The 72,089-nt window shown below is 35.6% G+C and overlaps 1 protein-coding gene across 1 annotated transcript; it reads left to right on the forward strand.

Moving 5' to 3' along the window:
* The first annotated feature begins 2,399 nt into the window (after positions 1-2,399).
* EIF3E (eukaryotic translation initiation factor 3 subunit E) lies at positions 2,400-51,351 on the forward strand. Its single transcript, XM_043483491.1, has 13 exons — positions 2,400-2,588; positions 7,875-7,989; positions 9,536-9,653; positions 13,464-13,506; positions 14,554-14,658; positions 20,546-20,671; positions 21,316-21,440; positions 32,261-32,387; positions 33,539-33,640; positions 34,948-35,057; positions 49,595-49,697; positions 49,981-50,115; positions 51,161-51,351. Exons 1-13 carry the CDS (start codon positions 2,499-2,501, stop codon positions 51,197-51,199), a joined length of 1,338 nt encoding a protein of 445 aa, XP_043339426.1. The 5' UTR covers positions 2,400-2,498; the 3' UTR covers positions 51,200-51,351.
* Positions 51,352-72,089: the final 20,738 nt, after the last annotated feature.

A 72,089-nucleotide genomic window follows, 5' to 3' on the forward strand; every position in this document is an offset into this window, starting at 1 on the left:
TCATAGTACTCAAAAAGTAGAAACAACCCAAATGTCTATCAGCAGATGGATGGGTAAACAATATATGATATGTCTGTGTAAGGGAATATTATTCAGGCCTAAAAAGGAATGAACTACTAATATACGCTACAACTTGGATAAACCTCGAAAACATCGTGCAAAGTGAAAACAGTCAGATCCCAAAAGTCATATATTATAGTATTCCATTCATATGAAAGTCCTGAATTGGAAAATCTTTAGAGATAGAAAGTAGAGTAGTAGACTAGGGTAAAATGAACAAGAAGAAGAGATGGAAAAGTTTTAGAGAGGTAATCAGGCCAGATGATTTAGGGATTTTTAGGCTATTTAAGGGGCTTCCCCAGTGGCTCAGTGGTAAAGAATCTGCTTGCAATGCAGGAGTCGCGAGAGATGTAGGTTTGATCCCTGGGTCGGGAAGATCCCCTGGAGGAGGGCATGGCAAGCACTCCAGTATTCTTGCCTGGAGAATCCCATGGACAGAGAAGCCTGGCAGGCTACAGTCCATAGGGCCACAAAGGGTTGGCCTCAAGTGAAGCAACTTCACATGCACAGGTTATTTAAAGACTTACACATTTTTCTCTGAGTGAGATTACAAGGCCTGGAGGATTTTGAGCATAATTTGACTTTTAAAAGTCACTTTGTCAGACTTAAGAGAACAAACTAATGGTTGCCTGCACAAATTTAAAAATGGATAACCAACAAGGACCTACTGTACAGCACATGGAACTCTGCTCAATATTATGTGGCAGCCTGGATGGGAGAGAGTCTGGGGGAGAATGGATTCATGTATATGTATGGATGAGTTCCTTCACTGGTCACCTGAAACTATCACATTATTAATCGGTTATACCCCAATACAAAACAAAAAGTTTATTTTTAAAAAGTTACTCTGGCCGCTGTATGGAGTAAAAACCAGAGGATGAAAAGAGGGAAAGCAAGGTGATTAGTGCAGAGGCTATTCTAAAAATCACGATAATGGTGGTTTGGAGTAAGCATTAACCTTGTAGGTGTTGTGAACTGATTGATTAGGACATGCTTTAAATGTAGAGCCAGAGGATTTGTTGGTGGGGTCAATGTAGAATAAGAGAAAATTCAAGGATGACTCAAATATTTTGTGTCTGAACTGGACAGATGGAGTGGGCATTCACTGAGTTGGAGAAGAGTGTAAAAGAAGTAGGTTTTGCCCAGAGAATTACATAGGGAATTTGGTTTTGGACACTAACCAAAACCAAATTGGGTTGGTTTTGGTTAATTAATGTTATATTGGGTTGGCTGCTAACTACTAGTCTTGTTGGGGCTCTAATTAGGGAGTTGTCAATGTGTAGATTGCCTTTTGGTTGGATGACATCACTTAGGGCAATGGCCTAGAGCACGCTCTAGGAAGAACGAAGAGGTCAAAGACACCAAGGCACTCCAAAATGAAGAGGCCTGAAAGATGATAAGGAACTGGCAAAGGAGACAAGAGTACTTAGAACAAAGCTCACATTCCCTACTTAATCATCACCTGGCCCTTCTCCGTCTCTTTAACCTCACTCTCCACTCACAGAGGCTACTCAGTTTTTGAAAAACACCAAGTCCTTTCCTGTCTCATTGTCTTTGCTGTGCTTCCACCAGGCATGTTTTCACCCAGGCTCTAATTTTGTTCATCTGCCCCTGTTACCACAACTTCGGCTAAATCGTAACCCTGAATTTTCTCTAAACTCCATAATTAAAAAGCCCCAATCTGGCATCGCCTCACTCCATGACCCCCACACACACCAAGTTATGGCTCTTACTATAATCTCAAATTATTTCACTTGCTTTTTGTCTAGAAACCCATCCTACCTTAATTTAACAAATGCTTATGAAATGATTACTATACACCAAATATAAATTCAGCTGTCCCTCCTTGTGTGTGATTTTCTGGAGAGCAGGAGCCTCAGTATCTTGTCCTCCACCGCACCTCCAATACAAATGACATTGTCTCAGCCAATCAATTCTTGAGTTTTCAGTATTTGTTAATGGAACGGATCGCAACGGTGGCTCAGCCACAAAGGATCAGCCAGCAATGCTGAGACTTGTAGGAGACGCGGGTTCCATCCCTGGGTTGGAAAGATACCCTGGAGTAGGAAATGGCAACCCACTCCAGTATTCTTGCCTGGGAAATCCCATGGACCGAGGAGCCTGGTGGTCTGCAGTCCATGGGGTCGCAAGAGTCGGACTGGATTCAGGGATTAAACAACAACTTCAAGACATCTATTGGTCTTGAAGAAATTTCGCCTGACGCTCCACCCAGGCCCACAGTAGCCGGGAAGGAGGGAGGAACTAGGGAGGGAGGATCACATGCATGCGCTATTGTTCTCTGAGCGCTCGAGTTTGAACCCCGCCCCTTTCTTTGACTGGTTTAGCCACTGCACTTGCGCAGTTCGGGACTGTTTGTTCCTTTGTCGGCGCTATCAATAAAGTTTTAGCGAGCGCACACTTTCCTTTTCCTTGGCAAGATGGCGGAGTACGACTTGACCACTCGCATCGCGCACTTTTTAGATCGGCATTTAGTCTTTCCGTTGCTTGAGTTTCTCTCCGTAAAAGAGGTAAGGGGTTTTCTGAGCGCGCGGAAGGTGTGGGGAGTGCGTGAGATGCGAGGTAAGGCCAAAAAGCAGTGGCGGTAGCCTTAGGCCTGACACGTGTGAGGCGGCCGCGAGTCTGGTCTTGAGACGGGCTGTAAGGACCTGCTAGTAGTTTAGCGTCAACCCTGTTGATTAGCTACGTGGAATTCTGCCGTGAGCTGGGTTAAGGTGACAACACGAAACTCGAGCGAAAGGGAGTGATCTCTGCTTCACTTCTTGAGGTGTCGGTGCCTTAGGGACTTCCGCGTCATTCCTCTCGGAAGTTGACGATTGGCTGGCTCTGCTGTAGTAATGCTTGACTAGCTGGCGTCTAAAAGCAAAAAATTTAATTTTTTTTTTCCGGGCACTGTAGGAAAGGTGGCTTTGGCTCTGTGCTATTCCTTGCCGGTTGGTTTGGAATGATTTTCTTACGCTTATATATCTAGTCCCTTGGTTTCCGTAAAGTTATGAGTCCTTTGCGAGGAGTTTAGTGTTTCTGTAGATAGCCACTTCCTAGAAGCGTCGCATGTTTTGTTCGATGGGAAGGGGGACCCCAAAAATAATAAACGAGCAATTTTTATTTTGAAAGTTGGTTTTCCATGTATAGATGTACGGACTTCGAGTCATGGAATTGGTCGCTAATGTTCATTTAGCTATTCAAGATACCTTGAAAAAGTATTTGGTTCTGGACCTCATTTAAAAACATGTCTCAGCCCTAAAAGTTTGGAAATCTTAGTTACATATTCGTTTATTGGGAAATTGGTTCATTTTAGTAGTTACATTAAAGCGATACTGCTATGAGGAAAGAATTAGAATATTGACCAGAAAAAATAGACGCGTTCTGTTTCCAGAAGCAGTTTAAAACTCGAGTCAACTTAGGGCACACTAGATTTGGGAAGTACATTTTGTGTGTCCGAACAGCAAAAAAATTAAAAAGCCCTACAAATAAACATTAAATTGTTATGATAAGTTTTCAGATTTTCCCATGGTGCTTTGGACAGGTATAACCCTCAAATTCGTATGAACCTTTTCTAAAAACCTACAGACAACTTCATAGTTGTTGAAATTAGAGAACAGCCAAGTTTATTTTTAATAACTGTTCAAGAATGTCTTGCCACATAAAACTTTGTTCTGTCTTGATTTTTCTTTTATAGGATGTACTTAATCTATATTATAGATCTTGAATAAAACAGTTTAGTTTGCCTTCTGTTTCTTTTTTGGATAATTGAGGAAAATTCACCAAAGATCAAGGAATAGCAAAATATTTTCTCTGCTTCTAAACTAGCCAGACTTCTTGTTTAATGTACTTTACACTTTGGTTTTTCAAGGCAGACAGATGAAAGGGAGGAATACATAAGTGTAAATAAGTTTTCCATTGGGCAAGACCAAAACTGAACAGAGCTGAGAATCAGTGGGAAATAACAGCTCAAAACATGTTTTCTTGGAGAGAATATTGGTAAGATGGCTGTAATACTTCGAGAGGCAAAAGATGCTGGAATATTTATCTATCGGCCGTTAAGTATAAGATTACCATGGAGTTATGAGAAATCCAAGATAAAATCTCATCACTAAAAAACTTACCCTTTGGTGGAGAAAGGTCTGTAATTATAAGTCCAAGAGTAATAAATGTCAAAGAAGTACTAGCGGAGTGTTATCAAAATTGAAGAGGTACTATTCTGTGACCAAAAAGGATTTTGAGGAGGGGAATCTGAGTTTTGTAGGCTAGATGGTTAGGATAGATACTCAGTGATGATGAGGGTATTAATTAAATATATTTATAGTATGTTGGAGAATATAAGCTCCATGAGAGCAGAATTTGTGTTTTCTCCCTTGTGTTCTCAGCAGAGTCTGGTATAAAGGCTTTTCATGATTATTTAACAAATGTGTGAATACTTATTTGAAGCTTGGTGTTCTTTATTCTCAAGTGAAGTAGAAGGCCAGATCATTTTTAAGAGCCTGGGGAATGAACTGAGACCTGGACTTGGATCCTGTCAGTACTCTGGTGCACTTGGGAGCTGTCTTCCCATCTTAACTAAACCTTTTCTCATGCATCAAGTGTTGATAGTACCACCACGCTCATGGGGTAAGTTAGAAAAATTCATGAACTAGTGCGTATAAAGAATTTAGCCTTCTGGTACAGAGTAGCTACTCCAAAGTGTTTTCGTATAGGAGGAGGCTAGGCCGTCCTGTATGAGAGTGGAGTGAGGCATTCAGTTGGGGTTTTGAGGAGTGAGGTCAAGCATGGAAATGGTGACTGAAGAAACTGACCAAAGACAATACAAGGGTTGGTGAGTGTGAAGAGCCCAACTTTGACTGGAAATCTTACATTTATAAGTGGTCATTCTTGGAATGAGAGAAACAGTAGAAGGTTATTTGAGTAGCATAGACAATGTGTGGTAGATAAATGCATCTCAAGATTGATGAAAAAGGATTGCTGATTTGAGAAAAGCAGAGATGTGATTGAATAACATTATTGCCTAGTTCTGAAATATTCTATAGTTAACCTTAGCCAGAACATAGAAAAGAGATAAATTTTTCCAGTGCTAGCGATTGATATTGAATTCTGTTTGGTTGGAGAAAATGAATGGAATAAATGATAACTACTACAGAGAAGAGCTTTAAGATAGCCAAAACCTGGTGGGCTGCAGTCAGTCCATGGGGCCACAAAGAGTCAGACACGACTGAGCACACATTAAAGAGAAGAGCTTGGAAATACAAACTAACGTAGAAAGTAACAGCCAAAATGTAAAAATTAGAACAGAGGGTGTGTTGAGGGTGATCAAGCAATTCAGAGACAGTGGTAGAAGAGGTGATGAATTTAAGTTAGAAATGTTAGAGATGAGGTACTGGATGAAAGTTGTTATAATTTTCAGGATAAAGAAGCTTTAAGGCTTGAGTTTTTGAAGAATCATCAGTGTAGATGAGGATGATGGCAAGAAGTGGTGTTGAAAGATTTTTAGTTTATTAATAAGTAGGAGTTGTTTTCAAGAGGTAGATAGACTGAATTGGCCGACTGTAGCATGTGAACTAAATACAGCCCTCTCTGCCTGTTTTGTATGGTCTGAGCTAAAAAAAATTAACAGATGAGCATTTGCAACTGTTCTCCACTATAGAACACTAACTGTACACCAGTTAAGTGAAATTCTTCCTGTTTAGAAAGAATTCCATTCTCATTAGTAGAACTGTGTTGCAAAAAATTTTTATTCTGTGTTATATTTTTTAATTTCAAAAAGAAAATTGTAACTTTTCTTTCTTATGGTACTTATATATAATATTCTTGATTTTTGCATTTTGACTCACAAAATCTAAAATGTTTACTGTCTTTTCTTTACAGAATAAGTGTGCCTGTACGATAAAATTTAGAGAGAATGATATAAGAGGGTGTAGATTTAAGAAAGGGGCCATTGAGGTCTGATGAAGAGCAACAATACTTTGGATCTACAGTTGGGAGAAATATTACAAATTAAAGGCTATTGATGAAGTGATGAGGACAGGTGACATGCCAGGAAAAGGATGTATTCACCTAAGGTTAGAGTTTCCATAGGGCAAACTGAAAGGAAACTTGGTTGGTGTTTTTGGTTGTTTTTTTTTTTTAAGTAAACTTTTTACCAAGTATAACGTACGTACAGAATAGTAAGCAAATAAAATGCTTTTTTTCCTCCCAAGGAAGCACACTTGTGTGTGACCACCATCCAAATCAAAAAATGTTGCAAACATCCTAAAAATCTTTCTTCTGACCATTCTTAGTCATTACTCACTTTTCCCAACGGTAAGCACTAGTTTGATTAGTTTGGCCATTAAAAATTTTATATAAATGGAATTAAGCATTCACCAGCACCTACTACTTTGTATGACTTCTTTCAACATTGTGAGATGTATCTAAGTTGTTAGGGTGGCAGTAGTTCATTCATTTTCAATCTGGGATGTTAATCCAGTGTATGAGTATACTGCTGTTTATTCATTCTAATGTTGATAGACTTGGCTGTTACAAGTAACGTTGCTGGGAACAGTGTTGGTAATGTCCTTTGAATGTATACACCCATTTATTTTGGGTACCTAGGAGTAGAATTGCTAGGTTAAAGAATATTTTAACTTTAGAAGGTAAAAACAGTTTTCCAAAGATGTTGTAGTTATGACAGCAGAGTAATTGTTCAGTTTCTCTACATCTATACTAACACTGATAATGTCAGTTTTTTTTAGATTTTAGTGTGGTTTTAATTTATATTTCCTTTTAATGAGGAATTAATGAGGTTGAGGACCTTTTTTGGTGTTTATTGGCCATTTGGGTATACTATTGTGGAGTGCCTAGTAAAATCTTAAAGCCATTTTCAATTGGATTGTCTTTCTTAATATTTTGTGGGTGTTCTTCATATAGTTTGGAAGGTTCAGATTTGTTCTCAGGACTATACCATTTGACCACCTTTATCTTTTCTTTTCATGGGTAGTAAGATGTTGTAGAAATTATCTGCATTTTTCTTTGCATGGCAAAACTAGATTTAGTACAAAAATCTTTTGCTGAAATGTTATCATCTTGACTTCTTGATTAAAAATTGTTTTTGAATTACATTACCATCTCTCTCCCTGAATGCCGTTGTGTAAAATCCTTACATGTTGCTCAGTACACATCATGTTTATGTGAGTTTGCTTATGTATCTATTTGGTCCCAGTCTAAATTAATGTTTATTGAACTTATTGCCAAAGTGAAAACCTGTTATGCCAAGATTGACAGAATAGATGCTAGTTTTGTTTCAGGGGTGTGGATGGAAAGCATTATGAAGGATTTTAACTATTTGGAGAAGAAGTGTGTGTAATATAAAGGAGAGACTGCTTCAAGGAGAAATGGGTAGGCATCTTGTGGGTGTGAGAGTGACTAAGAAGGTAAAACATTTAAGAGTTGATCCTAATTACCTGATGGTGGAAGGTGTCAGCTGTCCCATGTGCTCCTCAGTGGGGTTGCTATGCTTGGTTGTCTGTTTACCCATAGCCTTGTTCTTTCTAAGCTAAGAGATGACTTGTAGGGACACATAAAAGATCAGAAGTTGGTGAGAATGGTTTTGCTTTATTTTAAAGTTGTTAGGTAAACAAAATATTTTGCCTCTGTAAGTTAATTGCTTGCCTTTCTGGTAGGAGCATGAATTAATAGTATATGATATTTTGATAAAATATTATAGTTCAGGATATGTTTCCAGGTACACTAGTCTTACTATTAACTACTTTTTTTGAGGGAACTTCAATTTATTCATTAGAAAGTAATTTTTTTTTTTTTTGCAGATCTATAATGAAAAGGAGTTGTTACAAGGGAAATTGGATCTTCTTAGCGATACCAACATGGTAGACTTTGCTATGGATGTGTACAAAAACCTTTATTCTGATGATATTCCTCATGGTAAGTTTTGTCATTACATCTGAAGTTTGACATGTGAGCTGAGGGCATGTGTATTAAACATTTTGTGATTTATAAAAGAACTTTAGCCAGAAATTTTAATAATTATTTGAATGATTTAAAAGTTGAGTGAAAGGTAATAAATATAAAAGCTACAGGTCTTCAAAAAGAGTATTTTCTTACCGTAAAAGGTGTGAATGTACTTTAAAATACGATCATAAATGCTTTCAGTTCATAGTATGCATCATCAAAGTTGTACTTACTAATCAGATTGTTTCCTTAGAATTATCTGGGAATGTTGCAGTTTTTTTGGCTTGCTGACTTTTTCAGTTAGCATCTTGTGTGCCTTAGAGATTTCCTTTTTGTCTTGAAGCATCTGAGAATAGCCATGGTTCTCAAAAGCTTGGTCCCCCGAACCAGCATCTTCAGCTCACCTCGGAGAGCTTGTTAGAGATGCGAATTCTTGTGCACAGATTTACTTAGACAGAGAAAGTTGGCCAAAGACCAGCACTCAAATTAGGGAACTACTATACTGTGGTATAGTGTTTTCTAAATCCCTGTTTTCTGTAGTAACAAGTATGTAAAGTCGCTCAGTCGTGTCCGACTCTTTGCGACCCCATGGACGGTAGCCTACCAGGCTCCTCTGTCCATGGGGTTTTCCAGGCAAGAGTACTGGAGTGGGTTGCCATTTCCTTCTCCAGTAGATATTCTTTAAAAACAAAAAAAACACTGCAAGTAGTATTAAAAGATTCTAAGAACTCTTTAGTAGAGAAATAACAATTTGCTCTATTTAAATTGACATTTCTCAACATTTGATCACAGATTCCCTCTGTGTGTTAGAAACACTCTTCTAGTATATACTTGGTAATATATAACGTAGAAATTATTACCTTAAACATAATCACTGTTTTGACTTCTAAAATTTCCTGCAAGAACCATAGCTCTTTAAATTTTAATCTGTGGTGAGAAAGTTAACAATATTTCTCTGAAACTTTAAAACATACTAACAGGATAGGTTACATGCAAGTTTTCTCTGACTTCATAATGCAGTAAAAAGAAACTATAGAATTGTTTGTGAGAGATGGCCGAACTAGATTTATAGTGAAGAAAGAAGTTACTGACTGGATTTAAATTCCATTCAATCTAGTTGAAAACCTGTAGCAATAATGTATGTAAACCCTTTGGGGCCTTTTTCAGAAACTGGGATAATCTCCTGAGAGAATGCAATGACAACGAATATAAAAACACCGAGAATGAAGTCTCTGAAATGTAGAGTTAGGTAATTGTTTCCTCAAGAGCTTCTTTGAGACTGTATCTGTATATTCCTTAGTTTTCTTTGAGAATAAGAAGAGGATTCCCTCTGACCTCGTGATACTAGAAAGAAACAAATTGGATCTGGGGGAGTTACTAAGTTGGTGGTTCCTGGCATATGAATATGTTGGGGAGAAATAAATATGTGCACAATTTAGATAGATTGAAAAATGTCCAATTCATCCTCATAGTTAGCAGTATAATTTAACATTGTAGTACTCCTTTGCATTTTTAATAGCTTTGAGAGAAAAAAGAACAACTGTTGTTGCACAGCTGAAACAGCTTCAAGCAGAAACTGAACCAATTGTGAAGATGTTTGAAGATCCAGAAACTACAAGGCAAATGCAGTCAACCAGGTAGCTTCTTTGTTTTTAAAAAAATTATCTTATTGAAGTTGCATTGATTTATGATGTTGTGTTAATTTCTGCTGTACAGCAGAGTGATTTGATTATGCATATATGTATATTTTGTGTTCTCCAGCATAGTTTTTTCACAGGATATTGAAAATAGTTTCTTGTCCTGTACAGTAGGTCCTTGTTGGTTGTCCATTATATATATAACAGCTTCCATCTACTAATCCTCCCTTCTCCCCCTACACCCCCACCCCCACACCTACAAGTCTGTTCTCTGTGAGTTTATTTCTGTTTTGTAGTTCATTTGTGTCATATTTTAGATTCCACATCCAAGTGATGTCATGATATTTGTCTTTCTGTTTTTGGCTTAGTATGATTTAGGTACAATCATGTTGTTACAAATGGTGTTATTTCATTCATTTTATGGCTGAGTAGTATTCCATTGATTATATATACATCTTTATCCATTAATCTGTTATTGGACATTTATGTTGTTTTCATATCTTGGCTACTGTGAATAGCACTGTTATGAACATAGGGGTTCATGTATCTTTTTGAACTACAGTTTTGTTTATATATATGCTCAGGAGTGGGATTGCTGGATCATATGGTAGCTCTGTTTTTAGTTTTTTGAGATGCCTCCATACCGTTTTCCACAGTGGCTGCACCAATTTGCATTCCCACCAGCAGTGTAGGAGGGTTTCCATTTGTCCACACCCTCACCAGCATTTATTGTTAGCCTTTTAATAATGGCCATTCTCACTGGTGTGAGATGGTACCTCATTGCAGTTTTGATTTGCATTTCTCTGATAATTAGCAGTGTTGGGCACATTTTCATATGCCTGTTGGCCATCTGTATGACTTCTTTGGAGAAGTATCTATTTAGACCTTCATCCCCTTTTCAGTTGGGTTGCTTGCTTTGTTGTTGAATTATATGAGCTGTCATATTTTTTTGCTTGTTTTTGCCACATTTTGTGGCATGTGGGATCTTAATTCCCCAACCAGAGTTCACACCTGTTCCTCCTGCAGTAGCAGTGAGAAATCTTGAGCACTGGACCACCAGGGAATTCCCTTATGAGCTGTTTGTATTTTGGGAAATTAAGCCATTGTTGGTCACATCATTTGTAAATATTTTTTCCAGTCAGTGGATTGTCTTTTCATTTCGCTTATGGTTTCTTTTGCTGTACAAAAGCTTATAAATTTGACTAGGTCCTCTTTGCTTATTTCTGTTTTTATTTCTGTTGCCTTCAGGTAACCTCTCCTTAATTTGAATTCTAAAATTCTCTTTTCTGGATTAATACAAACATTAATTCATGCTTTATCTAGTAACTCAGTCTAAAAGTTCATGGTCTAAAAGATCACTTTGTCTATTTACTTTCATTTATCCTTATTGTGTAGGGACCAAGAAGTCCTTAATTATAACTGATAATACTGAATGTTTTTAGAACTTCTTGACCAGTTAATCCAAATCTCACTATACTGAGCAGCTCCACCTCTTCCCAGGGACTTCTGGAAATGTCTGGAGACATTTTCGGTTGTCACAACTGGAGAGGTGCTGCTGGCATCTAGAGAGAGGCTACGAATGCTGCTGTACATCCTACAGTGCATCAAACATTATCCTCCTTTCCCCCTAAAAGAATCACCCAACCCAAAATGTCAGTAGTTCTGAGGTTGAGAAGCTCTGTGCCTACGGAGGACCTGAGCTCTCTTTATCACTTTGCATCTCATTACCCAGCCCAGGGAGGGTGGTGGAGAGCTGATAGGTTATTTTTTATTCGTGACTTCCTCTTAGCTAGAAGTAGGCTTATTGTTTGGTTTCCAAAGAAAGCATGTTACCTTCCTCTGACTTTACCAAGTGAAGACCTTTGTGTCATTAAAAATGTTTAAAGTCTTCTACTAAAATTGAATATTGCCATCATGGAAAATGTTTTCTATCAGTATATTCACTTGAGTTGTTCAGGATTTTACCATGTTGCACTTTGAGTTCTTATGATACATCATTGAACCAAATTTTTAGAGTGATTGACTCTATTTGTGATTTGAGAAAGTGTTACCAGATATTTTTAGAAAAGCAGCAAGTAATATATGATTACTGTACCATACTATAATGTACCATATTATACTGCATATATATACTCACAAAGATAGTTATATCTTACAAAGCTATTATCTATGTTTTGATATATTTGTATATAGCTTTCTCTGTATGTCTGTGTTTATTTGTATACACTTAGAATTAAGTCCCAAGTAAGTGCCCACAAAGGGACAGCTGAAATAATCTAGATGTTAGGGTACAAAGAAAATTTAAGATTTAAATTCTAAGCTTAGTCTAGTCACTTAATAACTGGGAAGTAATTGGATTAGGGTATGAATAAGATAATATAGATTTGTTCACCAAATATTCAAAAAGGAGAACTCTTTGTGTCTTAATAAACAATAAATTGGAAATAAATGAAAGAATGGAATTGTGGGTTAAAATCATAATCTAAGTTTATAACCTTTTCATTTTCACATTAATAACCTCTCCCTGCCAATTCCCCATTTTAAAATGTCATTGAACATGTAGTACTGTACTTCTCATACTTGCCCAGAAATACCCAGTTAGCTAGAGGACAATGATTATATACTTTATAATATAAAGGGTGTAACACAAAGTTCTTCACTGTGATCTACAGCAAGTGTTAAGTGAGGTTATTTTTTTAATCTTTTTATGTTAAAATTTTGTAAGTGTTTTTATTATTATAATATGATCATATCCCCTCCCCATTAAACCTTCAAGTAAAATTATGCTCCCAAAGACATGCAGCAGTATTCATCCTTGCAGTAAACATAAGGGAATGGTTTCATTCTTGGAAATGCACAGAAGGTAGGCACCTTTGCCACCTGTCATTTGTCCCTTGGTGTTTTTGTCACCAGTTTGTGTTTTTCCAGGCTGCCAGCATCTCAAGTTATGCTAATTTTAGAAAAGTTAAATTGGGTTTTTTGACACTTTGGTATGAATTTTAAATTGATAGAATGCGAAATCCCATGGATGGAGGAGCCTGGTAGGCTGCAGTTCATGGGGTTGCTGAGAGTTGGACACGACTGAGCCACTTCACTTTCACTTTGCACTTTCATGCACTGGAGAAGGAAATGGCAACCCACTCCAGTGTTCTTGCCTGGAGAATCCCAGGGACGGGGGAGCCTGGTGGGCTGCCGTCTATGGGGTCGCACAGGGTTGGACATGACTGAAGCTACTTAGCGGCAGCAGCAGAATGTGTAGCATAGATAGCATGTAAGTTAAGCATGATTTATTAGTTTTATAAATTTGCCAAATCAGTGTCCTTATGAAAAATGCTAACATTGTGGAGGGGGCAAAATTAATACATAGCATTAATTCGTGCTTGTTTGTATCGTACATTTATTTCCTTCTCTGTTCTAATATATTATCAATTAGAAATGTGTCCTCAAGAGAGCAAATAGCTGTCATTTTCAGTAGGTTAGCTAAATAGATCTCACTGATGTCACTATAAGAATTGTCAGAATGTTCTGGTTTTATTACCTGAAAAACTGAGATCATGTGGTGAATCAGATCATACGGTTTTCAATTAGGGCTTAAGAAATCTCAAAGTGAAATTTTAAACTTTAGTTTTCCTTGAGTTCCTATTCGTTATGTTCAAAACATGTAATGTTCTGTTTATTTCTGGAAGTCTTATTTTTAGTGTTAAATATTAAAGTAATTATATGGCTTTATGTGAGTAATAAGATAGAAGCTGAATATACTTGTTTTCTGTGGCCTGTGAAATACAGTAATTTTTAAATTTTTTTATTAAGGGATGGTCGGATGCTGTTTGACTACCTGGCAGACAAGCATGGTGTAAGTGGTCTTTTAAAAAACTGTTTAAAAAAAAAAACTGTTTAGTTGTCATGTTGTAATAAAGGTAATTAAAGAACAGTGCTGAATAGTTAGATTCATGGCTTGAAAAGGATGTAATTTCCCGATTAAGTGTTAAAGACATACGACGGGGTATGTTTTTGAAGCTTTAGTTTTTAAAAATTATTCTTGATTGGAAAATAATATGCTTGTAATTACCTTTAGATAACATGTTAGCTTTTTGTATTTCTGATGGATTAATGAGTAGGTAAAACAGAACTACATTTGAATTAAAATGCCTTGAGGAATAGCATTAAGTAACACTTTGACTGCCTTGTGGAATGTAGTAGCCCTTCACATTATCAAGACCTTTATAAATCCTCAGGTAAAGGAATGTTATAGGCTTGCCTACTCATCTTCCAGTCTCCTTCCCTTGCATTAACTCAAAGTGTGTGTGTAATCATTTGCATATAATTATTTGGCTTGCGTTCAAGTTTTATCTTTTATTTAACACGTAATTACTCTAACAGCAGGCATGTTGACCACTGTGCTTGATTACTTTTTCTAGTTTCTATGTAAAATGTTTTGATGTATTTGTTAATGTTCTAGTTTGGAGCCTTTCTCTTAGATTTCTTCTCTTTCACTTGGTTTGCATCATAAACTCTGGGGGCAAGTTTTTGCAGAGAACTGAAACTTACTGTACACATTATTTATACAGAATCAGAAAATCTTAACAGGGATGCATATCCTAGGTAGTTGTCTAAGCTCCTTTACCAGCTAAGGGATTCACACATCAGACCTTCGGCTGTAATTCAAGTTTGTATCACAACAATGAATTACAATTCATAACTCAAGGCCAGAACTGTGAATGTGAAATTCAATAATTCCTAATATATATTTTAAGGGTCATGTGGTTTTCTGATATTGGGCTGGGTGGAGGAGGGATCAGTTTTTGAAAGAATTGCTATCTGGGGACATTTGAAAGAGTAAATGGTTTGAATCTTAAAACTCAAATTAAGAAGCATAACCTAAGCTTTTTTCTTTTTTTAGTTCAGGCAGGAATATTTAGATACACTGTACAGGTATGCAAAATTCCAGTATGAATGTGGAAATTACTCTGGAGCAGCAGAATATCTTTACTTCTTTAGAGTGTTGGTAAGTAATCTTTTCTTTTCCTTTTCCCTCTCTTTTGTAGGTTGCCTTGGTTCTTCAAAATGGGTCTATAGTTTTGGGTCTGTCCATTCAGTTTTCAGCCATCATTGGCCAAAGAAAAAATAAACTTTCAACAAAAGCCAGAGACAAACAGGAAACCTTATGTCAGGGCCTCAAAATTTGGAGGTAGATTTAGCTTGTCCTTGAATTCCAAAAGTAGGAACCACTAATTTGTCATTTTATATATAACTGTAGATTTTAACCGGGTTCTATCATGTAATAGATTTGTTATAATAATACTGCCCGGCACAGTGAGTGGCACATTGTGGGTGGCATATTACTTAATTTTTAGTGAGTAAATCTATTATTGCTAATTTTATTTTATTATTTTTTTTCTATTATTGCTAATTTTAGTTCAATGTTTTATGCTGCACGTATTCCTTGAACTTGTTCTAAACAGCTGTGGAATTCTAATGATATTTTTAAAAGATTTTATGCCTTAATAGTAACTTTTTCTACTTACTTCCACCCCTCAGGTATTAGACCATAAAGTTCAGATTTTTTCCCCCATTTTGTAGGGAGTAGATGAGTTTAAATGGTATTGCTAGATAATAGCAGTTCTGTCTTATTTGACAAGTTCTAGTTTCATTGCTTTTGTCAGGTAAAGAGAGCTGTGTGAAGCTAAAGGAAAAATCAGGCTTCACACTGACAGATTTCTTTCTCATTCTACCTTTTGTTTAGGTAATTATATTAATAAATGCCTTCTAAAATTTCCAAAATTCTCGTTTTAACTAGCCTCTCATTTGAGAAATTATAATTTGTTACTTTGGTTTAGTAAGAAACTGCTTACATCTCTGATAACTCTAGTTAATCCTAGAAGTTGGGAAATGAACTCTTAAGACAGGGACTTTTTGTTTTCCAACCTTGGAACAGTCCCTTCTTTCTGTCTCTGTTTTCTGGTACCTTTTTCTTTTAGCCCCACATGTCACAAAGAAAAGATTCAATGGCTGCTATCTTTGGTTGTTTTCTAGGAAATTAAATTTTGCTTTTTTTGCAAGGGAAAGAAGAGTTTGGTGTTAAGTCAAATACATCTTTAAAAAATTACTAAGACAACTTTGTTTTTTTAAAAGTACCATCCTTTCAAAGAAATAGATTTCACTTTATTTCTAAGTTTGATTTGAAAAAAAAAATTTATTTTTCCTTTTACTCCCGTTTGTAAACGAATTCTTAATTTGCATTCATTTAGCTGTGGTTAGCTTGCAAGTGCATTGAAGGTAATGGATGATGCTAAATTTGTAGTGGCTTATCAGAAAATTCCATCAGTTTTACTTTTAATATTATGAAGGATTTAAGAGAGCAAAAGTTGATTACTTTGGAAATGTAAACAGCTTAGAAGAGGATTGTAAAATCAGAAGCCTGATATGATTACAGGTACATGAAAAGAGTTGGTTATTCATATCATTTGTTAATGCTGGGAGTGAATTTTGAGAATGAAGATTTAGTGTCGTGTTAGAGTTCTAGCACAGTAAATTTATTGTTGCTGGTCAGTGAGTGAATGTGCCATTTTGCTAAGACATGGAAACTTAAGGTAACTGCTGGAAATCCAGATATTGAAACTCTTCTAGCATATCCACCCTTGAAAGCAGGTTGGTATGAAGAGCCAACTGTAATGACATGGACTTGAGCCAGAGTAGTATGCATGAACCTTTTGGGAATTAAAAAACGTGCTGCACTGCTACAAAAAGCTTTTTATCCTAACATATTACATATTTTAGTTTTAATAGTATTATTATGTTTATGTAGTGTGGTTTAGTCTGAAACTTTCTGCATGTGATTCATGTATGGGGCCTCCCTGGTAGCTCAGATAGATGGTGTATACTTAAAAAGTTTTCAGAGTTTTCATATTTACTTTTGTAAAATATGAAGATCTCGGTTGGTTTCCTATCTTTAAAAAATTCTGGATTGATCTTAAGCTTTTGCATCTCCTGGCATACCTTATGATAGAATTCAGATGACATTCCAGTGGTTGAATACCATGGTCTGGATACAAAATTAATGTTTTATGTTAAGAATCAAAATACAGTGATTGGACAGTACTCAGAAATTAGGTGCAATTCACCCTAAAGTTTTTGTCCCATCTTGTGCCACAGAAAAATTGAGTTACGTGGAGTTGATTACTTCATGTTGGCATATTGATAAAGGCGAATAACCAAGCTAAGTTTTAAGCTGGTTTATTTTAGTTTTTCTTTTGCTATAGATAGACACCATTATAAAATTATGTATTTGTTTGAGATCTTCTTAATAGCAAAGATAAAAATCCTGTATTATATTTGGGATAAATAATATCAGTGTTTTTGCTTATTGGCTATTTAATTTTATTTTTTTGCAAAGGACCTGTTTTCATTTCTAAATTCTTTCCTAGTGGTTGATTATTCTTTTAAATCTATGGTTAGGGAAACATAAGCTATGAAAGAACCATTGTAACTATGATCTGAGATTAGAATTTGACTCTCTGAGTGACCTATTGTAGGTTAGTGTTGTATAAATTAAAGCTGTATGACCCTAGAATCTACTTTTATTTTTAAAAGATTTGGTAGCTTTTAGAAACTACCAGCCAGTACTTAAATGCACCCTCTTTGATTGTGAAGCTTCTTTGAATAATACTATAAGAAATTTATTAGTTTAAATTGAAATGGTGGAACAAATTTGGTAGGAATTTTGGAAATTTTTTTGTTTTGGAAGTTATTAGCACAGTATTTTAATTATTTTGTTAGAATTTGCCCTCACTGTGGTCTTTGGTCTGGCTTCAATATATAACCCCTCCCCTCATCCAATATCTATTTGAAATAAAAGTAATTTTAAGATTCTGGGACTGTTGTGATTTTAAGATACTGTGATCATATTTGTGTATGTGATTCACTCAGATTTTAAAATTTGCTACTCTTAAGTACTTGTCATTCAATTTAAAGGTACTTTTCCTTGACTCAAGAAAGTTTGAGTAATGATGATTTGGTGGATTTTAAAATCTTTTCGTTTCTTTTTTTTAGTGTATTTATTTGTTTATTTTGAGTTTTAGAATCTTGATTGAAGATCTGGATCTGATGGTGTTCTGCTTGATAATGTCACTGTAAAAGATGTGTATTTCATACATTGTTCATCCCATTTTAACGTCTAAAATTGGGATGTGTCCTAAATTGACCTAAAATAATACACCTTAAAATTGATGACGTCTTAAATTTCAGTGAAATATTAGTACTTAGATTTCTTTGTAAGAATCAGACATCTTATCTTTTGTAATTTGAACAATAGTTTTATGGATATTTGTGTCAAGTTTTTAATTTCAGTAAGGTTTAACATGCACATACCTGTGCAGCTACCACCAAATCAAGATAAAGAATATTTTACCCCAGAAAGCCCCCTTGTCTCCATTTGCAGTCATACCTCATCTCTTGTTCATCTACTGATTGGTTTCCATCCATATTAGAGTAGCCTTCTAGAATTTCATATTAAGAGGAATATTTATAAGCTTGTGCCTGGCATATTTTGACTAGCAAGTTTTTGAGATGTGTTTGTGTTATTGTATGTATCAGAAGTTTGATTCTTTACATTCTAGGAAAATATACTAGTTTTTCTGTTCATTCTTTCATTAATAAACATTTGGATTGGTTCTGGGTTTTGTTTGTTTCAAATAAAGATATGAATACTCATACACAAGTTTTTTGTGGACATAAATTGTAACAATAATAAGAACCAGTGGTTTCATTATGTTTCCAATTTTAATTTGCAAATTTAGTCTTTGCTATTTGCCTGTTCTAAGAATTTGCCTGTTCTAAGAGTTTGTTATATATTTTTCAGTATATTTGAATTAGTTATTGCCATCAAAGGAAAAATCTCAGTATAGGCCAAGTCTGAATTAGGTGTGGTTTTAATCCTCATAGTTAAGGCAACCTATAGTACTGTGTATCGTCATTTCTATTCTCATCATTATTTTGGTAATGACTCACATTTTCTGAGTTTTTATTATGTGTCAGATGATGATGTAATCTTCTTTACATGTATTATGTCCTCTAACTCATAGAACAGTTGAGGTGGGTTCTGATTGCATCTTCATTCTATAGATGAGGAAGCTAAAGCACAGATGGTTCAGCTGTTTATAGTGGTATAGGCAAAATTATTGGTGGTTGGATTTCCAGTCCTGCCCATGTGATTTTATTTAACTTGTAATTATGATATGTACTAATAGTACTTTATAATTAATACCACCATATAAATGCTTCAATGAAAAAGGTATTCTGCCTCCAGTACACTCACTTGCTTCTGCTGCTCGAGAACAGTTCAGAGTCATTGTATAACCCACTTTTCTCTGCCTTGCTTTTTGAGAGTCCGGCTTTACTTGTTTTTGTTGTTCAGTCAGTTCAGTTCAGTTGCTCAGTCATGTCCGACTCTTTGCGAGCCCATGAATCGCAGCATGCCAGGCCTCCCTGTCCATCACAAACTCCCGGAGTTTACTCAAACTCATGCCCATCGAGTCAGTGATGCCATCCAGCCATCTCATCCTCTGTCTTCCCCTTCTCCTCCTGCCCCCGATCCCTCCCAGCATCAGGGTCTTTTCCAATGAGTCAACTCCTTGCATGAGGTGGCCAAGGTATTGGAGTTTCAGCTTCAGCATCAGTCCTTCCAATGAACACCCAGGACTGATCTTTAGGATGGACTGGTTGGATCTCCTTGCAGTCCAAGGGACTCTCAAGAGTCTTCTCCAGCACCGCAGTTCAAAAGCATCAGTTTTTCGGCGCTCAGCTTTCTTCACAGTCCAACTCTCACATCCATACATGACCACTGGAAAAACCGTAGCCTTGACCAGACGGACCTTTGTTGGCAAGCCTAGTCCTTATAGGTGTTTGGGTTTATGATACTCTGGCAAGAGGAGATGGCATGGCCCTCATTTCTCTTTTTTTGTAGGTTAAAATTGCAGTGTGAAATTTATAGCTTTTATGAATAGAGGTATAATTTTCAACAAGTGAATGCTCTCCATGCATCATATCTGCCCTCTTTTTTAATGAGGATTAAAAATTTTTATTTACCTTTCACAGTTTTAGGATTGCATAAGAAAATGAACTTTTGTTGCTCACTGCATATTCCTTTAATAATTACTAATATTATTAGCCAATACACCTTCTTTTCTATGACTTTCCCATTTGTAACATAATTTGGAAAATTTTTGTTCTGAAAATTTTTTTTAAATTGTAAATGAGATCCATAAGTCTTTATTTCCACATCTTTTACTCCAGGAATTTTTAGCAACAAATTGCTTCTGAATCTTAACACTCAGCAAAGATTTACGCCTCTAAAATTTAATTAATTGTGTGTGTGCTGTGCTGTGTACTTAGTCACTCAGTTGTGTCCAGGTCTTTGCAACTCCATGGACTGTAGCCCACCAGACTCCTCTGTTCACTGGGATTCTCCAAGCAAAAATACTGGAGTGGGTTGCCATGCCCATCTCCATGGAATCTTCCCAGCCCAGGGATCGAACCCAGGTCTCCTGCATTACAGGCAGATTCTTTACCATTGGAGCCACGAGGGGAACCCTGTTTAAATTATCTGAAATGGATTATGCTAAAACACTGGTGCTGTATCCTAGTTTTAAGTTACTCTTTATTTTCTGATCTAGACTGAATATCAAAGACCTGAGTATTTTTAGTAAATTAAGTTAAATGAAAGCTGTTTGAGTCAGTTTAACCAGTGTGATCCAAATAAAGGGCTTATATATCTGTAGTTTTGGGAAGAGGGCTTTAGATTTTTTAGTAGGCTGGATGGATATGTAGGGTATAAAATACACATTATCTAGTCCTCCAGAGTATTCAGAATCTAATTAATTATATGGCTTCAACAGGTTCCAGCAACAGATAGAAATGCTTTGAGTTCACTCTGGGGAAAACTGGCCTCTGAAATCTTAATGCAGAATTGGGATGCAGCCATGGAAGACCTGACACGGCTAAAAGAGACCATAGATAATAATGTAAGTTACACCTTTTTAAGGTGATTCTCTGAAATTTCTATTTATCCTTCATACTTCTTGATAGGAAAAGCACTGTGTACTTTTAAAAGGAAGGAAGAATGGGAGGGAGGAAGACTAAACTAAAATGTTGACCTGACTTAAAAATCACAGTGGGTTAGTGGGTTGATTAATTTTACTGAATCTCCTTGAAGAAAATTGTCCAACATCTTTTGGCTCTTAGAGAAAATAACTCAGCTTTCATTTTTGTTAGAGCTATAATGCCTCTTTTACCTGTTTCAGTTGAAATGACATTATACTCTTAGTGCTACCCTTTATTGAAAGTCGTATGTAGAAGACATTTTTCATCTCCTTTTAGTGTTTAATAAAACCCCTTTTTATGGAGTATTTAATTTAGCGCTTGCATTTAAAAATATTTTCTGAAATGAGTGTAACTTAGAGGCTCTGTAAAATTGGCTTAGTGGACATTGTTGAATTTGTCTCTGAGAACAGGGAAATTTTGAATGTCAAGGGTCATGTGGAGAGCAGAGTAGTCTAGGGGATTGGACTTACCATTTTAACTAAAATTCCAATATCAGCAATGTTTATTCCCTTTCCTCTTTCTCATATATTAATATTTCCTTTGTATACATTTTTTAATCCTTTAGTCTGTGAGTTCTCCACTTCAGTCTCTTCAGCAGCGGACATGGCTCATACATTGGTCTCTGTTTGTTTTCTTCAATCACCCCAAAGGGCGCGATAACATTATTGATCTCTTCCTTTACCAGCCACAGTAAGTTATTTCACTGTATTTTTTAAAATATTTATTTGTTTATTTATTTGACTGCACTGGGTCTTTGTTGTGGCATGGGGGAGCTTTTAGTTGTGGCATGTGGGATATAGCTCCCCAACCAGGGATTGAACTGGGTCCCCTGCATCCGAGCTGCAGAGTCTTAGCCATTGGACCACCAGGGAAGTCCCCACTGTATAATTTCCACTTTAATTATTTGAAATGAAATGGAATTTTCAAAATTTAAAATGTACTTCTCTCTAACATTTAAATTTGTTTTCATGTTTTTTTCCCCTCTTCATGTGGTAGATGTGCTTGTTCATGGAAAAAGCTTACATATAACTCTTAAGTAAATTATTTGATAAAAGTATATTCCGAGCCCTTTAAAGTGCTCTTTAAGTGTGGTCCCTGGGCCACCAGCATCAGTATTTCGCAGAATCTCAGGCCTTATCCTAGAAGAACTGAATAGAATCTTCCATGTAACAGTAATCCAGGTAATTCATACTTGCATGAAAGCTTCAGAATTAGAAAGCTTTAGGCTGTATGATTTGGAAGGAAGATAATACATCCCAGGAATCCCTTTTATATCATCTTTGCTCTATCATCCAGCTTTTGGTAACAAGAAATACACTGCTTTGTGAACTATACTGTTCTATCATTAGGTAGAAATCATTTTTTAAAATTTATTCTTCCATTTGAGATAAATGCCTCTGAATCTTCTGCCTGTTATTTCTTAATATTTTGGTTGGAGCAACAGAAAACAAGACTTACTTTATGAAAATATTTCAGATACCTGAAGATAATTTTCCTTATTTTTCTTTCCTTCAAGCTAAATATCTCTGGTTTTATCAAGTAATGTAGTTTGTTATGTTTTATAGTATTATGGCTGCTGTTCTTAGATAACTACCATTTGTTTATCCATAGCCTTTTAAAAATCTGGATGTTTAAAATTGAAAGCTTATTCTAGAATTTATCTAAGCTTTATAGAAAGCAGTGGCAGTATTAGCTTCAGTGACCAGTGCATATGCTTTTATTAATTTAACACAAGATTGCATTAACTTTTGTTTCTGGGTATGACTTAACTGCATTATAGGCTAAATCACACATAAATTTTTTGAGACATATTTCTTTTATTTTTCACCTAAATTAAGATAGAGATCCTAATACATTTCACTTGATTTCTGCTAATTGTTGTCTGTCAAATTAAGGTTTTAATTTTTTTCTAAAATGTATATTTACTTTACAGAAGTATAGTTTAGGAATTGGTGGTGTAATACCCTTTTAATATAAAATCAGTGAACATTGAACAACCTATTTTTTGTTTTTTTGTGTGATTTTCTAAGTTTTAAAAATAAGACAGTAATACTCTAGCAATATTTTTGCATAAGTTGATGAAATATAATCATCTAAACAGATCACATTAGCAACCATGTTCTTTAAATGCTCAGTTTATTAAGATTTTTAAGACTGAAATATTTGACCTCTTCAGTTAAGTTGTTAACATGAACATCTGAACTTGAAATTTAAGAGAAATTAAGTTATTGGTGGTGATAAAGATGAAAAATATTTGCCAACCAAGAAGTGCCAGTAATTTTTAAATGTAGAAACAGGGAGCCATTTTTAAATGGCATGAATTGTGTTTTCTGCATTAAATGCTAAATATTCCCCTGAATCTGGCAAATAGAAGCACTTTTATCAAAAATCTCTTGGCTTATTTTCTGTATTAATATTACAACTTAAGTTCAATATTAGTGTATTTAGTCAGTATTGCATGATAGTGAAAGTCGCTCAGTTGTGTCCAACTCTTTGCGACCCCATAGTCCATACAGTCCATGGAATTCTCCAGGCCATAATACTGGAGTGGGTAGCCTTTCCCTTCTCCAGGGGATCTTCCAAACCCAGGGATCAAACCCAGATCTCCTGCATTGTAGGCGGATTCTTTACCAACTGAGCCACAAGGGAAGCCCTTGTATCATGATACACTAGTCCAGTTTGTTAAAACTGAACACAGGCAAGGAAGTTTTTGTAACAGGAAATTATTTTGATCTTTCCTTGAAAAAGCAAAAACTACATGGCCTTAAGTGAGGTAGAAGACAGTATATGATTCCAGCATTAAATTTTAAATGTAAATTATAAGAGATAAAATTTTTTATAATTTACATGGTTTACAGTTATTTATTTTATTAGAGATGTTTTATAGCATTCAGGTATGCCATCTCGATTTACAGTAGTTGCTAAAGCGGACATAAAAGCTTGTTTCTATCTGAGCTGCTGTTCCTCCTTAAAGAAACCCTCTTTGTAGGAAATTGAAAGTTGCTCAGTCTTGTCTGACTCTTTGCAACCCTAGGGACTATACAGTCCATGGAATTCTCCAGGCCAAAATACAGGAGTGAGTAGCCTTTCTCTTCTCCAGGGGATCTTCCCAACCCAGGGATCAAATTCAGGTCTCCTGCATTGCAGGTGGATTCTTTACCGTCTGAGGCACCAGGGAAGCCCCAAAATTTTATAGTTGCATACTGTTTGCTGGATGTAATAATAGATTGTAATCTGGAAAGTTAAGTTATAGTACATTTGTTGCATTAAGTAAGCTCTTAGAAAAGGTCAAAAAAGGAAAGTCACTGTGTACTAAAGTGAGATCCTACAAGGATGTTATATTTTTTTCTGACTTTTGGTATAGGAAGCCCACAACAATATTTGGTAGTATTTAGGTGTTTATTTGCAAAGAAAAAAGCTGAACCAGCCTCAAAAAAACTGATGTATAAATTCAACATGCCATCATTTGCTATGAGAAGTGCTAAGAGGACTAAGAACATGAAACATTGACCAGATTGTTCTGACCCTATAGGTTTAATATTTATATAGGAAGCTATGGAGTACAGAAGATTTCTTTATAAATACTTGGAATCAGGATAGAATATTAATTTATGTGACTAGAATGTTTAATAGCACCATCAGATTAACATATCCATTTCCACAATATTTTTGTCACTAGGTCTATCCAGGATCCAGGTCATAAACATGTTTTGATGTGTATGTCACCCTAAATATTTGAGTGGGCTTTTCCAAGATTTGCTTTTTTTCTATACTTCTCTTTTTATGATTCTGTTTCAGATCACTACCTCTCACTTTGCTCCCATCTTCATTCTTTCCCGGCCCCCAATGTTGATTTAAATATTTTTTTATCAAGTTCTCAAGTCTTCCTGATATGGTAGTTTTCTCTTACTAAATTGATGAGTACTACCTATCTTTAATTTTAAACTATCCATGCATGTTATGAAAACAAATGTTTTATGAGAATTTCAAATTCAAGAATTAAGGATATATTTCTCAGTATTTATGGAGGTTAATCAGACATGCATTCAAATGAGAAGAGATTAAAAATAAAATTGTCATGTAGTGTTTTGCCTCCATTCTGACTAATAAACCTGAAAGATTGTCTTAGGAACTTATTAGTATCTCTAAAGTCGTGAGTGGGAGTGTGCACCTTCCCTAAAGGAGCAAGTCTGATTCAGACATTGGACACTGTAATAGCTGGCTCTAATCTTGATACCTGGCAGGTGGGTTATAAGGACAGGTTTTCTTGTACTCAGTTACAGGGATCCTTAGGAATTGGCTTTCCACACTACTCCTTACAGGCAGACTCACTCTCCTGTAGTTTTTGTCGTTACATATGTATCCAGAGAGGAATATTATTGAGCTGATTTAAAAACACATCTTTGAGAAAGTAAACAAGAAAAGTAAAAAATATTCAAACCCACTATAAAAATTGTATAATACAAATCAAGGAGAAATAGTATGGATTCATTCTTGACAACCTTATGGCTTTTATATAATTAAAACTATTTAATTCCTTAGTAGAATCATTTATTATAAATACTAGAAATATAAAGGGAGTGCTTGAGATAGCAGAAAGTTTTGTTGAAGATAAAAAATCAAACTTTTATAAAGGAAAACAATACATAAAATAGATTTGTTTTTTAAATTTTAGAGTAAGATAAAGGTTCATGGTTATATAATTGAAATAACAACTTAGAATTAAGATAGTTAATTATGAAGCTATATTCTGTAAGTCGGCTTAATGCTTTCATTTGTATTTAAAAGTTTTATAAATAACTGAATCAAAGAGATTAAGTGTTGATAATTATGAAATACCTGCCAAAGCAGCACTCAGAAATTAGTTCATAGCCTTGAATACTTGTTCAACTTTTAAAACCTTGATTAAAAGTACAGAAAAATAGAACAAAGGCAGTGAAAATAAAATTAGCAATGTATTAGTAAATGTTAAACATTTGCATCCTCCCAACTCAGTATTACAACTTTAAAATTACTCCAAAATATGGTGCTTATCGTTTTCATTTGCCATAGGGTCAGGTTGCCATCATGTTTTCTTCCTCATTAGTAATGTCTTAATGACATATTCTCATTTTTGCCTGATTATAACTTTTTCATGTGAGAATACACCCAGTTGGCTTGACAGATTATTGTTTCATTCATTTTCCTAGGTTGCATATTCTTTAAGTAGAGTAGGTTTTAGTAAGTAGTGTGTAATTTGTATTTGTGTCTCTACAGTCAGTATGTCTTTTTCAATTGTCATTGATATATAGGAGGTATTAATGGAGAAAGTATCATATTTTTCTGTTTTTAATTTCTGATAGCACAGGAATACAGTTTAATGTGGTTCATTGAGTATATGTTAAATTGATAGTTTATATAGATTGTGATTTCAGGCTTTTTTAAAGTACGAAAAGTACTGTGAAGATTATTTATACTTTTGTCCTTGAAGTGAAAGTTTAGATGCCAGTGCCGGTTGAGTCTCTTACATCATATACATTATCATTTCTGCCATAATTTATTCTGAATCTAAAATGGAGATGATTTACACATTTGAAAAATGTTGAACTTTTAAATGTAATATGATATATAAGATAAGGTATCAAGTGTAAGCTGGAACAGTGTTCGCAGGCTATTAGAGATGAGGCTTTGCCACCAAATGTAGGTGCTATTAGGAAGAAGAATGCATATGTAATACAATGCTCTCGTTACTCTCCAGTTGTAAAAAAAGAAATAAGTTCAATTAGCAAAAGAATGTTTGATTTGTTTTCTAAATAAAACAATGTATATTTCCTGAGAAATTTCAAGTTTTACTGTTAACAGTCAACTAGATTGTGTCCAGAATTTGTCCTCACTTACCATCTGCCGTTATTTTTCCGAAACTTTCTAATTGTTCCTGACAATAAAAGTTTTTTATGCAAGTGTTTTACTTGCTTTAGCTTAGGATGATCTCTAAAAATCCATCCTCTGCAGTTATACTAAGTCTAGCCTTTTTAATTTTTTTTAGCCTTTCTGGAAATACCCTTCTCTTCTTTTTTGTACCAATTCAAAGCCTCCCTGTTTTTCAAGATCCAGCTCAGGTTTACTTCCTACATAAGGTTCTGAATATTGTGCCTGACTTATACTTGAAGTTTAATTCAGTTCAGTTCAGTCACTCAGTCGTGTCCAATCATTGTGACCCCCTGAACCGCAGCACTCCAGGCCTCCCTGTCCACCACCAACTCCCAGAATCCACCCAAACCCATGTCCATGAGTCGGTGATGCCATCCAGCCATCTCATTTGCTGTCGTCCCCTTCTGCCCTCAGCCTTTCCCAGCATCAGGGTCTTTTCAAATGAGTCAGCTCTTGGCATCAGGTAGCCAAAGTATTGGAGTTTCAGCTTCAACATCAGTCCCTCCAATGAACACCCAGGACTGATCTCCTTTAGGATGGACTGGTTGCATCTCCTTGCAGTCCAAGGGACTCTCAAGAGTCTTCTCAAAAGCATCAATTCTTCTGTGCTCAGCTTTCTTTATAGTCCTACTCTCACATCCATACATGACCACTGGAAAAACCATAGCCTTGACCAGATGGACCTTTGTTGGCAAAGTAATGTCTCTGCTTTTTAATATGCTGTCTAGGTTGGTCATAACTTTCCTTCCAAGGAGTAAGTGTCTTTTAATTTCATGGCTGCAGTCACCATCTGCAGTGATTTTGGAGCCCAGAAAAATAAAGTCAGCCATTGTTTCCAATGTTTCCTCATCTATTTTCCATGAAATGATGGGACCAGATGCCATGATCTTAGTTTTCTGAATGTTGAGCTTTAAGCCAACTTTTTCACTCTCCTCTTTCACTTTCATCAAGAGGCTCTTTAGTTCCTCTTCACTTTCTGCCATAAGGGTGGTGTCATCTGCATATCTGAGGTTATTGATATTTCTCCCAGCAATCTTGATTCCAGCTTGTGCTTCTTACAGCCCAGCATGTCTCATGATGTACTCTGCATATAAGTTAAATAAGCAGGGTGACAATATTCTAAAAAAAAAAACTTAAAATTATCTTATTGCACCAACTAGAGTATAAGCATGTTTGAGAGGAGAATTTTATTTGGTGGTTTATTTTATCTTATCCTTTGATCACTAAACACTCTGACTTTTTAATTAAAAAATACTGTAAGAACACTTCCATAAAATTATACAATTAGAGCAGGGTTGTGCTAGAGAAAAAATAAACTTTGTTATTTGACCATCCTGAAATTGCACTTCGGAACACAATAAATACTGAACCTCTTATTTAAAGGAAAAATAATTTTAAGTTAGATTTCAAAAATAGAGGAGGTATAGGCTCCTTTCTTACAAGTTTATAATCCAAACAAATAACACAAGTAGCTTAAGAAAATGTTTAACCAAATATAGCTGTATTGTGCAGTTAAACACTATAAATTTATGACACCATTGAGACCTGGAGAAGTTAGAAGAAGATGAAAATTGATTTGACTTTAAAGTTTTGATTGATAAAGAAGAAAGGAGATGAATGATAAAAAAGATGTACAACAGAAGAGCACAGTGGTTACTGGCAGGCTGTTAAATAGCGATACCTGTGGGGTTTTTTTGTTTGTTTGTTTTTGTTTTTCCTGTAGTTTTTTTATATTTGAACTAAATCATGTAATTACTGATCCTACAGAAGTGTAAACTAAGATGACTTGCCCAGAATCACCCTTAATCCTTACTCCCTTCCTTTTTGTACTAATCAATATAGATAACTTACACCCATACATAGACAGGATCACTTCTGTCCTAGCAGGTAGGAATTCCCTTCTGTGTTTGGAAGTCTACTGTGGTAATGCTGTATACCAGAATCTATGGACCGTGAGCTAAAAATTGTGGTCCATTGCCTTTTTTCTCATGGCCTGCAATCTGAGGATGACTTTTGCATTTTAAATGGTTAGGAAAAAAAATGAAAAGAAAAATATTTTGTGATTTGAAAATTAAGAAACTACAGCTTTAATGTCCATAAGTTTTATTGGAACACATTCATTAATCTATATTGATGTATCTGATCTGTGCATGTGTAGAGATAGATGGACATAGAGAGATGCAGAGATAATCTGTGTCTGCTTTCAGACAGTAATGGCAGAGAAGAACTGCTGTGACGGAGATGGTCATACATTGTTGCCCTCTCCTCGCTTCACTGCTGCTCAGTGCTCTTTGAATCCCAGTGATGCTGCCCTAGTTACCTCGACCTCTTCAAGTGTCATGTGTATCACTACACTGCAACATCTTACCAGTGCATACTCATCATGCCAAAACAACAGGAGAAAAGTGGATTTCAGATGTGCTTAACTTTTAAGGCACAATGCAGTGGAAATATTTTGTTTCAAATTAGAAAGCAAAGCATTGAACTGACAGTGTAGATATGCTAAAAGTTATATAACCAGGCCGTAAGCACTTATTACAATATTCCCAACTGATTACCAAAAGCTCTCAGAAAAATTAGGAAATTTAAAACAATATTGCAGCAGAATTTCCTCACAAAATTAAGGAAAATGAGGCTTCAACCAAAGTAAGTTTCTGAACAGCTCTTTTGTTAACCAAGTGAGGAAAGCCATTTACTACTTCTGTTCATTTGCAGCAGCCAAAAAAGTACGTCCAGAAAAAAAGAATTTGTTTAAAACTTATAGCCTTGTACTGAGAACTGTTCCTCAGAATTGAAGATATTGGAAGCAGCAGATCAGTTAAAAAATAAAATATATGATTTTTTAGTGATTTCTTAGATTCTGTTGATAGATGTTTATCAATATGGCTAGTTGTTGGTTTGAGGAATCACTGTTGGATTTGAAGTGTCTGAAGAGCATGCCTTTATGAATAGTTTGTGGAACAACTACAGTTGAAAATATTTTCAGAGTTAAGAAAAGGCTAATTTAGTACAACCTGAAGTGGAATCTGCTAAACTGTGTTAAAAATATTGGTGGCAAATATATGTGGGGGAGAAAATTGCTTCTTATTGGACAAATTTACAAAGCTTGTGAAAATGTGAGGTGTTGAAAGCCTATAGTTATCCATTGCACTATACATTTCCATGTATTTTGTGGAAAATTCCTGAATCCATGGTATATTATTAAACCATTAGCATCAGCAGTGAACTTCATTTTCTCTTGTGGGCTTAACTGTTCTTGGTCCCTGAATTTTTGTTTGATCGATAGAATATCTTGACTTTCCCTAGTACCACAATGATAAAATGGTTTTGCGGTGGCAAAACATTTATTGTGACTTTTTCTAGGTTGGAGTAAGATGGACATTTTCCTCAACAAAAAATTTTCCTCAACCACTATGAGCAAGCCCTGAATGGCTCTGGAAATTAAATTTTGCTGTAGACTTAATGTTTCTTAATTCAACCTGAAATTACAAATCTGAACAGTACTTACATGCAGACTTACACTGTAGCAGGCGTTTGATGATGAGTAACATAGCATGAATCCTAAGTAATGTCTAGCTGCTTTAACCTTTCCTGTTCTTTCAAAAGTGTAAAGAAGAAAGGAGACCTTCATTCCCACACAGATTTGTAGCAGACACATTTTTTAAGTTCAAGTTACATTTCCAAAAAGTTTTAGATCTCATTGTAAGTACAAAGGAAGTTTCTGTGTATGAAAATCCGTCTAACTGTGCAATTGAAATGATTTATTTGCAATGTAATGATAGCTAAAAGTCAATATCAAAAGATCTTAACAGAATTCTATAAAAGCCTTCCCCAAGTGATAAATATGCTAAATTAAAGTCTTATCATTGATACCAATGTTTGGTAGTACCTGCATACATTGAAAAATCATTGTCAGGGGTTAAATATGTAAGTAAAATCTTGTTGCAGATTAGCATTAACAAATAAACATTTGTAATAAATTTTAATAGGGATCTCTAAATTTGAACCCAATTAAGCAAAGTTACCCTATTAAGGGAATTTTACTGTTTTTATTGGTAGACTTGAATTGTAAATATTTGTAGTCAACGATTATATTTTGAGTTTCTATAATAAAATATTTTAAAAATTTGTTTTATTTTTATATAGGTGCTTGATTAATATTCTGAGTCTTGCCTCTTGACTTGAAAAACCTAAAATATTCATTATCTGGCCCTTCACAATAATTTTCTAACCCTGCTATATACTCACATAGAGAGAGATGATTTCTTAAGGACATCATTTTCCAATAAAAACAGTGAAATTATACATAATGCAATAATATAAAGAAAGGATAAGTTAAAAAGGGGCAGTTTACCATCATGTAAAATAAATTTTAATCTTGTATGAATAAATCTATGAATGAGTTCCATAAATGTATACTAAAACTACCTACTTCAAATCTGATTAAGAAAACCAATCATGGTCTCCTATACACCATGTCTCTGGTAAGAGTATTGAGGCAGTCACTTGTGCTGAGTAACGAACATTGCATTTAAAATTTTCTGCCTAAAACTCAGACTTAATTTTTCAGATAATGAAGCTTTTAGCTGATTTATTTAGTTATCTTTTCTTAGAAATTGTTTTGTTCTTGAGTTAATGTGGGTTATTTTTATACCTTGCCTTTTTTAGAGGGAATTTAAAGAGGACTAAGTGGAACTAGATTTTATCTAAATGTTAGGTTATTATCAGATTCTAGGGTCCTCTGATGAGTTCAAACAACATTTTATGGGGTATCTACAATATGACAAAGTATAGAGATTTATTAACATTATAGTCTGGGAGAACTTGGGAAATAAGGTTTCCCTGCTGGACCTTGAAGAATGGCTAGAATTTAGACTTTCAGGGGGATGTGTTTGGGAGAGCAGTTCATGTGGAGTGAGCTTTAAGAAGTGAGGAAAGCAGGAGGCAGTCAGTGGTGTGCTGGGAGATAGAGCTGAATGGGTACTTTGGAGCTTGAAGATTCAACTCAGAGAAATGGACTTTATTGACAAATATTTTCAACCTGGTGCTCAGAGGTTCTTACTGGATAAAAATTAGGGAGCTTTAAGAGGAAATTGAGCAGGAAATACAGGATAAGCACCGAATGACCAAGGGTGGTCAACTGCTGATCATCAGAATAGTTTCCAGTCTTCCATCCCCTGAAGTTAATTTTTTTAATTTAATTTGTGTAAGCGCATGATTCTCTTAATTACGAGGAGTGTTTTGCACATAGCTTTTCTCACATTTGTTCTTACAGGTAAATGAAATCTTTTGAAACAGACTGATGCCTTGTATAAGGGCCTTTCAAAATCCTTTTACTCAGCAGTGGTAATAGAATTATTTACCTCTTGAGTCTCTTATCTCACTCCAAATAGAGAAATACCAGCTGGCATTCTCACCATTTAAACTTTTTCTTGGTGAAGATGGCCCTAATAATACTTACTTGTAATTTTTTTGACAACCCTTGGTTACTGAAACAGTGCAGTCTGATGGGCTGCTCAAGTGTTTTCTTTAAATCACAGATGATTATAGATCTAGAAAAACTGGATAAGTTATTAAGTAAATTTCATATTTTTATTTAGGTACCTTAATGCAATTCAAACGATGTGTCCACATATTCTTCGTTATTTGACCACAGCAGTCATAACAAACAAAGATGTTCGAAAACGCCGGCAGGTGCTAAAAGATCTGGTCAAAGTTATTCAACAGGTAAAAACTAAAATCTTATTGATTTTTAAAATGTGCCTAAACTTTAACCTCTTTTTCTTGAAGAAGTAGGACTCTCAGGTCTTAGGATGAAAAAAGGGAAAGTGAAAGTCGCTCAGTCGTGTCCGACTCTTCGCAACCCCATGGACTATACAGTCCATGAAATTCTCCAGGCCAGAATACTGGAGTGGGTAGCCTTTCCACTCTTCAGGGGATCTTTCCAACCCAGGGATCGAACCCAGGTCTCCCACATTGCAGGCAGATTCTTTACCAGCTGAGCCACAAGGGAAACCCAAGAATACTGGGATGGGTAGCCTATCCCTTCTTCAGAGGATCTTCCCAATCCAGGAATTGAACCGGAGTCTCCTGCATCGCAGGCAGATTCTTTACCAACTGAGCTATCAGGGAAGCCCCTGTTGGTAGGGTAAAAATCTTTAAAAAATAGGAGGAAAGTATACATGAAAAGAGCCCCAAATGGGGCTGCCAAATACACTGCCTTTCAGTTCAAGATATATTTATGGTAGATGTGGCATGAATGAATACTGCTCTCTGCTAGCTGGATACTTAATATACATGGTGTATTAGTGTTGCTCTTACTGCAAAGAGTAAAGGAGATATGGAGCCTGGAATTTTTTTTTTTGAAGGGCACTACCTACATAATACCAGAGTAGTTAATCTTTACATAATTTTAATAGTACCCATGTTGTGCAAAAGCTATAGCACTACTGCTTGGTTTTTAGTGAATTTCTCGACAAAAACTAACTGTGGGTTCAAAAAGAACTTAAATATTTATTTTATCTAAGAATAATTTAGATAGAAAAAGGCAGTTTTATTCATCAGAATATGAATACACTTGGAGAAGTTCATCACTGTTTATTGACTAAGGGAGACTTTTGGCAGTAGAGGAATTTGAAAGCTTTTGGAATGGTTCTAGGTTGACCATTTAGAGAACTTGGTTTAGAAGGCATTATAAAGTTAAGATTATAAAGTCAAGTGGCCTTGAATTAGGATATGAGCAATTGCTTTGAGAAGATAGTACTTGGTAATTTGTTAGAAACTAATGGTAAGAGAGAAGAAAATAGGAAGATTGGGGGCAGCCTACTACTAAACAGTGTTGAATCAAATCCAGCTTAACCTTTGACTTAATTTTACAGGAGTCTTACACATATAAAGACCCAATTACAGAATTTGTTGAATGCTTATATGTCAATTTTGACTTTGATGGGGCTCAGAAAAAGCTAAGAGAATGTGAATCAGTAAGTATAAATTTTTGCTACAAATTAATAATAATTCTTTAATTTGGGGGTATTATAAGAATTAACCTAACAGGGTTAGGTTTTATTAATTATATCAGAAATGTTTATTAATCTTAAAATGGCACACCGTTTAGAAATGTATTGGGTCGAAGACATTTTTAATGTTATTACTATGCGTCTATCCCTTTTGTTAACAGTTGGTTAAAACATTAAGCACTTTATAAATTCACGCATAATTTCATGTCTTATCCTGAATGAATAGATACGTGAAATGCTTTATATGTATAAGCAGATTGTATCAAGTTTTACATCACAGTTGTGATTCCAGCTTATTCCATAATCAGGCCTAATTTAAAATTTTTCTTATGATTGTATTTTAACATTTGCTATAAATCAGTCAAGCTAAGAGTGAATTTTAAACTGTCTTCTGTTAGCTGGCAGAAACTAAGGTACTGTCAGAGCATCCAAAAGAGTTGGGTTTACGGTCTTTTTCTTTAGTTAAGTTGGTTTGCAAGTTTTGAAAAACTAAGAATTACCTGTTAAATGCATTTACCAAATCTGTAAATTGTTAGCTCTTGGTTTCATTTTTGAACACAATTACTAGCCCAGAAAAGGGAAGAGTTTGTTGAAGGATTAAGATCTTATTTGTCTAAGGAAAAGAAAATTACGTAAGTATACCTTTAGAGATGATTTTCAAACATTGAACAAAATTTGTAACAACTTGTGTATATGTGGTGTAATAACTTGTGTACATGCAATCAAATGTGACATTATTAAATATTGGTGTTTATTGTAATACTAAGTATCTATGCTGTACCAGGCAGTGGGGCACTTGGTTGCTATTCTTGAAATTAAAATATTCTCTTTTAATTATGATACATCTGTGAAATAGGTGTCACCCTTTGAATTTTTTTCTCCTGTGGCTTTCCGGTCTACTTATTATCACAGAAGTATGCATATTTTTAGTCCATATCTACTTTAAAAAGCTGGAAATACATTATTTACAGAGCATTTATGTAAGTTAATGACAGGACAAAGCTACTTTGTCGTAAGGTTGTTTAGGTCATCAGTTAGCCTAGGAAGCATTATAGTTCTTAACTCTTTTTCTTGTAGCTTCATCTTTGCATTGTTAGAGACTTGAACATAGTGTTCTAAAAAGTGCTATGAAGTAGAACCTGTGATATTAGATGAGAGAGTTGTTGTGAATGGAATAATGAGTAAAGAACAAAGAACGTATTTGAGACAAATTTTTAAAATTGCTCATTGGCACTTAATAATTTTTTTTCTCTTATATTTTATTCATATAGGTACTAGTGAATGATTTCTTCTTGGTGGCTTGTCTTGAGGATTTCATTGAAAATGCCCGTCTCTTCATATTTGAGACTTTTTGTCGCATCCATCAGTGTATCAGCATTAAGTAAGAATACTGATTTAATCTATACTTTCTACTTTTAAATTCCTATAAGCTTTCCTTTATTGTAAAGTTACACTTACTAGGATTCCAGTTAATTGTATTTCTATTTAATTTCTCTGTGCTATAGTAGAAAAAGGAAATGTCATAGTGATTTATTAAAAATCCTAACTTTTGTTTGAATTCTGGGATGCTTCAGATCCTTCTTATTTTCCATATGTGTGGTAAAGCATGATTATTGAAAATTACTTCAAGGCAGTATTATGATTGTCAGAGAGTTACCTTTTAAGAGAATACTATTGTATCATTACATAGGGAGAAAAGAGCAATGACCAGTTTTAGAATGGTTTTCAACAGGAGTTCACTTAAGGAATTAGTCCTTAGTAAATTGGAAATGCTGTTGAAAAGACCACATTTGGTAATTATTTTAGTTAATTGAATTTATTTTATTTAATTATATATTTGAATTCTCATAGTAAACTCCTGTGACATCCTAAAATGTTGAAACATGGAAAAGTTATGGAGAATTTCAGTTGAAATTTTCTCTGTTGTGTGAGGAAATTGTTGGGAAAAAAATTGTGAAACTTACATAGCTTATTAGAAACTGATTTTATGTATTAGAATTTGAAAAATAGCAGTGCCCCTTGACCACAGATGAAGTCAAACAGTAAATGCTCCTTAAATGTTTAAAAACTTCCTACGTTAATGTTTGCCTCTTAGGCACTGTATGTACACCAAAGTTGTTCTTTAGTGCCTTTTGTTTTCACTAAGCCATCCATTCTTGCTTGCCTTATTTTAGTGGGTTGTCATTGAAGTGGTTATTCAGAGTTAGAATTATAGTGTGAACATGGGTCTTTTCCTTTGGGAGTTGAAGCTTTGACCTTATTTAGTACTTTATTATAGCTAGCAGACATACTGATATAATTTTAAAAATATGGTTCCCGATCTAGTTCCCTTAAGGAATACATTGAAATTCCTAACAGTCATTAGTCATGAAATGCAGTAGTATCTATGTAAGTATACATACTTATGTATATGCACAAGCAGATAAAGGAAGAGCCCTTTCCCCTTGTTTTGCCTGTACTTCTGTTCAGCTTTCCTCCTGACTCGGTGGAACCATATAACTGACTCTGGAAACCCAGTTTTATGAAACACTGATTCAGTACAACTCCTTTGTTTTGTAGCTCCCCCTTTATAGCTGAGAAACTGAAGGCTCAGAGACATTAAGCAGCTTAGAGCTTACTGAATGCAAGATTCTGAGCTAATAGTTCTCTGACATTCATTGTCTTGACCCTGGTTATAAATGCTTTCTTTTTCATTGTGAGCAATTGATATTTTTAGAAATAACCGATTTAGACTAATTTGTCATTAGTGTATCATTTCAGCCAGAGGATAAAGATGGAAAAAACCATGAGTCAGTGTTTAATTTTTTGTCCAGAATCTGTAGAGTTTTGTTTTTTATCTTATAAATATAGATTCTCTGAAGCCACTACAAACTTTCTGAATCCAATTTTCCGTGTTATGCTGTGTAGGGCTTCTGTGTTACACTAAATAGGGCTACTTTACTGTTCCAGTTAGGGTGATTATTCCAAAGCACATCCAAGATTGAGAACCATTGCATCAGGTCACAAAATTTTTTTTTTTTTTTTTACAAAATTTTTTTAGGCACATAGTGATAGCCTGCTAGGGTAATGGATTGAAAAATGAGTGATTTAATGTTTTTAGTATGCAGTGAATTAACAGGGTAGAGGACAAGTATAATAAAGTACAGCTTCATGTGAATAAACAGTTCTTCTTAGTGCAACAGTGATATCTCAGATTGTAAGGTTGGGGGGTGGTACCGGAGAGTATGGGGCCCAGTAGGACTCATTCCAGTGGCCTAGGCTGCTTCATGTTTTTAGAACTGCTTTAAGGGGTTAGAAATATGACTGAGAATAATGTTAAGCATCTAAGTTGGGCTTTTATAAATACAGCAAATATCTTCAGTCAGACACCAGGGACTTGGAATCCATGATAATGACCAAACTAGCTATTGTTTACATTCATACAGTACATACAAAAAATTATTGTTCTCTAGTTCAAAGGTTTTTAAACCTAGCTATACATCAGAATCATCTGGAGAACTTAAAAAACCACCAATAACTTAAACTTAAGAATGGATTTTTCTGGCTTTACCACAGACCTTCTGAACAGAATCTCTGGGATTAAGACTTGAGAATCTGGTTTAAAACTTCCCAGGTCCAACCCCTAAAAAATTAAAGCATTCTCAGAATGGGAAGGGGCAGATCTCAGCACCTGTAATTTTCAGAGCTCCTCTCAATAATTCTGATGTAGGAATTAATGAAGAAATCCTCTGTGCCCTTTACAGTTTCCTTCAATGGTAACATTTGGTGAACCATAGTAAAATACCACAACCACCCTATTGATGTTGATACATTCAGATATAGAACATTTCTGACACCACACAGATTCCTCAGATTGCTCTTTTCTACCCATACCCACTTCCCTCTCGCTCCTTATGAACCCTTGGCAACCACTCATCTCTTTGCCATTTCTGTAATTTTGTCATTTAAAGGATGTGCAAAACTTTTTAAAAAGTAGTGTTCAAGGTAGTCCTCTTCTTTCTGAAAAGGATAAATGAATATGATACGGATTATGATCTAATTAGTTAAGAGCAGTTTAACTATGACAGTTTTTGAAAGAAAAAAATATTACAGATGTGAATGAGTGCCAGGCACTGGATAGAAAGTAGAGAACACAGCCTCAGAGCTTAAAATCCAGAGGAAGAAACAGATGTTAAATAAAGATAAGATTATAATTAGGATAGGCATTTTGAAGAAAAATACGGAGTAATTAGAATAACATGGACATAATTTGTATATAGAAAAGTCAGAGAAGTAATTTGGATTGAAGTTTCACTGAACCCTGATAGCTCTCTAAAATATCTTCCATTATATACTAAGAATAGACTCTTCCATCGTATACTAATTATGACAGATCACTCCATTTACTAGTTTACGCTGGCCTATCTCTGCTTCTAATTAATGTAGTTATTTGACATTTGATCTTTTTTAGGGCTGGGGGAAGGATTTGTCTCTGTCTTCCTTTCTTTCCCCTAGTGGACACATATCATGCTATTCAGCATTATAAAACCCATGGTTGTTTATTAAATAACCCTTTCCATTTGTGATTTGGAACATTCTCTGTTGACAGGATTCTTCACTAAATGGCACATGTGATAGTCTTATCTTTATAAAAATGCATATTAAGAATGTTTTTATCAGTTTATACACAGCCCTATAGATTTATAGGATAAGTTACAAATCTGTTTACCATGAAGTATGCAACATCTGTCAAAAAAGATTACTGTGGTGGGATTTAATTTAGTATAGCTGAATAGTTTATCAGATATGGTGTGTCTGAAATTTAAAAGCTGTTCTGGAATAATTCTTGGACCAGTTTTCAGTTGCAGATAAAAAACAAAGTATGGAAGTAATATTTTGAATGTGTATGATAAACATGTTGGAGCATACATTAATATAATTTCCCTATGGGGGTTAGTTTTGGCTTTTCACAAAAGTATGTATTTGCCAACTGCTCTTGCATTTAAGTTATGAAGTCATTCCACTTTGCTTATTTTATTCAGTAACATTTGAGATCTTAATATTTTTCTTAAAGGCTTTATTACCATATAGCAATTTATACTTAATTATATTTTGATATTAGAGTTAAAAGGTGTGTTTCCAGATGGAGATATGTTAAAAATAAACAGCCATTATCATTGTATTTCTGTGTTAATTGTCAAGTAATATAGTGTCATTTTTTACCATATGAGATGTTGGTAGATTCAGTGAGAATTTTCATTTGTCATACAGAGCATTTCATTTCTCAGTTTTCTCCTGTTTTTTTTTCTCCTATTTCCTCCTAATCTTACAGTTAAATACAGTTTACACTTAATGCTTACTTTTTAATTACTTGTCATAGGATATCCTTATAAGAGACTGGAGCTCTTTGGATATATAAAATAGTTAGCCACAGTCTTCAGTGGAAAACAGGCCAGAGATTTCCATAACTTAATGGCTTAAGTCAGTGTTTTTTTAAATAAATTGCTTATCAACTAAAATTTGGAAAGCCAGATTAAACAGGTAATTGATAAGCTTCTGAAATTCTGGACCCCAAATCTTTATTGGTTAAAATACATCAGGGTAAGGGCTATGGAAGGGTTCAGAAAAAGGAGACTGTCAAAAAGATTAGTCATTGAAAACCTGGTAGACAATCAGCCTAGAGTTGATGAAAGCCTAATTTGTTCTCTAGATTAGATTTATATACCTTATGTTCTTAGGTGGGATGACTGATCTTAATGCCTTCCCAGAAAGAAGAAAAGTATCTGATTTTGTGCTCAGAGTTATGGATATGTTTTACTAATGAAATTGAATAGAGGATAAAATAATTTTTTTTAATGCCTTAAAATAGCACTTAGAATTCTGTTTTTTTCCCCTCTGCCCCAAAGGAATGAAGGCTTCCCAGGTGGCAAAGTATTAAAGAATTTGCTTGCCAATGCAGGAGACACAGGGTCAGGAAGATCTCTCAGTCAGGAAGATCACCTGAAGTAGGAGATAGCAACCCACTCCCAACATTCTTGCTTGAAAAATTCCATGGACAGAGGAGCCTACTGGGCTAGTCCATGGTGTCACAGAGAGTTGGACGTGTCTGAGCATGCACACACATGCCAAAGGAATGATTTGCATATTTATTTAGTCAGTTATTACTAAGCTTTTCCTTTATGGTACTGACTTTGTATTTTATTTAAAAGTTCTTTCTCATAATAGGTTTATATGCGATTCACCTATTTTCTTCTAGGACCTCTGTGACTTTATTTCTTCTGTTTGAATCCATCAAGGACTTATTTGGAAACAGAAAGTAGCTCCTCTCCCTGTCCCCAAAATAGCCAACATGACTTATTGAAAAGCTGTTTTTTCCCACTTATTTGAAATGCCATCCCTATTGTATTTGAGATTATTACTTGTTTATGGGACTTTTTCTCAACTCTTTAATCTTTTATTAATTGTGTGTTAGTGTCTGAACTTAACATCAAATAAGTGCTGAGTTAATTTAGCACCTTGTTTCAAATAAGGTAGATTTGTAGTATGTTTATCTAGTATTCAGTATTTTGTTTTCTCTGGAATTGATAATTGCCACTTTCCCACCATTTGCTTTGTTGTTTTCCTTAATGACTTTTTCATTAATTCTGCTTCAGACTCTTTGCCAGTTTATAAATCTCTTTTCAAAATCGATTATTCTATCAGTTTTATCTTCCTCAAAAAAAATCTGGACTTGGGCATAATATTATGCCTTCCTTTATTATCTTACTTGGCAAAGCATATTCTTTAGTGGCTTTAGAAGGTAGGGTACTTTGAAGGTAAACTTTTTTCACATCTGAAATTCTGTGTTTTACTTTCATACTTAAGTAGTGGTATTGCTAGGCATGGTACTCTCATTTGAAAACTACTCCAGAATTTTTTTGTAGAAGTCAAAAGACTTTTTTATTTTTTTAATTCCTCATTTTTTATACCAGAGAAGGCAGTGACAACCCACTCCAGTACTCTTTGCCTTGAAAATCCCATGGACGGAGGAGCCTGGTAGGCTGCAGTCCATGGGGTCGCTAAGAGTTGGACACAACTGAGCGACTTCGCTTTCACTTTGCACTTTCATGCATTGGAGAAGGAAATGGCAACCCACTCCAGTGTTCTTGCCTGGAGAATCCCAGGGACGGGGGAGCCTGGTGGGCTGCCATCTGTGGGGTCACACAGAGTCGGACTCGACTGAAGTGACTTAGGAGCAGCAGCAGCGTCTTTCATGCAGGAGTTTTGTTTTCCTCTCTAGCAGTGGGGAGGGGGGAGGGTTTTTGGTGCCCGTTGTCTGAAATTTTACAGTGATATGCCTTTCTATAGGTCTGTTTTAATTTTTCATATTTATTGTTGCTGTTGGTCGCTAAGTTAGTCCGACTCTTTGCAATCCTATAGACTGTAGTATGCCAGACTTCCCTGTCTTCCACTATCTCCTGGAGTTTACTCAAGTTCATGTCCATTGAGTCAGTGATGCTTTCTAACCATCTTATCGCCTGCCACCCTCTTCACCTTTTGCCTTCATCTTTCCCAGCATCAGGGTCTTTTCTAATGAGTTGGCTCTTGGCATCAGGTGGACAAAGTGTTGGAGCTTCAGCATCAGTCCTTCCAGTGAATATTCAGGTTGACTTCCTTTAGGATTGACTGGTTTTATTTCTTTTTAAGGAGATCAGCTCTTCATATTGGACTCTTTAAATTTAGAAGCTCATGGCCTCCAGGTCTGGGAATGTTTCTTGAATTAGAGTTATTTAAGTTTCTTCTTTATGTTCATTGTTTATTCTTTCTGGAACTTCTGTTATTCAGGTATTAGACCTCCTGGATCAGACTTCCAATTTTCTTATCATTTCTCTATTTTCCATCACATTATCTTTGTTTTCTACACTCTGGGAGATTTTTCCAGAGTAATCTTCTGTGGATTAAAAATAGTCTCTGATGTTATTTTTCAGTTTCCAAAAGACCTCTGTCACTGTTCTTTTTCTGAATATTTTTTATAGCATTCTGTTCTTATTTTATGAATGCAGTTCCACAGTTTTTAATTTTACTAAGGATATTAATGATACTTTCTGTTGTCTAGTTTTCTTAAAATTGAGATATAGTTAACATATAGCAGAACATTAGTTTTAGGTGTATGACATAATGATTTGATATTTGTGGATATTGTGAAATGATCACCTTAATAGGTGTAGTTGACGTTCATTGACACACAGTTGCAATTTTTTTCTCTTGTGATGAGATTTACTGTTAACTGTAGTCCCCATGCTATAGATTATATTCCATGGCTTATTGATTTTATAACTGGAAGTTTGTACCTTTTGACCCTTCATCCAGTCCCATCCACCTCCATCTCTTCTTTGTATCTATGAGCATTTTTTGTTTTGTTTTAGTGTCCACATATAAGTGAGATCATATGGTATTTGTGTTTTTTTGGGGGGGGGGTCTGGCTTAATTCACTTGGCATGCTGCCCTCAACATGCAAATAGTACAATTTAATTTTTTAATGGTTAAATAACTGTGTGTGTAATCACATTGTCTTTATTCATTCATCCATTGATGGCCGCTTAGGTTGCTTGGTATTATAAGTAATGCTGCAGTGAACATGAGTTTACCTATATCTTTTCAAGTTAGAATTTTCATTTCCTTCAGATAAATTTAAGTGAAATAGCTGGGTCATACTGGGTTCTATTTTTAGCTGGGTTCTATTTTTAATTGTTTGAAGAATCCATTTAGTGTCTTCCATAGTGATTGTACCAATTTATTTGACTACCAGCATTGCATCAAGAGTTTCCCTTTCTCCACATTCTTGCTAATACTTAATTTCTTACCTTTTTAATGATAACCGTTCTAACAAGTATGAGATGGTATCTCATTGTTTTGATTTGTGTTTCTCTGATGATTAGTGATGTCAAGCATGTTTTCATGTACCTCTTTAGCCCTCTGTGTGTCTTCCTTGGAAAAATATTCAGGTCCTCTGCCCATTTTTCAATCAAATTGGTTTTTCTTTTTTCTTTTTTTGATACTATTAATATGTGTTCTTTCTATATTTTGGGTATTAACCCCTTATATATGTGGTTTGCAATATTTTCTCCCACTTGATAGGTTACCTTTTCATCTTGTTGATAGTTTCCTTTGCTGTGCATGGTCTTTTTATTTTTAGTTTGATGTTTATTTTTGCTTTTGTTACCTTTGTGTTTGAGTTTATTTTGGTATCAGATGTAAAAAATCCTCACAATGATGGATGTCAAGAACTTACTGCTTGTGTGTGTGTGTGTGTCTAAAAGGAGTTTTATAGTTCCAAGTCTTAATGTTCAAGTCTTTAATTCATTCTGAGTTAATTTTTGAATATGGGGTGAGGACTGGTCCAGTTTCATTTGTTTGCATGTAATTGTCCAGTTTTCCCAGCACCATTTGTTGGAAAGAGACTGTTCTTTTTCCATTGTATATTCTTGCCTCCTTTGTCATAAATTAATTTACCATATATGCTTCAGTTCGAGCTCTCTATTCTGTTCCATTGATCTATATGTCTTTTTATGCCAGTAGCATACTGTTTTGATTACTATAGCTTTGTGATATAGTTTGAAATCAAGGAATGTGAAGCCTCCAGCTTTGTTCTTTTTTCTGAAGATTTGGGAAAGGCTGTTTGGGGCTTTGGGCTTCCCTGGTGGCTTAGATGGTAAAGAATTCACCTGCAGTGTGAGAGACCTGGGTTCGATCCCTGTATTGGGAAGGTCTCCTGGAGGAGGACATGGCAACCCACTCCAGTATTCTTGCCTGGAGAATTCCATGGACAGAGGAGCCTGGTGGGCTACAGTCCATGGAGTTGGAAAGAGTTGGACATGACTGAATGACTAAGCATGCATTTGGGGTTTTATGTATTACCTAACATATTCAAGGACTTCCCTGGCAGTCCAGTGGTTTGATCCCTAGTTGGGGAGCTAAAATTGGACATCCCTTGGGGCCAAAAAACCAAAACATAAAGGAGGAAGCAATATTGTAACAAATTCAAGACTTTAAAACATGATCCACATTAAAAAAAAACACGTTGAGTATCTTGTGTCACTTGAGCAGGAGAGCTTTTCAACTAAAAGGTGTGAATAAGGGATTTACACAAAATATTTAATGTATCTTTATTTTATTGAAGTATAATTGATTTATAATGTGTTAATTTCTGCCGTACAGCAAAGTGATTCATTTCTATATGGGCTTCCCTGATAGCTCAGTCGGTAAAGAATCCATCTCCAATGCAGGAGACCAGGGTTCAGTTCCTGGGTGGGTAAGATCCCCTGGAGAAGGGAATGGCAACCCACTCCAGTATTATTTTATTGAAATATAGTTGATTTATAATGTGTTAATTTCTGTACAGCAAAGTGATTCATTTATATATATATATATAAAATTGTAACATTCAACAAATATATATATATATTCCTTTTCATATTCCTTTCCTGTATGGGTTATTATGGGATATTGAATATAGTTCCCTGTGCTTTTTTTTTTTTATAGGACCTTGTTGATTATCCATTCTCTATTTAATAGTTTGCATCTGCTAATCCCATATTCCCAATCCATCCCTCCCCCAGTCGTCCTCCTCTTTGGCAACTGCAAGTCTGTTCTCTTTGTCCTTGAGTCTGTTTCATAGATAAATTCATTTGTGTCATATTTTAGATTCCATATATAAGTTATATCATATGGATTTGTGTTTCTCTTTCTGACTTAATTCACTTAGTATATCTCTAGGTCCATCCATGTTGCAGCAGATGGCATTATTTCACAGTCTGCTTTTTGGCTGAGTAGTATTCTATTGTGTATATATACCGCATCTTTATTCATCTATCATTGGGCATTTAGATTGTTCCCATGTCTTGGCTATTGTGAATAGTGCTGCTGTGAACATAGGGGTGTATGTATCTTTTTGAATTATGGTTTTGTCTGGCTATATCTCCAGGAGTGGGATTGCTGGGTCATATGGCAACTCTAGTTTTTTAAGCAACTTCCATACTGTTTTCTACAGTGGTTGCACCAATTTACATTCCCATCAACAGTGTAGGAGGGTTCCTATTCTCCACACCATCTCCATTATTTGTTTGTAGACTTTTAATGGTGGCCATCCTGACTGGTGGTCATTGTGATTTTGACTTGCATTTCCCTAATGATTAGCAGTTATTAGCTATCTGTATGTGTTCGGAGAAATGTCTGTTTAGGTTTTCTGCCCCTTTTTTTGATTAGGTATTTTTGTTGTTGTTATTTAGTTATGTGAGCTGTTTGTATATTTTGGAAATTAAGTCTTTGTCGGTCACATCGTATGCAAGTATTTTCTCATAGTAGGTTGGCTTTTTGTTTAGTTTATTTTACTATGCAAAAGGTTGTGTTTGATTACATTCCATTTGTTTACTTTAATTTTTATTGCCTTGGGAGACTGACCTAAGAAAACAGTATGGTTTATGTTAGGAAATATTTTGCCTATGTTCTCTTCTCAGAGTTTTAAATTGTGTCATGTCTTAATATAAGTTTTTAAACCAAAAATGTCTTCTTTAAGCTACCTGCAGACAAGGTTGAGATTTTAATGTTACCTGAATAATCTGGAAGTTATTTTTGAGTTGAAACTTAGATTGATTAGGATTTTTTTCCAAGAAATTCTGCCTTTTGATATATTTTGTCTTTTAATTGATAAACTGAATTATTTTAAATAACATAAAATAAGCACAATGTAGGATAGCTAAAGGCAAGATTTTGTGTCTTCAAGCTTTAATAAGATACTTATTTTTTATTTTTAAATCTTTACTTTTTTTTTTCCATAAAATCAGCAAAATGTAAGAGAACTGTGGACTTAGAGAACTTCTCTCTGTTATTTTAATTTCTTTTACTGTGTGTATTTTCCTGTTACTTAAACTGGATTATTGCCACATTCTCTTATTCTTAAAATGTTTGGTAGCCTAGATAACCTGAGATGTGAAGTGAACTCAAGTCGCTCAGTCATGTCTGACTCTTCACGACCCCATGGACTGTAGCCCACCAGGCTCCTCCATCCATGGGCTTTTCCAGGCAAGAGTACTGGAGTGGGTTGCCATTTCCTTCTCCAGGTGATCTTCCTGACCGAGGGATCGAACCCAGGTCCCCAGCCTTGCAGGCAGACGCTTTACCATCTGACCCACCAGGGAAGCCCAGATAACCTGAGAGGGTGTCAGTAATTTACTAATACTTCTCAGAACTTATTTCAGACTTTTCTTTGACTTGATTTAATAAGTAAAGGATCAACAAGCACATTGCAAAATAGTAAATCCTCAAAGTGGGATTATGAGTCAGAGCAGGCACACGTTTGTGGGTCTTGATGCATGTTGTCAGATTGCTCCAGCCATGAAGGAGTACAAGACTTAGAATATGTATGTAAAGAAAGAAGAGGAATAGGAAATTCTAAGTAGAATTATACAGAATAAAATTGTCTTCTTTTGTTTTATAACTTGACCTTAAATATTTCCATACATAAACTATCCCCAAACCTCCAGACTGGAACTGGTTAAACCCTTTTATACTCACATAGCTTCTTCCTCTTTTTCCTTCTTACACTTGAAATAGTTTATATATTTGGAGGATTAGGTGCTTGTCCCCTACTCCCCAACCCCAGCTTTAAACTTTTATAAAAGTGGAAGACAGATTGTATGTTGTCACAGGCATCTAACAAAATTCATATTTTGTTGAATAAGGGACAGGAAAGAAAAATAATTGGTTTGGTTTGGATGGGCTATGTTATTCATGAGGAAGAAGGCTGAAAAGTTCGATTGTAGCTAAATTGTAGAGAACCATGAAACTTGGAAGTTTGAATTTTATTGTTTTGGTAGAAGGGCTCATATTTTTCAAAGGAATTTAGGAATAAGCTGGTAGTTGGGCTTTAGGACTAAGCTGGCAACTATGTAAAATAATAAGGTGAGACTCAATAGGCAGATTAGTTAGAATATTATGAAACAGTCACAAAGCCTGTGCTGGAGTAGTAACTAGGGTAGGAATCAGACAGTAAGTTTTTATTAATTGCCTCCTCTCTACTGGGCATTGTGCTAATCGCTGGATATATAGACGTGAACAGGGGAGCTGTGGTGCATGCTCTTGGGTTACATGGACAGTCTGTCATGAAAGCAGATACTCAGTTACACAACTCAGTTCGCACTTTCTATGAAAGTGAAAGTGTTAGCTGCTCAGTTGTGTCCAACTCTTTGCGACCCCATGGACTGTAACCTTCCAGGCTCCTCTGACCATGGGATTCTCCAGGCAAGAATACTGGAGTGTGTAGCCATTCCCTTCTCCAAGGGATCTTCCCAACCCAGGGATTGAACCTAGGTCTCCTGAGTTGCACATGGATTCTTTACCATCTAAACTACCAGAGACTATGAATGCTCTGCAAAAAACAGAGAATTGTGAAAACATTAAACAGATATATAATGGTTGAGAGAGGTGTCTTGGAAGGCCAGTGAGGGTACTGTTTTCTCTGATACCCATGTAACACATTGCTAAGTGAAGAAAAAGGTGTATTAGCCTTTGAAAGAAAAGGCACAACATTTGCAAAGGCCCTGAAGTGGTTTAAAACATGTCATAATTAATGAACAGTGAGGTTTAGTGTGGTTGGTGGAGAGGAGAGTCTTTCAAGATGAAAGGAGTTTGGTAGGGAACTTCGATTAGAGTCAGTGGTTAAAGAGATAATTGATAGGACTTCTCAATGGCTCAGATGGTAAAGAATCTGCCTGCAATGCAGGAGACCTGGGTTTGGTCCTTGGATTGGGAAGATCTGCTTGAGAAGGGAATGGCTACCCACTCCTGGAGGGCTACAGTCCATGGAGTCGCAAAGAATCAGCCACAACTGAGTGATTAAGCACAGCAGACATTATGCAACTACAAGGCCTTGGTTACTCTGCTTGAGGTCTTAGTCACTTTATAGTATCCAATAAAGTAATCCTGAATGTTTCATTATAATTTTAATTATGTAAACACCCTCCATAAAGAGCTTTTATTTATAGTTTTAAAAATCTTTTAAAAACTGACCATACCCAGTTAGTAGCTACTAGGAACAACATATCTGTTTTTTAAAAGCGGTATATGGAGATCTTGAAGATTGGAGTTTTAATATATTTAGTACAGATTGTTTCATTTGTGCATTTTAGAGTAAAATGGTCTTGGCTTCACTTTAAAGAGTTGTATTTTGGGGGAATGGAGGAGACATACAAAAGAGAAATTGTTACAGGAGTTGATAAAATAATGTTTTGGAAAATATGTTTTTTACCTTTAGAGTAGCAGCTTCAGCTAAAAGTATTAGGCAATTGCTTACTTTAGCAGTGCAGAAGAAAATGAAATGTACACATTTCTAAAGTAAGTCAAGTACCAGTAGGAAAAACACGGAGTTTATTGAGAAGCCATAGGAAACAGCAGCTGCAGGAATTTTTCCTAGTCAAAAAAGTGCCTGGTTGTTTCAATAAAATGACACACTTCCCTCTTTCTAGTAACATAAATAAAATAGTGTTTGCTTAGAGAACAATGATAAAGAGAATAAAATGAAACCTGATCATGAAATTGAAGTAGTAGTCATGAACTGATGTTCTTTGTTTGCTGAGAATGTGTACTTAAGGCAAAATTGATCATAAAAAGAGAACAGAACTTCACATGTAAATCCAAGGAGTTTTATGGTTGAGTTGGCTCATACTCATCATCATGATGTTTCTTAACTTCAGGCTTATTTTAGGGATAAATTTTAAATGATTATCTTCATTGATGTAGCAATAACTTTAATGATAGCCTAACTTTTTACATTTGGAATGAAATTCTTCTCTTTGTCAGTAAACATGAAATAGAGATAGCACAGATTATATTATTCCCATAAAGGTATTTTTGTTAACTTGATAGATTACTTTTGGATTAAGACCTCTGCAATTAGATAGCTATATGATTTCCAGTGTATTAAAAATTTATACTTTAAAATTGGGAGTGCTATCAGATTAAGAATTTTGATATTCTAGTTTTTTCATTAAAGTAGTGACCATATTAGAAGATCTGGCAAGTGTATAACATCTTCATTGAAGACAAGTGAAAGAGTTAATATTTGTGTCTAAACATCTATATATGCATATATGTATACTGTCCTTTTAAATATTATACATGCGTACATAGATACTCTTTCATCATTTGACTGACTGACTTACCTGCTACGAAGGCTTGTGTTTGTGTTAATCCTGGTAAATTAAGCCCTGCAGTGGCCTCTTTTTCAAGAGGCCTCTGATCATTGATTAGAAAATGCAAATTGGTTGATGACATCAAAGACTTTAAATCAGGGTCTTGGTATCTGTCATCTTTCTCCTTCTCCCCCTCTCTCCTCCATTCATGTTTTCTCTGTGTATGTATGTCTCTTTTTCCTTAAACTCAGTGGCCATTTAGGTATCTATAGTGTACAGTTCAAGGGTGCAGACAGTGCAAGTGCAGTGTCAGTGCAGACACAAGACTGTGCAGAAGAAAATGAAGTTCAGCAGCCCTGAATTTTAGTTGTGTGCTGCATTTTATTGTTCTTAATAACTAATGCTCCTTGCAATAGGTTTCATGTCTATAATCATCATACATCATACAACATTTTTCTCCCTTAGATCATTAGTAGTGGAGCACTACTAAGTAAGATACTTTTATGGAAGCTAGAAGGATTTGTGTAAATACAGAATATGGGGCCCTCCCTTCAAGAACCTTAAATCTGTTAGGTGAAATGAGCTAGATTGTGAACAGCTTAAGAAAATAGCACAAACATGAACAGTGCAGTTTTAAGAGTCATAATACTTAAGAGAAGATGACCCATAAATACTTAAGTTTCCATATAGAGTATAGATCAAAGACTGTGTATATAAAGCTAAGTTTTTAACTCAGTTAATGTCATTTTATTTCTTTTTTCTTTTTCATTAGCATGTTGGCAGATAAACTGAACATGACTCCAGAAGAAGCTGAAAGGTGGATTGTAAATTTGATTAGAAATGCAAGGCTGGATGCCAAGATTGATTCTAAATTAGTGAGTGTTATCTGTGCTATGTACTAGATATCAGTTACTGATTATATTATACTTTGGGGGGAAGTTGTAGTTAGGACATTTATTCTAGAATTTTTGTTTTAATGTATAATAGTTTTTTTTGAAGGCAGCAGCAGTCTCCTTTTTTGTTGTTGTTGGATGCATATTGTCATCTGTACTGTGCATAAAAATATTTGCAACATACATGTAGGTTGTGATGTCATACTTACGACTTGAGAAACTCGGTTTTTAACGTTATAGGACCAATTTTTATGTCTCATTTTAGGGTCATGTGGTTATGGGTAACAATGCAGTCTCACCCTATCAGCAAGTGATTGAAAAGACCAAAAGCCTTTCATTTAGAAGCCAGATGTTGGCCATGAATATTGAGAAGAAACTTAATCAGAATAGTAGGTCAGAGGTAAGAACCACACATCTTTTGTTGTCTTGAATTTGGCAGTAAGTAATTTAATATAATTGTTACATGGGCATCATTTGAGAACAGATTAATTTTGGTTGTATCTGATTTTGTATTTGGGGGTAATTTTATTTAAGAATCACTAAACTGAAAAGATTTTTCTTAGATGTTTTATGCATTAGTTAGGAAACAAAAAATTAAATTATGTGTTCCTAGTTTATTACAGTTGGGTTTTTTTTTTCCTTTTACCCTTCCTGTGTGCCTTCATTATCTCATTTCCTTAGAGTTTTCAACACATCATTTTGATACTGGCAGATGATAAGTTACATGTGTTATCTCTGTTTCAAGTGCTTGAAATTTGTGTTCCTTTTAAATCTAAAGAACTGCTTCTGCAAAAATGTTGATATTATTTGTTAGTGTTGATTTTACAAAATTTGACTTTATTTGATACTCATATATAAGTGTCAGAAAAATAGATTTCCACTTTTGGTAAAAATCCTGCATATTAGATATTAAAGGAATTTGAATAGCTGTGAAATTTTGGGATTCCAAACTACCTCTAATACTTTTCAGGCATTATGATTACTTATAGCTAGAGGGTAGAAAGTTTTTAGAAAACAGCTGCATTCAAGGATCTCATCTGATTGAAGTTTTAGTAATAGATTTGTGTCCTTAGCATAGTCCTTCAGTTTTAAACATTATTGTCCTTGCCTATTCCATCCAAGTGTAGAATTAACTGAGCCTGAAAAATAACTATTGTGTAGTTGTTATTTCTGTATGCTTAAGGGTCAAGTTGTATTGATTTGGGTTATAATATTGGTGATACTGTCATTGTTATACCTTATAATTGGTCAGAAACTATATCAGATGGTATTTTGTTGCGTTGTTCTGAAACACCTCACATTTAGTAATTGCAGAAGTTGTTAAAGTCGTAGAGAATAGATTGGGAGAAGTATGGCTAAAAAAATGCTAGTGTCACTTTTTTTCGAAGTTGGCTTTTCAGAAATTATTTCTTTTCACCCTGTCGATTTCTCTTTGTGTATTTTAGGCTCCTAACTGGGCAGCTCAGGACTCTGGCTTCTATTGAAGAACTTGTACAGGAAAATTGAAAAACCTTTAAAGGAAAGGTGAAATAATAAAACCATTATATAAAGGTGAAACCTTTTAGAAACAGCGTATTTAGTATAAATTTTGGAGAATTTGAATAAAATTGACCATTTCATTTTATTTCTTTGTGTATATAAGTGTGTGATTGTTTTTTTTTAACCTTTCATTTTGGAATAATTATCTCAATAGTTTTCCAATAAGTTGCAAAAATAGCAGCGAGAAGTCTTATGCAACCTAAATATAGTTTTTCCCAATTTTTTCCTTGTATGTTACTATAATCCAATATCAAAACTAGGGTATTGACATTGGTACAGTGGTATGAATAACTCTGTGCCATTTTATCACTTTTTGTGTTACCATCTCTACAGTCAAGATACAGAGCTTTCATCATCATCAGGAAGGTCTCATGCTACCTCTTTGGAGTCATGCCTATTCCAACCAGCTCTAACCCCTGACAACCACTAATCTGTATTCTTTATCTATAATTTTGTTATATGAAAGTGTTAGTTGCTCAGTAGTGTCCGACTCTTTGTGACCCCATGGACTGTAGCCTGCCAGGCTCCTCTGTCTATGGAATTCTCCAGGAAAGAATACTGGAATGGATAGCCATCCCCTTCTCCAGGGGATTTTCCTGACCCAGGGTTGGAACCCACATCTCTCATATTAAAGGCAGATTCTTTACCATCTGAGCCACAGTGAAGCTATAATCTTGTCATTATGAGAATGTTATAGCAACAGTATATGACTTTTTTTGAGGTTAGCTTTTTCTACTCATAATCCCCTTGAGATCTGTCCAAGTTATCATGTATGTCTGTAGTTTGTTTCTTTTTATTTCTAAGTTGTATTCCATGATATTAATGTACCACATTGTTTGACCTGTACCTCTTTTAGAATAGTTTGATTGTCTCCAGTTGGGGCTATTAACAAATAAGGCTACTACTTCTTAATGTCTTAGTTAAAGTGGCTCCTTAGTCACTCACTGGGTTACTACAGAGACTTAAATAGGAGTGTAAGCTGAATTCTATAAATACCTTATTGACTATGATGTGAATGTGTCTGTGTACACATACACACAGAGTTAAATGTAAAGTATTCAAGAAGTATATACAGTTTCCTTTACCTAGAAATGGTTTGATTTTCTACTCTGTTGAACTAAAACCCAGTCACATAACAGAAATATCTGTTAACTGCTCTCAGTACAAAGATAAAGATACATGCATATTTTTCTTTTATTTGACACCTGATCAGGCCGCCATTAACATACAGTTAAGTTTGGAGAACACAGGTCAGATCTGGTGCTTGTGTTGTGATTTCACATCTCTGGTTTATGTAATTGGTTCTTCTAAACTATAATGCAAAGGTGCTGAAACTAGAGGGGAGGATTCCCGAAGAGGGTAAGTTAAATGCTAATTTTTGACTCATCTATAACCAGTGTTGTGAGAATGCCAAGTTTAGAGGACCACTTATAGTACAAAATGATCAAGGTTCATAGAGAAAGTAACAAAAGGTGGCATGTCAGTAACTAGATAGAAGCAGACCCTCCTCATTGCCTCGTGTAGGAGCTAATTCCTTGGGTCAGAAGTACTGGTCTGTAATAAATGGAGCAATAGTTATATAAAATTGCATGTATTGCTCAGGCTATATTGAAATGGGAAGGGTGTTAAGATGCCTGTGTTTCCATCTTCACCAGTGACCCGAGGGCAAAATGTTCTGAAAGACGTCATTAATACTCACTTTTTAAGTCAATTGTTCAACCAAGGTGTTAATAGCAAAGATTTCTAGGTGATTATATCACTAGCAATTAAAAGCAAGTCTGACAGTTACTTCATTTGTCATAGTGGACCAGTAAAACCTATAGGGAGGAAAGAGAATGTGTCATGCATTTTTAACACCTATATATCTAAATAACCTTAAGGAAAGAAAAACAAATCCAACATTTGACAGCCTCACTTGTGCCTGGAAGCACTGAAAATTTGGTGTTAACATTTATATATTGTTGAGGAGGAAACATACACAGATGGTTTACTCAAGGTCATACCTAGTAAACGTTAAAGCATGAAGTTGAAAATAGATTTTTTCAGTTATATCACACTATCTCTCCTTACATCATTATTGCTTTATAAATCCTTTCAGACTAAGTTTACATAGAGTTAGAGGATATATGTTTAGTAGGTTGTAAATGAGGATCTTGATTCACAGAACCATCTCATTATCTTCAAATGAGAGCAGAGGGTGTATTTTTTAACCAATATAATCATTTGATACTGTTTGGTTCACAAAAGGACCTACTGGAACATATAAAAGTTTAATGACTATCTCTGATTTTTTTTCTATTTAAATGTTCTTTCAAGATTATACACTATATAAAGTTCAGTTCAATTCAGTTCAGTCACTGAGTCATGTCCGACTCTTTGCAACCCCATGAACCGCAGCACACCAGGACTCCTGTCCATCACCAACTCCCGGAGTCCACCCAAACCCATGTCCATTGAGTCAGTGATGCCATCCAACCATCTCATTTGCTGTCGTCCCCTTCTCCTCCTGCCCTCAATCTTTGCCAGCATCAGGGTCTTTTCAAATGAGTCAGCTCTTCACTTCAGGTGGCCAAAGTATTGGAGTTTCAGCGTCAATATCAGTCCCTCCAATGAACACCCAGGACTGATCTCCTTTAGGATGGACTGGTTGCATCTCCTTGCAGTCCAAGGGACTCTCAAGAGTCTTCACCAACACCACAGTTCAAAAGCATCAATTTTTCAGCAGTCAGCTTTCTTTATAGTCCAACTCTCACATCCATACATGATCACTGGAAAAACCATAGCCTTGACTAGACAGACCTTTGTTGGCAAAGCAACGTCTCTGCTTTTTAATATGCTGTTTAGGTTGGTCATAACTTTCCTTCCAAGGAGTAAGTGTCTTTTAATTTCATGGCTGCAGTCACCATCTGCAGTGATTTTGGAGCCCAGAAAAATAAAGTCAGCCGCTGTTTCCACTGTTCACCCATCTATTGCCAGGAAGTAATGGGACTGGATGCCATGATCTTAGTTTTCTGAATATGGAGCTTTAAGCCAACTTTTTCACTCTCCTCTTTGACTTTCAAGAGGCTCTTCAGTTCTTCACTTTCTGCCATAAGGGTGGTGTCATCTACATATCTGAGGTTATTGATATTTCTCCCAGCAATCTTGATTCTAGCTTGTGCTTCTTACAGCCCAGCATGTCTCATGATGTACTCTGCATATAAGTTAAATAAGCAGGGTGACAATATACAACCTTGAAAACTCCTTTTCCTATTTGGAACCAGTCTGTTGTTCCATGTCCAGTTCTGACTGTTGCTTCCTGATCTGCTTACAGGTTTCTCAAGAGGTCGGTCAGGTGGTCTGGTATTCCCATCTCTTTCAGAATTTTCCAGTTTATTGTGATCCAAACAGTCAAAGGTTTTGGCATAGTCAATAAAGCAGAAGTAGATGTTTTTCTGGAACTCTCACTTTTTTGATGATTCAGCAGATGTTGGCAATTTGACCTCTGGTTCTTCTCCCTTTTCTAAACCCAGCTTGAACATCTGGAAGTTCACTGTTCATGTATTGCTGAAGCCTGGCTTGGAGAATTTTAAGCATCATTTTACTAGCATGTGAGATGAGTGCAATTGTGCGGTAGTTTCAGCATTCTTTGGCATTGCCTTTCTTTGGGATTGGAATGAAAACACCTTTTCCAGTCTTGTGGCCACCGCTGAGTTTTCCAAATTTGCTGGCATATTGAGTGCAGCACTTTCACAGCATCATCTTTAGGATTTGAAATAGCTCAACTGGAATTCTGTCACCTCCACTAGCTTTGTTCATAGTGATGCTTCTTAAGGCCCACTTGACTTCACGTTCCAGGATGTCTGGCCCTAGGTGAGTGATCACACCATCGTGATTATCTGGGTCATGAGGTCTTTTTTCGTACAGTTCTTCTGTGTATTCTTGCCACCTCTTCTTAATATCTTCTGCTTCTGTTAGGTCCATACTATTTCTGTCCTTTATTGTGCTCATCTTTGCATGAAATGTTCCCTTGGTATCTCTAATTTTCTTGAAGAGATCTCTAGTCTTTCCCATTCTATTGTTTTCCTCTGTTTCTTTGCATTCATTGCTGAGGAAGGCTTTCTTATCTCTCCTTGCAATTCTTTGGAACTCTGAATTCAAATGGGTATATCTTTCCTTTTCTCCTTTGCTTTTCACTTCCCTTCTTTTCACAGCTATTTGTAAGGCCTCCTCAGACAGCCATTTTGCCTTTTTGCATTTCTTTTTCTTGGGGATTGTCTTGATTCCTGTCTCCTGTACAATGTCACGAACCTCCGTCCATGGTTCATCAGGCACTCTGTCTATGAGATCTAGTCCCTTAAATCTATTTCTCACTTCCACTGTGTAGTCATAAGGGGTTTGATTTAGGTCATACCTGAGTGGTCTAGTGGTTTTGTCCACTTTCTTCAATTTCAGTCTGAATTTGGCAATAAGGAGTTCATGATCTGAGCCACAGTCAGCTCCTGGTCTTGTTTTTGCTGACTGTATAGAGCTTCTCCATCTTTGTCTGCAAAGAATATAATCAATCTGATTTTGGTGTCGACCATTTGGTGATGTCCCTGTGTACAGTCCTCTCTTGTGTTGTTGGAAAAGGGTGTTTGCTATGACCAGTGCATTCTCTTAGCGGCACTCTACTAGCCTTTGCCTTGCTTCATTCTGTACTCCAAGGCCAAATTTGCCTGTTACTCCAGGTGTTTCTTGACTTCCTACTTTTGCATTCCAGTCCCCTATAATGAAAAGGACATCTTTTTTGGCTGTTAGTTCCAGAAGGTCTTGTAGGTCTTCATAGAACTGTTCAGCTTCTTCAGCGTTTACTGGTCAGGGCATAGAGTTGGATTACCGTGATATTGAATGGCTCGCCTTGGAAACGAACAGAGATTATTCTGTCTTTTTTGAGATTGCATCCAAGTACTGCATTTCGGACTCTTTTGTTGACTGTGATGGCTACTCCATTTCTTCTAAGGGATTCCTGCCCACAGTAGTAGATAAAATGGTCATCTGAGTTAAATTCACCCATTCCAGTTCATCTTATTTCGCTGACTCCTAGAATATCGATGTTCACTCTCGTCATCTCCTGTTTGACCATTTCCAGTTTGCCTTTGCCTAAAGTTAATATTCATATTTTACTACTTGACTTTTCTAATACTACTACTGCCCTCTGAATTTGAAAGATGATGTCACTATGGATTACCAGTATCAATCAGAAAAAAACTGTATATAACTAATGGTCATATTTGCACATTACCAAAATGTATTTATTGATGAAATGTATATTTGAAGTGTGTATAAAAACAAATTACTTGGTTCTGGAGTTAACATTAGGTTTTGATAACAGTAAACTGTCCTAGTAAGATGTTGTTGACCACAAATGATGTACTAATTAACATTTTTGTGCTCTTTATTTTTTTCCATTCAATAATAGGCACTTCTTTGTGTCAGCAGCTTTTACAGGCACTGGGAACATGTCAAAGAAACTTAATTAGTTGCTTGTGTGTCTTTTAAAAGTTTCTTCATATTCATTAATATGTGTATGTTTTTTAAAACATGAAATATACAAAAGACTGTATTTAGCATGTCAAGTTTAAAGAAAAATAAAACCTATACCCATTAACTAATATCTCCTACCTACTACTTGGCTTAAGAAATTGAGTGGTTCTATTAACTTTGAAGAGCTTGTGAGCCCCTCACTAATTGTATTCTCCTCTTTGCCCCTAAGAAGTAGCCATTAACATGACTTTGTGTTATTTCTTTATTATGTATATCATTACAAAAAGACCTGTTTTTTCCTTCATATTTTTGATGTATATTTAATTGAAATGCTTTGTATTCTATGGGTTTCATTGTCAACACTGAAACTTACCCATGTTAATTTGATAAATTCATCTATATCCTTTCTTTTTTACTGCTTTGTAGTATTCTCTAGTCTGATTATACGATAACTAATTCATTCAACTCTTTATGAACAGGGGGTGTTTCCAGCTTCTTACCTGGAATTTATGAAACTAGGCTGACAGTCATGTGTCTGTTAACTGAAATGTTAAATCCATTTCCTCTTATGATTATAATACATGAGTTTATTTCTACCATCTTACTATAACACTTTCTATATGTTCCACTTTGGCTTTTTTCACCTCCATTTCTTGCCGCCTTATGGTTCCATTTTTTCTTTCATCTTCTATTAGTTGGGTGACTAAGCATTCTATTTTTATAGCAGTCACCCTAGAAATTTTAATAACCATGTGGGGTCTTAGCTGTCGCTGCATACAGGCTTGTTTTAGTTGCAGTGAGTAGAGGCTTCTCCTGGGGGGCATGGGCTCTAGGGCATGCCGGCTTTAGTAGTCGCAGCTCAGGCTCTAGAATGTGGGCTCAGTAGTTGTGATGCACAGGCTTAGCAGCCTCAGGGCATGTGGAATCTTCCAGACCAGGGGTAGAACCCATGTCCCCTGCATTTGCAGGTGTATTCTTAACCGCTGGACCACTAGGAAGTCCTTAACATGTAGTTTTGACCTGTAGTGTCTTAGATTAATGTCTTTGCTCCCTGCCAACAATATGAAGAAAGCTGCTACTGCAGTCATCTTTCTCTCCACTTGTTATTTGTGTCCATAGTCTGTCCTTTTCATTGTAACTTCATAAATTAAGACATTATTTTGTGCAATAATATCCATTTCCTTGTTCATTCTTTTTTGTGATTAGACTTTTTTTCCTCATATTGCATTTAGCATTTCCTTTCCGTTGGTGTTCTTCAGTTTTACAACACTGTGGATAAGTGAATTTTACTTATAGTATTTATTGGGCCTCCTGATTCTGAAAATGGATTTTGTCTTGCATTAGTCCCAGAGAAGTAACTCTTTGGATATTTCTCTTTTTTCAGTTCCTCAGGTTTTGAGTTCTCACACCTGATAAACCTCCCTACCTTTCATATTTTTTACCTCTGTCATCTGTGCTGCATTAGATTTTGGGTAATTTCTTCAGATTTGTCTTCTGATTCATTAATGATCTCTTCAGCTGTTTCTGATTTGCCATTAAACATCCATTCAATTTTTTATTTCAATGATTTTCATTTATTTTGTATTTTGTGTTTTGAATCTACTTCTCTGCCACTACTCTTAACCCATGCTGGCATCCATTGTTTGATGAGTACAGTAGCTTCTGAATTACTCTCTGTGTAAGTATTCTTGACATTTCCCCTCCCACCATTCCCAGCTGTTTTCCATATGGGAGTAGTCTTTTTGAATTTAAATCTGATTGTTTTTCTTCCCTGGTTAAAATTCTTCAGTGGTTCCGCATCGTCAGCCTAAAGGCTGAATCCCTGACTGTCATTATCTAATATCTGCTTGCTGCATCCTCCTTGTGTACCAGCCTCAAGCCGCACTGACCTTCTCTGCCCTTTACAGCAGTAACTTGCAGCCATTTTGGCTACTGAAGAATAAGAGAAACATTACATTGTAACCTAATACTATGAAAACATATTTGATGCAAAAGTTTATAAAACAGTACCCACCCTTTCTATATATGGTGATCTCTTTTTCTGTTCTGTTGGTATTCATAATCTAATTGGTATCAATTCACATTTGAAAAATAACTTCTTAAAGAGCAAGAGTCCTCCCTGTGCTTTACTGTTTCTAATGCTCTTTCCTCTACCTGGGAATAAATTTTTTCTCCTGTCTCCCGCTTTCTAGAAGCACACATGTTCTTTTAGTTTATTTTTTCTCCAGAACTCAACTCAGCAAAGAAAACTTGACATTTCCTTACTAAAGGAAAATTTCTTTTACCCATAGACTAGGCTAGATTCTTCTATTACAGTTTTATCTCATTTGTATTACTTATGCTCAAAATTCTCCCAAGTTGGGCTTCAACCGTACGTGAACTGAGAACTTCCAGATGTTCAAGCTAGATTTAGAAAAGGCAGAAGAACCAGAGGTCAAATTGCCAACATTCGTTGAATCATAGAAAAAACAAGAGAATTCCAGAAAAACATCTACTTCGTTGACTACGCGAAAGCCTTTGACTCTGTGGATTACAACAAACTGGAAAATTCTTAGAGATGGGAATACCAGACCACCTTACTTGCCTCCTGAGAAATCTGTGTGCAGGTCAAGAAACAACAGTTAGAACCAGACATGGAACGACAGACTGGTTCCAAATTGGAAAAGGAGTACGTCAAGGCAGTATATTGTCACCCTGTTTATTTAACTTATATGCAGAGGACATCATGTGAAATGCTGGGCTGGATGAAGCACACGCTGGAATCAAGATTGCAGAGAGAAATATGAATAACCTCAGATATGCAGCTGACACCACCCTTGTGGCAGAAAACAAAGGGGAACAAAAGAGCCTCTTGATGAAAGTGAAAGAGGAAAGTGAAAAAGCGGTATTAAAACTCAGAAAATTAAGATCATGACATCTGGTCCTATCACTTCATGGCAAATAGATGGGGAAACAATGGAAACAGTGACAGACTTTATTTTCTTGGGCTTGGGCTCCAAAATTGCTGCAGATGGTGACTGCAGCCATGAAGTTAAAAGACGTTTACTCCTTGGAAAAAAGTTATGACCAACATGGACAGCATATTAAAAAGCGAAGTCATTACTTTGCCCACAAAGGTCTGTCTAGTCAAAGCTGTGGTTTTCCCAGTAGTCATGCATGTATATGAGTGTTTGATCATAAAGAAAGCTGAATGCCGAAGAATTGATGATTTTGAACTATGGTGCTAGAGAAGATTCTTAAGAGTCCCTTGAACTGCAAGATCAATCCTAAACCAGTCAATCCTAAAGGAAATCAATCGTGAATATTCATTGGAAGGACTGATGCTGAATTGGAAACTTTAATACTTTGGCCACCCAATGTGAAGAACTGACTCACTAGAAAAGAACTGATGCTGGGAAAGATTGAAGGCAGGAGGAGAAGGGGATGACAGAGGGCAAGATGGTTGGTTGGCATCACCAACTCAATGGACATGAATTTGAGCAAGCTCTGGAATTGGTAATGGACAGGGAAGCCTGGCATGTGTAGTCCATGGAGTCACAGTCAGACATGACTGAGCAACTGAACTGAACTGAACCCCACTTACATTAATAATTTTATAATTAATTGGTTAATATTTGCCCTAGACTATCAGTTTCATTTGTTTATGGATAATATTTGTCTTATTCATTGCCAAATTCCTAATGCCTGGCTTGTATTAGGCCCTTAATTAACTATTGAATAGACTTTGTAGGTGGTGCTAGTGGTAAAGAACCTGCCTGCCAATGCAGGAGACGTTAAAGAGGTGAGTTCAGTCTCTTGAGTTGGGAAGAGCCCGTGGAGGAGGGCATGGTAGCCCACTCCAGTATTCTTGCCTTGAGAATCCCTTGGGCAGAGGAGCCTGGTGGGCCACAGTCCATAGGGTCGCAAAGAGTCAGACATGACTGAAGCAACTTAACACACGCAAACTATTGAATGAATGAATAAATGTTGTTCAGAATGGTACAGAGGAAAAATTGTGGACTTGGAGGGAGAGAGTTTGATAAATGTACCTTTTCAAAAGCTTGCAAAAGAGTTCCCCAGCACTTCTCTCCATGAGTTTACAATTGATGTCTGATACACAGACACAAATGTAATACAGTTTGTTAGGTACTGTTGTATTTGAAAATAGACTGATGAAGTGTTATAGTATCCTTTTTTGTTTTATTTTTTTAATGGTTAAGGTCACTGGAAAACTTGTTAAAATCTACAGGATACTGCAATTTATGAGAAGTTTCAAACTTTCTCTTGGTCTTGGCTCTTTCTTGGTAGAAGCAAAAATAGAAGCAGATATTCTAATGATCTCAGATATTTTCCTTCCTTTGTACTTCACAGCTAAACAACATATAAAACTATTGACTTCCAAAATGACAATATTCTGAACTTGGAATTCTGTTTGTTAGCCTACTGTTGATCCCCATATCTAACCGATATTTTGTTTTCCAGTTGGATGTGTGGGCAAAGGAAGAGATACAGTTATCCTCAGAGATCCTCATGCTTCTTGAAGAGGTCACTTGGAAAGTAAACTCTTTTGGTTTTAGTTCCACTGCTAATACAGGAGCAGTGGAAGCCCTAAATCAGATTTGCCTCAGCCTTAGACGTCAGTGGTAAAATACTGAGCAGTAAAGACCATCAGTAAGAGAAGTAAACAAGGTCAGGGCTAGAGTGAAATGTTTAAAACTTCCAATGAGTCTTTAATTAGACTCTTAGAAGGAGCCTGCTGTTAAATTGTTTTATGTATTTTCCATGCAAATAATTTACTCCGACACATTTTAATTCTCTCGGAGATCAAACCATCCTCTGGAAAAGTGTTAACTTACTGGAGAGGTAGCACAAACACTGTTAAGTTTTGTTAATTTTTCATCTTCTGTATTTAATAAACTGTTTGACTATTAGAATCTGCAAGAAATAACATTAAGCATCTCCTATTTTGGTTCTAAAACTGTGACTCTCATGCTGACTTCCATTTAGCCTAATGAGACTGGGAGAACAATGCCAGATTGATTTAAAAAATTTTGTTTTTAAGTATTGTGAGGACAGTGGAGAAGTTGACATTTTGAACTGGGAAGCAGCATGGGTGCTTAGGAACAATTCCAGGTAAATAAATGAAGTATATGTCTGTGTATGCATAAGTCTGATGACTTAAAAGTATACTTCTAAGTTTCCATGTGCATCAGTGTTAGATAGCAGCTGTTTGAGGACCAGAGGATGACTTATGTGCAGAATAGCATGGAAAAAAACAAATGGATTGCAGAAAGACAGTCTTACTTGATCAGGGCTTGAAATGTGGTGTTCTTCTGAGGGAGTAAAACAGTATTCAATTGTATTTATTTGTAGATATGTTGTTTTTCTTAACCTCTGCATTCCCTTTTAAGCCTGGTAACCATAATTTGTTCATCTTTGTACTCCCTAAACAGTAGACATAGTAGTAGATACTTAGTAGATATTTCCTCCACTACCTATTTGTTTATTCAGGTGGTTCCCTCTGGTTTCCTCAACTTAGGGAGTATGTCTTTATTTTAAAGACAAATAGTCTGCATAGAAAGCATGCACTGATTAGTTATGTCTGTTCAGTTTGCTAATTAGAATGGAGCTGTCGGTCGTCTGTGCAGAAGTCAATCAGTGTTTCTCTACTCCTAGCCAGAGACTTGCACCTTGAACCTTTGCCAGTGTTTCCTAAGCAGGTGCTATTGGATGCAAGAAGACCAGCAAAGGGTTCACGTAGATCTGCTTAAAATTATCACAACTTTTAAAAACAAAGCAAATCATGAATCTCCTAGCGGCAAGTCAGCAGCTTTATCTTTGTGTATCAAAAGGTCGGTACATTGGTACCATATATGCTGCCGTTAAGTGTAAACACTACGTTAATAGGGACAAAACTTTAAAAGCTGTGATGAGTATTGAAACTTGTTATCATTCTTACTTAAAAATTAAAATTCCTGCTGGTGAGTTAGTATAATCTGGCCTACAAAATACTGGGCAGAATGTGTGAATAGCCATCCAGAATTGTAAGTGATCTGTATGTTTCAGTAGATGTTTTGATGTGCTGTGCTACGTCACTTCAGTCAAGTCTGACTTTGCAGTCCTATGGACTAGCCCGCTAGGCTCCTCTGTCCATGGGATTCTCCAGGCAAGAATACTAGAGTGGGTTGCCATGCCCTCCTCCTGGGGATCTTCCCAACCCAGGGATCAAACCTACGTCTCTTACATCTCCTGTATTGGCAGATGGCTTCTTTACCGCTAGTGCCACATGGGAAGCCCATAATTTTTTTATTTTTATTTTTTTAATTTATTTATTTATTTTAATTGGAGGCTAATTACTTTACAATATTGTAGTGGTTTTTGCCATACATTGACATGAATCAGCCATGGGTTTACATGTGTTCCCCATCCTGAACCTCCTTCCCACTTCCCTCCCCATCCCATCCCTCAGGGTCATCCCAGTGCACCAGCCCTGAGCACCCTGTCTCGTGCGTTGAATAGATGACATAATTAGAGATCATTCCTGGTTGTCTAGACATAACTCCCTTGTCTTAGGACTTGGGCCTTGTTCTCTGAAGATCTGTAGGACTCAAATGAGGTTTCACTGACAGCCAGTAATAATGCCTCATATTTGCTTCATTTTCCACTTTTAGTTAACACTCACTTGTAATGATTTACATAATTTCAAGTGAGTCTCAAAACAGCCTTGTATTGTAACTTGGCCATTAGTTTTCAGGTTTACCATTTGATCACCTGGCAGCCATTTCTTATCTAACCAGTAGTGACTTAAGGAACTCTGGGAAGAACAGTTGACTATATAGTTTATTATTTGTTTTCTTTTTAAGTAAGTCCCATACTGACAGAATTTCTTTTGTGAGATGCTACATTCTTTTACTGTGTAACAGAATGAAATTTAAGTTCATCATTCATCAAAGTTTAAAAAATGGTGAAATGATTTTCTTCCTTTTGGAGCATCTAAAGAAAAAATGAGAGAATTCCCTTTGGCATCTCTGGGTGTTTGAAAAGACAACAAGGAAGAACTGTAGCTTTTTTCCTCTTTTTTCAGCTAAATTATCCTAAGAACACTCTGCTCTGACATAGGAATGCCAGTGGAATAAGAGATGGTAACCTAAGATGTACCAGGAGACTCGAGGTTTTGTGTGTTTGAAACTTATATTCTACTATAATGACTAAATTGTAGAGAAGCAGAACTAGTGTGTGTGTGTGTGTGTGTTTTAATTTACCCAATGTTTTTTGGGTTCTGTCTTCTGGAGTAGACAAACTTCTTTTGTTTTTTGTTAGTTTGCTTATTTTTAAAAGTTCACTCTTAAATTATATGAAACAATGAATGAAAAAAGTTAAAGTTTTACTACATTAGAACAACATATTTGCTCAAAAATGCCAAAGACATAAAGGTATAAAGTTTTATGCAGTGTTTCTCTCATATAACTTATTTACATTTACATTTTTTTTTGTCTTTCAACTTTTAATTTCACTATAAACAAAAATGAAGTAAATACAACTCACTGAATTTCTGAATACTAGATGGAGCTTCAGTATTTAAAAGAGCATAACTCTTATGAACTTGCTTTTGGTTTTAATTCAAGAATAATTATGCTAGGTTCTTATGTATGACTGGACCAAAAAACATGCAGTTGTGTTTTGGTATGTGTTCTTCCAGATTTTTCAGTGATAATCATGATAACCAAGAAAGGAAATTTATATCGGAAGACTTTTTCTGTACAACATTCTAATCAATACCCTAAGAATGATTCCAACATGTATAGGTTACTTTTACTTGGAGTCCTTCAATATATGTACATGACATAAAGTCAGTGACATTAAGTGGTGGAGAACACCAATGTGGAATTAAGGATAAACTTTTGGAACAAATACGTACAATACCATGCTCCTTTCCAGCTTCACTGCTGTTACCAGAAAAATATTTGGGTAAGTAATAATGAAATTAGTAAAAATATAATGGTTTCTATAACAGAATTATTTCTATCAGAGTTTTCCCCCCTATCCTTCATGTTAAAAGCTTTCCTCAGTGGAATAAAAATTGTAGATCTTAGCTTTAACATATATTATTACCATAAAGTAAAGGAATCTACACACACACACACACACACACACTTGTAGAACAGAGACATGGGTGTTGTGCAATCAACAAAACACAGTTGTGCAATAATTAAAGAATTTTTAAACTGAAGATTAAATTGGAATGTTGTTATAAACATAAGGGAAATGGCCAACATTTTTCTTTGTATCAAAAGAAACTGCATTTCTAAAAATAAGCACCCTCTTTGTGATGACCCTTTAAAATAGTTTTAAGTGATTCCATTCACAGATGAGCTTTTGGGTCTGCAGCACTTTGCTGTAAGTGGTTTGCTCTTTGATCCTGTAGCCTTTAATCAGGTGTGTATCGAGAAGAAGAAAGCACTGGCTTGGCAATATCACCCTCCAGATTCTGCATCTCTCTGAAAGTGAACATGCCATGACTAAAACAGGCTTCTGGGTCCTGAAAGGTTTCCTTTGGTGTATGAATTTAAGAAAACAATGGTTAAAGCTAATTCCCATTGGTAAGCTTTATTTTATCAAATTGAGGCAAACATGGACCTTTCTAAAATTACCAAATTTAAAAATCACCTTGACTGAAAAGAAAAAGTGTTTTTATCTTCCATGTTTCATTTTACATTCCCAGAAATTAGAATTAAGTAAAAGAAACGATTGAGAATGTTAGCTAGTCTTTTAAGTGTTGCTCTTGACCTTTACCAGTCAATTCCTTTGTAATGCAAAATTGATTTAGTGTAATCTAAAGGTCTTTATACATATGTATGTGTGTATATATATACTTAGAGTGTCTTGGATAATGCCTTCAGAAATGCAGAAAGCAAAGAATTATTTTTATTCTCCACCCACTCCACTCAAATTCACACTTATCTCTACTCTGTCATTTAGATTCCAGACCTTCATCCTTACCTAAACAGTTTTTCCCCCTAGTAATAACTTAGTGACCAAGAACTAGGTTTCATTTCTTTTTGGCCAATTAAAAATTGTTACAACTTGGTCCTGGATAAGTTTCTTAACTTCTCTGAAGACTTTTTCCAATACCTGTTTCATAGGGTTATGAGGTTAAATAACGCAATCTCTGCACAGTGCCTGCACTCAGTCCATGTTAGCCAGCACGCAACAACTTTCCTTTTTGCCCTTCCCCTCCCTCCCTCCCTTACCTGCTCTCCTCATCCTCCCTTCTCCTCTCCCTGCCCTTCCTCCTCCTCCACTCTGAGTAGTTGGCACAGGGTTAACTACTCAATAAAGTGGTAGTTTTCATTGTTGTGAAACTGTTCTCTCTTAAGAATCAAACCCTCATCATTTCTCTCTGGGAATACTGAACTTTGTTAATTGATCCATGTGCCCTATTAATATTTTTCACAATAAAGTTCTGTATCCACTGATTCAAATTTCTAAAATTCAGTGTTTAAATAAAGTCATACACTGAGGACAATGAAATATTGCAAAAACCACTGTTAATAACTTAGGCTTTCTATCTTTGTGTATATGCTCCATATAATTGCTGTCTTCATATAGACTTATTCTGGCGATTTTTAAATGACAGAACATATATAAAGTTTTACTTGAAAAGACTACCATGTGCCAGGCACTGTGACTTAAGTGCTTTACATACATTATCCTGTTTAGTTCACAGCAGTCCATGAGATGTTTAGTATGATTGCCATCCATTTTACAGAGAAGGAAATAAACAGTCATGCTCAAGGTCATATGGCTACAAATCCTGTAGAAGGATTGGAACCCAGATGCTCTGATTCCAGATCCTATGCTCCTAAACACTAGCCTATACTGCCCCTCTTCTTCCAGAAGTAATTATATAATTTAATAAAATGCATCCTTAACCTAGTATTTTCTGAATACTTGAATTACAATGAAGAATAGTTCCTGGAAATTAACTTTTAAAAGGAAAACTTTTTTTTTTCCTAATGGATAGTACTAAAAAATAAAACTGAAACCTTTACCATTGACATTTCATCTTTTTGATGGCTTGTCAATAAGTTTTTCTCATTCGCTATGTCTGAAATAAAGGAATATGTCTGAAGGATGGTATCAGTGTTGTAGAGGCAAAATCATGACCTATGAGAAATAGTTGAAGAATCTGGAGGCATTCAGACTTGAGAAAACCCAGGGGGGAAAAAAAGTTTTCAAGTATTTGAAGGGCTTGCATGTGAAGAAAGGATTAGACATAGTCTGAGAGACCCAAGAGGACAGAATTAGAACCACTTGGTGGAAGCAATTAGATGAGAGCTATCTAACAGAGCTATTGCACCACTGAAAGATCCCATTCTGAAATACAGTGATAAAACCTTTACCAATCACAGTTAATTTCTACTCACTTTCTTGCTCACACTTTCAGGAAAAGGAAAGGCAGCTCATTTTTGGCAAGAGCCCTCAGACACCAAGTGTGCTCAGTTGTCTTCTGATGAGGCTATAATGTGAAAAAGATGATTTTCATGAAAAGTCAAATTATAAACTTAATACATTTAAAACATTAGAATTTCATCAAACCAGAAACCTGCCCCAGATCCTACCATCTAGGGACAATAATTTGATATATTATTAATAGCATCTGTATTTGTGTGATTATAAAATGAATATCATAGAAAATGTAAATGCAGAAAAGCATCAAAAACAAATATAAGAAAAGGAAAAGAGGGATTTCCCTAGTGGTCCAGTGACTAAGACTCCACTCCCAATGCAGGAGGCTCGGGTTCGATCACCCTGGTTGGGGAGCTGGATCCCACATGCTGCGACTAAAAAAGATCTCATGTGCCACACTAAAAGATCCTGTATGCCACAACTAAGACCCAGTACAGCCAACCACACAATCCATATAATCACCACTTAATTTTGACATATTTGTCTTCTAGTCCTTTATTTTACTATTTTTATATGATGTTTTAATGAAGCAATACAAAGTTTTGCAGGCCATTCTTTTCATATAGCTTTATATTATAGACATTGCCTTATTATTTTAATAATTCAAGTATGTAATTGTTAATGGAGACCTATGGGTCTATCTTATGAATGTACTGTGATATATTTAACCAATTTCCTATCACAAAAATTACGTTATGCCGCAGTTTGTTAGCTTAGTGACATTGCCGTGAACATCTTGATTTATTACTAATTATCTAAATGCTAATTGTGCTCATAAGTTAGATTTCTAGGAGACAAATTATTAATTCCTCCAATGATTTTGATATGTCTGACCAAACTGACCTCTGAAAAACATGAAAACCATGTATCATTCCAATTTCTTTTAGCTTATTGAAAAGAATGCTATTACTTTTTAGCATGTTTATCTTCTATTCTGCTACTTTGCTGAAAATCCATTAATTTTAGAGCTTTGATTTTCACTTGTTTTCTAAGCATATAGTTATATTATCTACAAATAATAACCTTTCATCCTTTCTGGTTTTTTTTTTATCTCATTGTTCTGGAACTACTAGTTGGTGCAGTGTTAACCTATAGTGATGATAGTGGGTGTCCACTCAGCTTCCTGATTTTACCAGATATTTTAAAAACCTTGAACAGCTACTTCTGGTTTTGCTTGTTTGTTCAGCTCCAAAATCAGGAATCTGTGTGGAATGCCATTTGACATCTACTGGCATAGGTGGTAGAATACATTAATAGACTCAGCAGTGGACTATCTGCATTCTGGAATAAATTCTGCATTATCCTGGTGAAAGATTTATCTGTTAATTCACCTTTGAGATATGTTGTTAATAATTGACTTTTTAAAATCAGTATTTCTAAGTGACATTGGTTCAGTTATTTATCTGGTCTCAGTTTCAGAGTTATGCTAATTTCATAAAATTAATTCAGTAGCTTTACTTCCAGATTCTGTGGCAGTTTGTATAGCTTGAGAAATATCTAGTTTTTGAAAATATAAAAGACCTTGCCAGTAAAGCTGGTATCTGGCATTTTTGTAGTAGTTTTTAAAAATTAACTTTTTATTTAAAAGTAAAATATATGTATAGTAATGTGCACAAGCCTAATAAAATTTTAAATACAGACACACACACACACACTCCTCTGTAACCACCACCTAAAACCAGATATAAATCATTTCCAACATCCTAGTCAAAGTTTCTACAAAGCTAATTACTATTCTGGCTTGAAAATTATTTTTAGTCCCATATTTTTTCTCTTGTGAGTAGTTTCAGTGAACACATGCCCTACCCCTTTTCACCACTGTGTTAGTTTGTCAAAGTTGCTGTAACAAAATACCGCAAACTAGGTTGCTTAAACAACAGAAATTAATTTTCTCACAATTCTAGAAGCCAGACATCCAAAATCAAGGTATTAGCATGTTTGGTTTCTGTTGAGGCTTCTCTCCTTGGCTTGCAGATGTTCTCCTTCTTGCTGTGTCTTCACATGGCCTTTCTTCTGTGACTGCACATCGCTGATGTCTTTTTGTAGGTTCAAATTTCCTCTTCTGAAGACAAATCAGATTGGATTATGGCCCACCCTAAAGGGACAAAGGCTTCAACATACGAATTTTGTAGGGAGCATAATTCTCCATAAGAGCCACCTAACATTTCTAACACCTTCCCTGAATCTGGGGAGTTTCCCACTTCAGTAGTCCATACCTTTAGAAGTTAGAATCCAGAAACTCTTTTTTCAAGCATGTGCCATGTGCCAAGGCTTCTGCAAACTCCTGTGATTGTGCTGCACAGCTTAGGGAGATGGTGTTCACATAAACTCCATGAGAATGATGCTTTACAGTTCTGTTGTGTTCAGCTTCTCTATCATATGACTTAGGCCCATTATTCTCCATCGTTCTGAAACTAGTGTCACGAAGAAGGAGGTATTTCAGAAATCAGTTCCAATGCTGAAGAGAGCAGGGCCATGAAACTTCCAGACAGAAAATCTAGTGACAATGTCCACTGCCCAGTGTGTGCAGAAGTAATATCTACCCCGTGATTGCTGAAAAGGCAGTTACTCAGGGACAAGCCAGCAGAGTAACCTGGGCATCATTCTGCCATCATGATTTCCATGTTGGACTAGCTGATTCTAATAGAAATTCAGTGACTGCGTGATATACTTTACAAAATAGATTTTTTTCTTGAGTTCTTTGCAGTGCATTCTTTTGCCTACAACTAAGAGCCCTACTAGATACATTAGTTTTTGCAGGAATTTTGCTTCTTAGAAAAAAGAAGGATTTCTTGGTGTGTGTTTGTAAAATATAGCACGTACCTAAACAAGAAGGATATGAAAGTATATATGTGCAATTTAAAAACAGTTAGATTTCTATGTACTCATCACTTAAGTCAAAAAATTGCCAGTGTCTTTTTGTGTTCCTGCCATTGGTACCTCTTTCTGATGTTTGTGTCAACCAACCCCTTGCTTTTCTTTAAAGTTTTACCACCAGCATACAACTAAAGAATATATTGTGAGGTTGTGAGTGTTTATGAAATTTATGTAAATGGAATGAGATTATATGTATTTTTCTATGGCTGGTTTTCTTTTGCTTAACACATATTTTTGAAATTTGTCCACATGGATGCACATAGTTGTAGCTTACTCATATCACTGTGTCGAGATTCTTTGTGTGATTCCATAACTTATTTATCCATTCCATCAGTGATAGACTTTTAATTCTTTTATAAATAATAAAAGAGGTATTATTTCAAGAATTTTCCTAGAGATTTTAACATGCATTCATTAATTAATTTTACATTATTAAGATCTAGACTTCATAAAAAGTATTTATTCCCCCTGGACAATATGCAAAACTTAGCACAGCTTATTTCAGTCACCTGTTCCCCAGTTATATCCTGTTGTTGTCATGTATTTGAATTCTTATATTGTTTTTATTTTAATCCAGAAAGATATTAGTGTTGTTGTTTTATACCATCAATATTTTATTGAACTTATCTATATAACCCTCTCCTTGAAGTTTAAACTTTTCATCAGATAGAGATCCTATCCATGTGTCTGAAACACATATTTTAGAATTTTCTTTAGTAATATTTTATTGATAACAAGCTCGCTGTTTATCTGTCTCTGAAGACATTTTTTATTTCTTTTAGTTGTAATGACTTTTTGGTTACAGTCATTCTAGGTATAGAATTCTGATTGTTCCCTTCTTTTAGCAAAATTGAGCCCCTCATTTCATAGACTTCTGGGTTCCATTGTTGCTATTGAAAATCTGTTATCAGTTTAACTTTTCATCCTTTGAAGACTGTTTATCTTTTTCTCATAGGTTTCCCTGAAGATCTCTCTGCCTTTGAAGTTCTGTAGTTTCATTATGATATCTAGGTGTTATCTTTTTTTTTTCTTTTACTTTACATAGAATTCATGAACTATTTGAGTGAGTTGACGATGACTGGTGATTTTCATCAGTCTTGGAAAATTTTTCAGTCAATATCTGTTTTTCTCTATACTTAATGAGATTTTTTTTCCTAAGTGTGCCTATGTATGTCTCTTTCATGTGCCTATCAAAATACTGCATTAGTAACCTAATAAATACATCAATCTAAAACAATAATAAATGATTTATTATCTCTCATAGTTTCTGTTGGTCACATTCAGTATATACTCGGTGAATTAGTCATTATTTGGGGTCCTGAGATTACAGTGCTTTGCTGGCTGGGGCTATAGTTATCTGAAGGCTTATGGGACCCGGGAGTACCCATTTTCAAGGTGTCAGAGGCCTTATTTCCTCTGTTTGGGACTACTGGCATAGCAGTCATGCTTGTTCAGCCTTTTTCTCTTTATAAAGATTGGAGAGATGACCTCCAAGCTCTTTTCATGTCACAGCAGAAACTGGAAGTGCTGATTTTGTCTGTTGAACCTCAGTTTGAAATTTTTATTCTATTTTAATTCTGTTTTAGATTTTAAAATCTTTCTTTAATTATATCACTTGCCTCATAAATGGCAAATGGAACAGTGGGAATGCATGAAATTCCCTCATAACAGAATGGGAAAAGAATCTAGGGCTGGAAAACTCCAATATTTAAAAGGTAAAGAAGGCAACCCCACCGCCTTGCCTGCTCACCTGCATCCCTCACACACATCCTATATCAATAAATCCACTTCTTGCCTATCCAGAAAAAAACAAAAGATATAGAAGGAGGCACATTATTTTTATAGCTTCTTGAATGCCAGTTTTAAAATTTCCATTTGTTATTTTTTAAAAGCAATAATAAAGATTATGCATTTTTGCATTTCAACAACTTTGACTATATTCCATAACATGTGATCCAGTAGAAGAAACACTTCATTTTGAAGTTGTTTAGGTTTTTTGGTTTA

This window comes from Cervus canadensis, chromosome 12 (assembly GCF_019320065.1).
Source record: "Cervus canadensis isolate Bull #8, Minnesota chromosome 12, ASM1932006v1, whole genome shotgun sequence".
Taxonomy (NCBI): domain Eukaryota; kingdom Metazoa; phylum Chordata; class Mammalia; order Artiodactyla; family Cervidae; genus Cervus; species Cervus canadensis.

What these genes read in the sequence shown, in the direction of transcription:
- EIF3E (XM_043483491.1), top strand. Translation starts at nt 2,499, where the DNA reads ATGGCGGAGTACGACTTGACCACTCGCATCGCGCACTTTTTAGATCGG. An exon ending in TTCTGATGATATTCCTCATG is followed by an intron (nt 7,990 to 9,535) that starts GTAAGTTTTGTC and finishes CATTTTTAATAG; the next exon opens with CTTTGAGAGAAAAAAGAACA. An exon ending in ACCTGGCAGACAAGCATGGT is followed by an intron (nt 13,507 to 14,553) that starts GTAAGTGGTCTT and finishes TTCTTTTTTTAG; the next exon opens with TTCAGGCAGGAATATTTAGA.